The 72,089-nt window shown below is 33.3% G+C and overlaps 1 long non-coding RNA gene across 1 annotated transcript; it reads left to right on the top strand.

Annotated features, from left to right (window-relative positions):
• Positions 1-36,508: 36,508 nt before the first annotated feature.
• LOC135124031 (uncharacterized) lies at positions 36,509-49,726 on the top strand. Its single transcript, XR_010279745.1, has 3 exons — positions 36,509-36,576; positions 36,652-37,482; positions 49,496-49,726. It is a non-coding gene; the product is annotated as an uncharacterized LOC135124031 (long non-coding RNA).
• Positions 49,727-72,089: the final 22,363 nt, after the last annotated feature.

The following is a 72,089-nucleotide window of genomic DNA, read 5'->3' as shown; positions in this document are numbered from 1 at the left end:
TAATTTATTAGTAACGTGGCCTTAAGTTACTTTCATCTGACGCAAAATTAAAAATGCAACCGCATTACTTTTCCTGCAAATGAGAGACACCGGGAAATAAATCTCGACGGAAAATAAAGTGAGTGGGATGGAAAAATAATGTTTACTCTCAGATTTGGACACTCGGCGTGAAAACCATTTTTATTGCACTTCTGTGAAAATTTTGTGTTAATTATATTAAATACGATTCAACCCTTGATACACTTTTCCCTCGAATACACATGTAATCAACGTTTGTCCAATCTCTGAATGACTTCCTGGCTTTGTTCAAAGCGTCGTTCTTGTCGTCCGTCGCAACACCCTGAGCAATTAGTGGCATCCGCTTCGTCATTTAGTCAAGTGCTCCTCCGAATGATGAATTAACACACCGAAGAAAAACAAGAGACAAAAATATCAATTTCAATAAACCCCAAATTGACAGAACGTAATGGATCCGGTAATGAATCATCCGTGCACTTCTTCGGATTGATGTCTCTTTCGTCGATTCATCATGCACTTCCTGCCTCCGCAGCAGTAAAATTTAATCGAACATTATTTCTCGCTTATTGTTTGAGTCTCGATTTCGCAGATAAATATTCATGTGTTTACCCGTCCCGTCGCATTTCAATTCCGTCAGCCCTTATGCAAAATTTCGAACGTGATCGACATTAATAATGCGATGATTTATTGTTCCAATTAGCCGAAATTGTGCAGCCGAAGGAAAAATCATAATTGCGTCGAGATGGAGGAAGCAAAGAGTTTCGTGGCGCCTTCCAACTGTAAACAAAGTGATCAATAACACCTACCTGCGATCCATAATTCAGCGAAAACACATAAAACATAGTCCGCGATCAACGTTTCCTTAGCATTAACATATTAGTTCGAGGTCGACAGCAGTTCGATAAATTGAGACAGTTTTCTTTGGCAGTTCGTAATAAATTTCCGCCTGTTTGCGAGTAAATAAGTTCGGAATTATGTTATCCTACGTACGGGCTGAGGAGCGGATAAACAATCGAGGGGTGATAAATTGGGAGGGTGGAAAGGGGGCCGAATAAAGACATACATGATTTAAATGTGGCACCGCAAAGCCCCGCTTTGCGCCGACTTGTGCGTCGAATCACACCGACTGCGCCATTTATGAAACCGCAACAGTTACAATTTGCCTTCGAAAAAATTCCCTCACACTTACCTGTCGACATAACTATTATTATTATTTATTACCGTGATTGAACAAAATAACAAATTATTATTCATTTTTGTTTCACAAAATACAAGTTTTTCAAGAATAATAATAATACAGAATGTTCAAATTTGTTTATTTGATGCAATTGAGACGTCAGATCGAGTCAACCAAGTTTTTTCTTGAAGAAATTCCCTCTCCTTTGCAGATTTACATAAATTGTGAAACTATTTTATGCCTGCTAAATTTTAGTTACCTCCCTTAAGTTAAAATAAAAATTTGTCTACGGCTAAAATTTATACTACCAAATTTCGAATTTTGTGGCAGAGCGTAAAATTGGTGGAGGAGCCGGGCGATTATTAAAAATTAAAAAAATCAGAAGTTTTAGGAAAAACTTCTTTAACCTAGATTCTTGTTTAGGAAGTCTGAATTAGTAAAGATATCAATTTTCAGAACGCTGGGAGCCTAATTAACCGACATACTCGTAGATGCTTTATGTTGGAGATTACGTGAAATCCATCTTTTATTTTTTTTAGGACAATAACCGTGGTCATTAATCGGTGTGCATTATTATTAAGAAAACAACCTGTTATGTTTTATTAATAACCAAATAAAAAAAACATTTAATAAGGCATTTATAAACTATTAAGAAAAACAAAACCAATGAAAGAAAAATTCATTAAGGCATAACCAACTAAACACTAGAGAAGATGTTCAAAATTCCTGCTTTGTGCATATAAATAAGCTCGTAATGTTTCCAAATTTTGATCATTTTTTGTAAAAGTAAGCTAGATTTATCTTTTCTCTAGTTTTATAAGCAAACAGTAGCCCCGCCCACCCACCCCTTCATCATTCCAGTGACTACTCTTAATATTGTTCAGTTCTATCTAAGTAACTTTTCGTCCCCACACGGCCTTTTTATTTCTTCAGAGGATAGAACATTTACGAAAGTCAGTCTTAACTTATTAAGAACCAACACCGCCCACCCGCCCTCTATTTTCTTAGAAGATATATATATCATTTGCCACAGTCAGTCTTATCTTACCGAATACTAACTAGCGCCACCCACACACCCTTTATTTTTTAAAAAGTATGCGTTTACCAAAATCAGTCTTACGTTAATAAGTGTTAGCCCCGCCCCCCCCCCCCCCGTCCTCTATTTTCTTAATGGGTATGTGATTTTCCACAGTCAGTCTTATCTTAGCAAGTACTAGCTAAGATAAAACTGATCTTGGCAAATGACATACCCTGTAAGAAAAAAGAGGGCGGGTGGGCGGGGCTAGTACCTGGTAAGAAAACACTGACTTTGGCAGATGACATATCCTCTAAGAAAAGAGAGGGTGGGTGGGCGGGGCTAGTATCTGCTAAGATAAGACTAATTTTGGCAAATGAGATATTACTTAAATGACGTATCCTAAGAAATTTAATTAAATTATTATAAGAAAATACATTAGAAGGTCCAAAGCATTTTCAAATTATTTCCAAACAGGAACACCTAGAACGTCGAGATTCTTTTAAAATTTTCAAAAAAAATCTGGGTCCCAAAATTGACAGCTCAGAATTTTCCAAAGATACAACGCCAAAGTCCCCCAAAATTCTTTTAAACAATTTACAAAAAAAAAAAATTCCATGGGATACCAGAAGAATACACCATGGGTACCCAAACACTGCAGCACTCAAGACTTTTTCAAATTCGTAAAAAATAAAACACTGAAAGTCAAAAGATTTTTTCAGGTTCATCCAGCACAAGCACCAGAATCCTTTAAATTTATCCGAAAATAAAACACCAGGGAACCTAAATTAACTGTGAACATTTTAAACGTAGGGTTTTGAAAAGTTGGTTGTTGAATACTTACAAGTTTAATCGAAATTATTGTGTTCCAACCAACTTGTTAAAATTTGCTTTTTTAATTTTTGAGTTCATCAGTTGAACACAGTTCAGGATCTCGATTTGCGGTTTCTACCGGTCTATTCTTTGGAGTTTTGTAGTGTCAACAAATCATTTTTGTGACAGATAAGTTAGTCGTTGGTACCAGAAAAAAATGGTCAATTCTAAACTCCGATTCTTGTCCAGGAGTTCTAAATTAAACAAGAAACCAAATTTCGAATTTTTGCGATATGACGCAGAGTGTAAAAATGGTGGAGGAGCCGGGCGACGACTAAAAATTAATAAAAAATCGGAAGTTTTGGGAGAAACTTCTTTAGTCTAGATTCTTGTTTAGGGAGTTTGAATTAGTAAAGATATCAATTTTCAGAACGCTGGGAGCCTAATTAACGGACATAGATGCTTTATGTGTAGATTACGAAAAAAACGTAATTTTATTAAAGTAAAATTGACAACACTGCACGCACCTAATGCGTGAATACCTCCGGCTTAATTTCTGATTTCTTAGTAACGATGATGACTGAAACTCATCTTTTATGTTTTTAGGACAATAACCGTAATAATTAATCATCGTGCATTATTATTAATAAAGCAAACCATTTCTGTTTTATTAATAAATAAACCAAAAAAAACACTAAATAAGACATTTATAAATTATAAACAAAAACAAAACCAATAGAAGAAAAATCCATTAAAGCATAACCAATGAACACAAGATTGATTTTTTGTAAAAAGAAGCTAAATTTAGCATTTATGAGCAAACAGTAGCCTCGCCCACCCTCCCCTTCATCCAGTGATTACTCTTAATATTGTTCAGTTCTATCTTAGTAACTTTTAGTCCCCACACGGCCTTTTTATTTCTTTAGAGGATAGGAGTTTTACGAAAATCAGTCTTAACTTATCAAGTACCAGCCCCGCCCACCCGCCCTCTACTTTCTTAGAAGATATATCATTTGCCACAGTCAGTCTTATCTTACCGAATACTAACTAGCGCCACCCACACACCCTTTATTTGTGATTTTCCACAATCAGTCATATCTTAGCAAGTACTAGCTAAGATAAAACTAATTTTGGCAAATGACATACTCTGTTAGAAAAGAGAGGGCGGGTGGGCGGGGCTAGTACCTGCTAAGAAAACACCGACTTTGGCAAATGACATACCCTGTAAGAAAAGAGAGGGCGGGTGGGCGGGGCTAGTACCTGCTAAGGTAACACTGACTCTGGCAAATGACATACTCTCTAAGAAAAGAGAGGGTGGGTGGGCGGGGCTAGTACCTGCTAAGATAAGACTAATTTTGGCAAATGAGACATGACTTAAATGACGTATCCTAAGAAATTTAATTAAATTAATATAAGAAAATACATTAGAAGGTCCCAAGAACTTTCAAATTATTTCCAAACAGGAACACCTAGAACCTCGAGACTTTTTTTAAATTTTCAAAAATAAACCTGGATCCCAAAACTGACTCAAAAACAGGTCAGCTCAGAATTTTCCAAAAATAGAACACCAAAGTTTTCTTAAACAATTTACAAAAAAAAATCTCCATGGGATACCAGAATAATACACCATGAGTACGCAAACACTGCAGCACTCAAGACTTTTTCAAATTCGTAAAAAATGAAACACTGAAAGTCAAAAGATTTTTTCAGGTTCATCCAGCAACAAGCACCAGAATCCTTTAACCCTTAAGTAGTCGCTAGTTTAAAATCTAACAATTAGTCGCTTGGTGTATTTTGTACACCATATGCATAAAAATTTAATTATTCACACAATTTTTTGTTTTTAATTGTCGGGGTTTAAAAACAAATAACTTTGAATAATAGATTTTATATTTATTCAAAAAAAATGTCAAAGGCAACCAAAATAATATAAATTTTTATAATAGATTATACTTATAAACTAAATCATTGATTTAGTATATAGCATCAGCTAGCGAACTATTTTCTTCTTTTCTTTGACATTCGTGGCATTCGTGACTGGTTCTTGCATGTTTTTTGCATGTAAATTTTCCGCAGGTGTTGCACTTTATAGTAGTTACTCGGTTTTTCTTGCGTCCACATAAAAAGCATCTTCCACAGTCAATTCCTCCCTTGGTCGAATTATAAAATAAAATTATTTCTGGTTTTTGAGTTTCTACGTCAACTGTGTCATCGTAGTGCATTGTTGAAAAGAGAGAACAGCTTTATTTTTTTTAGGACAATATGAAACTAATGTTATGTCTTTTTGAAAAGCAAATATAGAGGAATTGACGGGCCTGACCTTATAAGGTAATAGTTCGTTTAGAGGGTTGGGGTTTCTCACGGGAACAGAAAACCTTGAAAGAAAAACAATTTACGTATATATCATTGTACGAGAACGCTCTAATATAAAAAGAATTTCTAATCTCAAATCAAAAAAGTAGAAAAAATTACTTACATAATTGGTCGCTGTGGTGTACTATATGCACCACAAGTACTCTCCACACGGAACAGGTCTAGAAATAAAAAAAACCTGACACACTATCGATACGTAAATAAATGGACGACTAAACAATGAAGAGCTAAAGGCATATCTCGAAGATCATGAATGACAAGTAAACTGTCACAAAACGGCGCGTAAATCAAACCACTTGGTGTACTTTTTACACCTAAGCGACTACTTAAGGGTTAAATTTATCCGAAAATAAAACACCAGGGAACCTAAAATTAACTGTGAACATTGTAAACGTAGGGTTTTGAAAAGTTGGTTGGTGAATAATCACAAGTTTAATTGAAATTATTGTGTTGAGAAGAGTTCATCATCTCGATTTGGGGTTTCTACCAGTCTATTCCTTGGAGATTTGTAGTGTCAACAAATCATTTCTGTGACAGATAAATTAGTCGTTAGGTACCAGAAAAAAAAAAATCCAGAAGCCCAGTTGGTCAATTATAAACTCCAATTCTTGTTCAGGAGTTCTAAATTAAGCAATAAACCAAATTTCCGGGGGCTAGTAGCCCAAATTTCAAATTTTCGCAATATGACCCAAGGTGTAAAGGCGACGACAAAAAATTAAAAAAAAAATCTGGAGTTTTGGGAGAAACTTCTTTAGTCCAGATTCTTGTTTAGAAAGTTTGCATTAGTAAATATGCTAACTTTCAGAAAGCTGAGTGCCTAGTTAACTGATATAGATTGATATGCTTTAATGCAAATTTGCGCGATTTGACGAAAATAAGGTGAAAAAGGAAACTCCTTGATCATCATGAAATTGAGTTTCTAGAGAGATTTTGCAGTGCAGAACTCATTTCTGAGATTAATTATTAAATCCTACCTCGATTTCAATCGTAATTGCATTTCAATCAGCTTCTCAAAAAAATGTTTCGGGTTCACAGGTTCACAATTTCAAAACGGTTCAAAATTCCGACTTGTGGTTTTCACCATTCGATTCCTTCGACTTTTTCGGTATTAATGATAAATTTCTGAGTTTAAGTTATCGATGAAAAGGACGATGTACATTTTTATATAAATGGAACCATATAAAAAATCAAAAAAATTCAGGAATCTCTGCTAGGCAATTCTGAATTCATATTTGTGTTCAGGATTTCTAAATTGGGAAAAAAAATCAAATTTCAGGCAGACAGTAGAACAAATTTCGAATTTTCGTTGTATCAACTGGGCCGTAAAAATGCTGAAGTGACAACTAAAAGTTAAAAAAAATTAGAAGCTTTCAAAGAAACTTTTCGAGTCCAGATTATTTTTCGGGAACTTCGAATTAGTGGAGATGCCAATTTTAAGAAAACTTACGGCCTAATCAATACAAATACTTAGAAATGGTCGAAATCCCAAATTTTCGTGAAACTACGAAATCTTCCTGAAATTGAGTTTCTGGACTAATTTTATAATCCAGAAATTGTGGCTGCTATCAGTTTTTGAACACTAAGTACTTCAGTTTCAATTGAAATTGTGTTTCAATCAACTCCTCAAAAATTTTTTTCAAGTTTATGAGTTCATCGCTTGAAAATGTTTCAGGATCTCGATTTGCGGTTTCTATCATTCTATTCCTTGACGTTTTCTAGTCATAACAAATGATTTTCGTGTTACATAAGTTCGTCGTTCGGGCTTGAACGTTTGAGAAAGGAGACGAGGTCAATTTCGGCAACACATGAAATATTTAACAAAATTTGAAACTCAGTTAGTCGATTCTTAACTCAGATTCGTTTTCAGGAGCTCTAAATTAGTCAGGAGACCAAATTTTAGACTACTAATAGCCCAAATTTCGAATTTTCGCGATATGAAGCAAGTCATAAAACTGGTGGAGGAGCCGGGCGATGACTAAAAATTAAAAAAAAATCAGGAGTTTTGGAAGAAACTTCTTAAGTCCAGATTCTTGTTCAGGAAGTTTGATTTAGTAAAGATACTAATTTTCAGAACACTGGGAGCCTAAATAACTGAAATAGATCGTTATGGTCTAAATCGAAATTTTCGCGATTTGACGAAATACGGTGAAAAAATTAAACTCCCTATCATCATAAGATTAAGTTTCTAGAGTAATTTTACAGTGCAGAACTCATTTCTGACATTAGTTATTAAATTCTATCTCCATTTCAATGGCAACTGCGTTTCATTCAGCTTCTCAAAAAAAAATTTTCGAGTTTACAGGTGCAACATTTCAAAATGGTTCAAGATTCCGACTTGGTTTTTACAATTCGATTTCTTGGACTTTTTCAGTCTCAATGACAAATTTTTGGGTCGGATATATTAGTCTTTCAGGCCTGAGAGATCGATGAAAAGGACGATGTACATTTTTATATAAATGCCATCATATGTATAAAAAAATAAAAAAAATTAAGAACCTCTGCTAGGTAATTCTGAACCCAGATTCGTATTCAAGAGTTCTAAATTAAGGAAAAATATCATGTTTCATACAGTTAGTGAGTAAATTTCGAGATTTCGTTATATCAGTTATAAAAATGATGGAGGAGCTGAGTGACTACTAAAAATTAAGAAAAAAAATCAGAAGCTTTCAGAGAAACTTTTTGAGACCGTATTCTTATTCAGGAAGTTCGAATTAATGAAAATACCAATTTTAAGAAAGCTGAGGGCCTAATTGACCGAGATAGTTTGAAATGATCGAAATCCGAAATTTTCGTGATATGGAAAATAAAGTAAAAAAGGAAACTCCTTCCAGCTTTCTAGACCAATTTGGCAGTGCAGAACTTATTTCTATTATCAGTTGTTGAAGACTCATCAGTTTTAATTGACATTGTGTTTCAATCAACTTCTTAAAAATTTTTTGTTCGAATTTATGAATTCATCAATTGAAAACAGTTTAGGATCTCGATTTGCGGTTTCCACCATTTTATTCCTTGGAGCTTTGTAGTGATAACAAATGATTTTTATACCAGATAAGGTAATGGTTCAAGATTGAGTGGTCATTAAAGAGGACGATGTCATTTTTTTATAGGCACCGATACATGAAAATAAAAAAAAAATTCGGAAGCTCAGTTGGTCAGTTCTGAACGCAGGTTCGTGTTCAGAAGTTCTAAATTGGGAAAAAAAAATCAAATTTTAGACTAGTCGTAGCTCAAATTTCGAATTTCCACGACATGAGGCAGGGCTTAAAAATGGTGGAGGAGCCGGGCAATTATTAATAATTAAAAAAGAATCAGAAATTTTGGGAGAAACTTCTTTAGCTCACAATCTTGTTTAGGAAGTTTGATTTAGTGAAGATGCCAATTTCAAGAAAGCTGAGGGTTTAATTAAGCGAAATAGTTTGAAATGATCCAAATCCGAAATTTTCTAAAATATGACGAAAATAAAGTAAAAAAATGAAACTTTTTTAATCTTCCTGAAATTGAGTTTCTGGACAAATTTTGCAGAGAAAAACGTATTTCTACCATCAGTTTTTGAATATTCATCAGATTTAATTGAAATTGCGTTCAATCAACTTCTTAAAAAAATTTTTTCGAATTTATCAGGTCGTCAACTGAAAACAGTTCAGGATCTCGATTTGCGGTTTCTACGATTCTATTCCTTGGAGTTAAATTATTTTTTTATAGGTGAAAACACATAAAAATGAAAAATTTCGGAACCTCAGTTGGTCAATTCTGAATTCAAATTCGTGTTCAGAAGTTCTAAATTCGGTCAAATAAAAAAGTCAAATTTCAAATTTCCACGATATGAGGCAGGGCGTAAAAATGGTGGAAGAGCCGGGCAATTATTAAAAATTGTTTAAAAAGACAGGTGTTTTAAAAAAAACCTTTTTGAGCTCCAAATTTTTGTTAAGGTAGCTTGAATTAATAAAGATACCAATTTTCGGAAATCTGATAGCCTAATTAACAGAGATAGATTGATATATTCTAAATCCAAATTTGTGCGATTGTCGAAAATAAGACGATAAAATGAAACTTCATGATCGTCATGAAATTCATTTCTGACATTAGTTATTAAATTCTACCTCGATTTCAAACATAATTGAGTATCAGCTTCTCAAAAAGATTTTTTCAAGTTTATAGGTTCACCATTTCAAAACGGTCCAAGATTCCGACTTGTAGTTTTTACCATTCGATTCCTAGGACTTTTTCAGTATCAATGATAAATTTTTGTACATCGTCCAATTCATTTTTATACAAGTGCCGTCATACTATAAAAATTGAGAACAATTCAGGAGCCTCTGCTCTGCAAATTTTAGACAGTTAGTGGAATAAATTTCGCATTTTCATTATATCAACCGGGGCGTAAAAATAGTGGAGGGGTTGAGTGACTAAAAATTAAAAAGAAAATCAGAAGCTTTTACAAAACCTTTTCGAGTTCATATTCTGATTCAGGAAGTTCTAATTAATGAAGATACTAATTTTAAGAAAGCTGATATGATGAAAATAAGTTAAAAATTTCAATTGAAATTGCGTTTTAATCAACTTCTCAAAAAAAGCTCGACTGGTCAAAGCCAAATGCCCAAAAATGGTGGAGGAGCCGGGCGATTAGTAAAATTTAAAAAATCAGGAACTCAAGGAGAATTTTTTTTGAGAGCAGATTTTTTTTCAGGAAGTTCGAATTTGTAAAGAGACCAATTTTCAAAAAGCTGGAGATCTTATTACCTCGGTATATATTTTATCGGGTCAAAGTATAAAAAAAACACTAGAGAATTTAGATACCTTTAATGAGTTTTATTATAGTTGTGTTTATTATGGTGGAAATAAATCTGAAGAAAAAACAAACGAATTTTGAAAATACATGTAGAATATGTTATACCTATAACAGAAAAAAAAAAGAAGCAAAACAAATGGGGTAAAATTATCCATAAATTCGAACGAAAATAAAACAGAAATTGTTAACAGGACTTTATACGACGGTTATATCTGCTGTAATTGATCGAGGAATGAGGGCGAAATATCAGTTAAGTTCCTCCAAATCCACCGATTAAATAAGCCTGTTCAAAGAACAAATTAAAAATGTTACAATACGTAAAGTATAATTCCAAATAGGAGCCAACCCGCTTACCAAATCCACCATATTCCAGATGTTCATTTCATTTAATATAAATTAAAGGTTCTGTAGAAATACAGTTGTAGGTAGGTACAGTTAATTAGATTATTTATTTTTGCCCTACAGTTGTAATTACGTTATGAAAAAACTAGAAATCCGCAGTTTAGCTATTCACAACTACACGAACTTTTTAGTTATAATTAATCATCCCTAATGCACCGACGTGTTTATTTGTTTAGCCAGTCCTAAAGCAAGCGCCTCGATCCGCGTGCTCCCACCTTTTCCCCCAATCCTTTTAAAACTTTTCTTACATTTATTTCTAGCAGTCTTACATGATTAAACTCGCTTCCTTCCAGATTAATAGCCCGACTTTCGCAAACTTTGTTTATGCCACTTCCCGCACATATCCATATTGTTCGAGGGCACAAATCCGACTCCCGATTTTTCCTCCCTTAAAAAAACAGAAAAACTCGCAACTCCCTCCGGCCACCGTTTATCCGGACGTCCCCCGTTTAATAAATAAACCTCAAATCAGTACTTCGTATTGTTAATGATGTTTTATTTTTGGAGAAAACAAAGACTTTGGACCACGAACAAGTCAGTCGTGAAACAGCGGGTAATTTGAAGTTTATATGTTCGAAACTCTCCTCTCCATTTTCTTAGGGGCTCTTTCACTCGCAACCAACTTTGATCATATCAAATTCAAAGTAAAATTTCAATTTAAAATTGGGAACGAACAGTAAAGACGAAGAACAGCGGTTTCATTTCATGGCAAACTTCATAACAATCTTCTTAATGGAAAAGGGAAATGTTGCGCAACATATATCTGTGTTCCTCCGGCAATTAACCTTTTCTATTAAAGTGAGCGTTGTTTGTGGGCGGTTTTTGGGGGTCGGGCAATTAGATATCTGCAGGGGCGGCACAGTTTGCATGTTAGGCAAACGCGTAAACGTTATTTACTTTATTGTAATCACCTAGTTTGAATAGAAACGGTTTACCGCCACATTTCAAATTTGACAGATCACCAGTGCGGCACCCGATGAAGACTGATGAACTCTTCCAGTGATTTGAATCGTTATCGTGTGTTTAAACCCAAACACCCTTTTATTCGAATCAGATCTACAAAACGGTGATCTTCCAACGACTCAAAGTGACAATAAAACTGAAACACAGCTTTAAAGGTGTTTATTTATCAAGAAATTAGTGGTGTGAAAATGTGAGGTTATGTTGACGTCGAAATGTGCTAAACCAAGAATTTTTAAAGTGCAGTTTGAACGTGAAACAATTAAATTTGTATTCAGGGCAAAAGTATGCTGCGAAAAACCAAAATTAGTACACTTTCAAGGTATAAATTCGTAATTATTTCATTAATGATAAATATCCATAAATGTGGGTTATGCATTCAAGTAAATATTTTAAAATTGTACACCAATGTGCTTCTGAAGGACGTCAAATCTAGTCTTAACATTTTACTTCCCGAGCGTAAAAGAGTCCATCCGGCGAACGGCTACTTTCATGTTTCTCAACGTCTTTTGTCTCTAATATTGGCATAGAAAGAAACCTCTGTTCTGTGATCAGCTTCGATCCTTACGTTTGTCTTTGAGACGAAGATCCTGCACTTGGCTGCAGCGAGTGCCGCCGCCCCTGGATATTTGGGAGGCCTCTAACGCTGAGGGTTAAGTAAACAGGCTAACTGCTAACTGGGGAAGTTTGAAAGTTATTGAATGGATGTCGGAATGGCCATCCTTGTTAACAGTAACCGTCCGAGAGCACACACTCAGGATTCCGGAATATTCGTAAATCAAAGCATTCTCTGATTACAATGGTAGATTTAATTGTTATAACCGGAATTCCAGTTCGTACTTGTTTTGATATAATAACACGGAATTTGCTCAGTATGTGGCCGCCGCCGCCCCGGTTCGGATACTACCGAGCGATTTGTTTAAATTTAATTACGCTGCAAGGATTCGTTCGAGAAATGTGGAGCAAGGAACGACTTTAGGTTAAAAGCGATTATTAACGACTGTTCCGGACAGGCCGGGATTATGTGTATTTAAATAATAAATCCACTTTAATTGAGATATTGCTTTGAGATCTAGTTTCGGTACAATTCAGAGCCTCCTGCTGGAATAATTATATTGCGAGTTGGAGAGTTTTATCGTGTAGGTACAAACAGAAACAAGGGATGTGGGCGACTGGGGATAGATCAAAGTGCGAATTTAGTCATCCTGGGACAATTAGAACGACGTTTCAAGAAGCTACGGTCCGTGAACGAAGGACACTTGAAAGTCGAAAAACAGGTACAGAGATCGGCGCAGTCGGTAGGATTCAACCTAACCATGAGCTACACAAAGAAAAAAAACATGAGAACTTGGTAAACGTACGTATTAAACAAATTTTCGAATAAAACAAGACGCTCAGTAATTTATTATACATACGTAAATCTAACGAATACAAGAATTTATTTGTCGACCGTTTTTTCATATTTTCATGTTTTCCACAGAATGATGCTGCTTGTAAATACCAATTCGTACACATACCAGACGCTAATAAAGGTTATGCTTTGAAAAACATTATTAACTTCTGTTTTGTATAATACAAATGTCTTGGTGAACTTTAAAAAAACAGACCTTATTTGAGACTCGACATCGCCATGTTTTTATATTTCTTAGTAAGAATCAAATTTCTAACGGATTTCTAGTAAATTGAGTATAATGAGTCCCAGGAGAGTGACAATAGTTATGTCTACTCAGATTTATAACTGAATCGTTAAGTCGTTAACACTAGAGCAGTTTGACGAATCACTGGGACTGAAAGACTTGGGACAAGCAATATAATGAAATAGCCAGCTAAAATAGAAGATTTTGAATTTTAGAGCACGAGTGAAAATAAAGATAATGTGAATTTCAAAATATTCTAGAAAGTTGAGCACGTTTCTTCGAGGTCTCTACTTTTTAATGACTTGGGATAGGGTAGAATATGTAACCACGAAGAAAGAAGTCAAATACAAAATTTCTACTGAAATTCTAGAAGTTTAAAGAACTTAAACAATATTTTAGAAGAATTCTATTTGATAATGAATAGAGATTGAAATGTTTGGACCCCATTGCGAAATTGAAGTAATACTTACAATATTAAATTTGTCTGTTGTGTTAAGATAATGCTTTATAAACGAGCTCTAGAACAATTCTGTTCGAAAATGACGATTTATGTTTAGAACATTTTCTCGGGAAAAAACGTCAAAGGGTGTCAAAACTGGGTAGTTTCTATGAAATTCCAGAAGATCTGGAAAACAGAAGGTGGTGAATTCAGAAAACAATAGTAACATTTGGAATTCACAACGAGAGTACATACACTAAAGAACAGCCACTGAAGCAAAAATTAGAAGAGATGTAAGAAGAATTTCCGAGTGTGTTCCTTGACATGGTAAAGAAGTTCTAGAAGACATAAACTGATGTTTCAGATAAATTCTTTATGAGAATAGACACAGACGAAGATAATAATTGGAGTTGACAAAATTTATTATCAAAGCAGGAAATGATAATAATATGTGGATTTCAAAACAAGAATACGTACACCAAATAACAGCCAGTGAATCATAAATTAGAGAGAGATTCAAGAAGAATATTTAAATGTCATCATAATACGGTATAGAAAATCTGGAAAACAGAACGCGGTATTCTAGATGAACTCTATTTGAGAATGAACACAGGCAAAGATAACTGGAGCTCGGCAGCTTTTATTATCAAACCAGAAAATGATAATAACATTCAGAATTCACAAGGAGAATATATGCAGCAAAAAACAGCCAGTGAAACAGAAATTCGAAGAAGATGCAAAAAGAATCTCCGAGTGTATTCCCTAACATGGTGTACAAGTTCTAGAAGACAGAAAATGATGTTCTAGATTAATTCTTTTCAAGAATGGACATAGACAAAGATAATAATTGGAGTTGGCAGAATTTATTATCAAAGCGGGAAATGATAATACGATTTGGATTTCAAAACGAGGATCTGTACACCAAAGAAGAGCCAATGAAACAAAAATTAGAAGAAGATGCAAAAAGAATCTCCGAGCGCATTCCTTAACATGGTGTAGCGGTTCTAGAAGGCAGAAAGTGATCTCCTAGATGAATTTTTTCAAGAATGGACATAGACAAAGATAATAATTGCAGTTGGTAGAATTTATTATCAAAGCAGGAAATGATAATAAGATTTGGATTTCAAAACGAGAATACGTACACGAAAAAAGAGCCAATGAATCAGAAATTAGAGATATGCAAGTAGAATCTCCAATTGTCTTCATAATATGATGTAGAATATCTGGACACCAGAACGTGGTATTCTAGATGAATTCGATTTGAGAATTTACACAGGCGAAGATAAATGGTGTTGGAGAGGTTCTATTATCAAAACAGAAAATGATAATAACATTTGGAATTCACAATGAGAATATGTGCACCAAAGAACAGGCAGTGAAACAGAAATTAAAAGGAGATGCAGAAAGAATCTCCGAGTGTATTCCCTAACATGGTGTACAAGTTCTAGAAGACAGAAAATGATGTTCTAGATTAATTCTTTTCAAGAATGGACATTGACAAAGATAATAATTGCAGTTGGTAGCATTTATTATCAAAGCAGTAAATGAGAATAAAATTTGGATTTCAAAACGAGAATACGTACACCAAAGAAGAGCCAATAAATCAGAAATTAGAGATGCAAGAACAATCTCCAAGTGTCTTCATAACATGGTGTAGAAAATCTAGAAAACAGAACGTGGGTATTCTAGGCGAATTCGATTTGAGAATGATCATGAACAAAGATAACTGGGGTTCTAGAACGTTTGCTATCAAAACAAAAAATGATAATAACATTTGGAATTCACAACGAGAATACATACATCAAAGACCAGACAGTGAAACAGAAATTAGAAGAAGATGCAAAAAGAATCTCCGAGCGTATTCCTTAAGATGGTGTAGCAGTTCTAGGATGCAGAAAGTAATCTCCTGGATGAATTCTTTTCAAGAATGGACATAGACAAAGATCATAATTGCAGTTGGTAGAATTTATTATCAAAGCAGGAAATGATAATAAGATTTGGATTTCAAAACGAGAATACGTACACGAAAAAAGAGCCAATGAATTAGAAATTAGAGATATGCAAGAAGAATCTCTAATTGTCTTCATAACATGGTGTAGAAACCAGAACCTGGTTTTCTAGATGAATTCGATTTGAGAATGAACAGAGGCGAAGATAACTGGAGTTGGAGAGGTTTTATTATCAAAACAGAAAATGATAATAACATTTGGAATTCACAATGAGAATATGTGCACCAAAGAACAGGCAGTGAAACAGAAATTAAAAGGAGATGCAGACAGAATCTCCGAGTGTATTCCCTAATACGGTGTAGAAGTTCTAGAAGACAGAAAATGATATTCTAGATGAATTCTTCTCAAAAATGGTCATAGACAAAGATAATAATTGCAGTTGGTAGAATTTATTATCAAATCAGTAAATGATAATAAGACATAGATTTCCAAACGTGAATACGTAGATCAAAGAACAACCAGTGAATCAAAAATTAGAAGATGTAAGAAGAATCTCTAAGTGTGTTCCCTAACAACGTGTAGAAGTTCTAGAAAACAGAAAGTGGCGTTCTAGATTCTATTTGAGAATGAACACAGACAAAAATAATTGTAGTTGTAAAGAATTTATTATCAAAAGAGGAGACGTTAATAAGATTTGGATTTCAAAACGAGAATACGTAGATCAAAGAACAGCCAGTGAATCAGAAATTAGAAGAAGATGCAAGAAGAATCTCTAAGTGTGTTCCCTAACAACGTGTAGATGTTCTAGAAAACTGAAGGTTGTGTTCTAGATTCTATTTGAGAATGAACACAGATAAAGATAATTGTAGTTGGAAAGAATTTATTATCAAAGCAGGGAATGATAATAAGATTTGGATTTCAAAACGAGAATACATACACCAAAATAGAGCCAATGAATCAGAAATTAGACAGATGCAAGAAGAATCTCCAAGTGTCTTCATAACATGGTGTAGAAGTTCTGGAAAACAGAACGTCGTGTTCTAGATAAATTCAATTTTAGAATGGACACAGACAAAGACAATTAAATGGAATGAAAGAGAATTTATTATCAAAGCAAGAAACGATAATAAGATTTGGATTCCAAGAAGATCCAATGAATTAGAAATTAGAAAGAGAGATGCAAGAAAAATCTTCAGGTGTATTCTCTAACATGGTGTAGAAAAAAATAGGAAGGAACATTGGAAGATTTTTTTAGTTATATCTGTTTTGAAGAGCCCAAACTACCATAATAAAAAAATTAAATCGTCTGTAACGATATTCCAGGAAATAGATTAGGAAATGACAGACTAGAGATAATTATACTGAAAAAAAAAAATAATCAAGACAGTAAAAGTTTCGATAAACGAATTTAACAAAAATAAAGAGCAAAAATGAAGGAAAAATAGACAAAAAGTAAAGAACAATGTAAAGAAAAACTGAAATTTTAGAGGATATTCCAGTTTCAACAGTGACTGAAAATCGAACTAACCAGATACTGACAACGATACTCATTTTCCTATATAAATAGACGGTGAAGGAAAAGAAACAGATAAAACGGATAAAGAAACAATATTGCAACCGAAATGAAAAAAAAAACTTCTAAATCACATGAAGGTCCATTAACTGAAATAGCAATAATACATCAATGATAAATTTGGTATAAAATTTACAAAAAGAAGAGGTCTTGGAGTGAACATATCGCAACTATGAAGACAAAAAAATCACCAAAATGATCAACTGGAAATCGAAATGAACAATTTTAACTAGCAGTAAAGACACAGGACAGAGTAGAACGAACCCGAGAGAATAAGAAATTGAATTCTTTTAAAATGTTAAGAAGGGGAAGAAAAAACCAGAGAACCTAAAATCTTTTGAAAACTGTTTTAAAACTGACAGGATCATTAAATATTTCATATGAATGTGGTTTATAAATATAATATAAGGAGCATTACAGGGTACCTGCTCGCTAGCATGAATTTCGTTTAAAGCCAACTCGTTGCGAATTTTATTAGACAGTACGATAACAATATCGCGGCTTTAAATTATGCGTATCTGCATTTATTCATAAGAAAGGCATAAACCCACATAAAGAAGCGTCATCTTTAGCGAAACATTATGCAAAAAGCATTTAATTAACCAAACACTCGAACATTGAATTAACTAAACACTCTGAATAACGCTAACAGTGGGGTTTGTAGTTTTAACCTGCACATTGAAGACATTTCAGGACGACTGTTGCCCCTCCTCCACCCATTCCCGTCGGACAGTTTCCGTTCGAATTCCATAACATTCCTGGCTAATTTAAAACGAGTTTAGTTCCCTACGTGAACTTGCGAGAGACACCACAGCAAAGTCTGGGGTGTCCGCTAATCCAAAGAACGCCGTATCAACTTACTGGCGCCCATTAAAAGTCGTCAAACCACTAGAAACTAGTAACACGTCCGACAACCCCTCGCCAAAATCGCAACACATTCATCTCCATTCCATTTCAAGGCAACCCTAAGCCTAACTACATTTGCTTTTTTTACAAATTCACTGAATCCACCCAAATACACAACCACTGTCGCACCGCCAAAGCCCTCGCCATCTGCCGCCAATCCCAGCCCACGTTTCCAATATTTCAAATCGTCCCGAAATCAATGACGCATTGCTTTATGAGTCCGTTTTTTACCAACCACCTTGAATGAGAATGGCATAATTTCGTCGATCGGCCGTTCCGCATTGCGTTCAGTTATGGCGGAAATATGGTAATCTCGCCGGTATTAGAGTGTGTCGTGGGGCCCCGTTCCGAGATAAATCTCCGCCAGCGCCACTGTTTCGAGTGTAAATGGCACGGGACCCGTGTCTCGAAGACACGCTTAAGACGACTAATGCCGTTATTAACGCGCTCGGATACGTTTATTATGAAGGAGACGTTGTTTGGGAATTGGCGCTCTTTCGACGCGTACTTTTCACATGTCATTTGCGACGAAGACGCGGACGCAACGTGATGCTGATAACGCTAATCTTATGCTCGGGGTGGGAGGGGGGAGGACGGTGGCGCCATCTGCGCGCCGGAGGCGGAACGACCGGTAATTTCTTGCTTCACGACGCCCGACGAAAAACTACTGGCTTTCTGCTTAGTTGTTTTAGAGACTGTTTCGGCCACCGTCGTCCTCAGGTCACCAGCCAGTTGATTAAAAGTATACCCCGTTCACTGAACAGATGGAGCTGTAAAATTAACCCAGGCTAAGCGTGCACTGTCTCCTGAATTGGATCTAGGAGCAGAAATTCGTCAAAATATCTCATAAAAATGAAATGAAGGGTGTTCCTGGGTGTTTTTCGAGAGGGCTGGCAAGGTGGCGCCATTGTCAACTCTCGGCGCCCTTCATCCGTCGCATCCGCTACAAAAGCCACCGCAGTGCCCACAAATCCGCAATTATGAAGCTACAAAGGGGCCCAAGTCATAAATATTCAACTCTACGTCATAAATCCACCAATACCTGCGAGATAAAATAATAATAAAACCATCCGGCGATTGATCTATTGTTCCAGTGTTTGAATCAGACCGGACGTTTGCGAACGGGTTGCCAACATAAATAACCCGAGCGCACATTCCCCAGGTACGGACGTATAAAGCACGCAGGTATTACCGCGCTTTATGAAATTAAAATGTAACAACCCTCTTTTGTAAACAGCGATCCTGAATTTAATTTGAATTTTATTGTACCTTATAGTGTTACTAATTAAATTCAATTATTGTCGGTGGATGCGGGGTGAATTTTACAACTTGTTGGTTCGAGGGTTGATGTTTCTTTGACGGGAGAGTGGAAGCCGGTCGGGGGTGTGTTATTTTTGGTGATGGATGGGGGTGTGAGATTTGTTTGCTTGATAAACGTGTGTCCCGCATGTATTCGGCACTGGAATAATTGTTTTGGGGGGGCCTGCTCAAAGGAGGGTCAATTAAGGGGGTGTTGTCGATAATTGAGTGATGCGATTCGGGTTCATTAATTGATTTTTTGTTTTGTTAGGTCCTGTTTCCGGGGAAAAAGGGACACTATTGACAAGGCCTTGACGATAGCCTAGAGGACTATTTTAGGTTTTTCGTAATTGTCCCTCGAAAGTGATTTACGTTCGAAAGTCGCTAAAAAATTAACGCAAGCTCCGGTAACAAAAGCTCCGACTATTAGTTGCACGTAAACAGGATGTGAGAGCGCGTTATAAGAAAGAAGCAAAGTGTTGAATGGCGATATGCTCCATTGTCGAGGGCCGTTGTGTCATTTAGCTAAGTGCCGTGTTCTGCTGCTGGATAAACAAACAAGTCCACCATTGTAGCGTTGGAGGGAAAATTACGGGAGGAGGTAGATAAAAGGACGGCGGGATCTGACGGGTGCAGTTTTTAGCTTTTTTACTGGATTCCGGTTTGCTTCCGCCGTTCTACTTACATTGTTCTTGCCGGAGTAGTTAAGACAAGATGCGAAAATTGCGATGGTTAATGCCAACTTCTTGTTACTTCGGCACGGATCGTGACGCGAAGCGAGGGAGCCTTGTTAGTTTTAATGCTTTTTAAACAACACTAACTGGAGGCGGTAATTCTGATGGCAACTGCAGTTTGATACAAAATGGCGAAGATGGCGGAGAGGAATGCGTTGTTAAATTTAATGGACAAGGACGCATTATTAGTGGGTCGAATTTACTAATCGCTGGGTTGTTCTGAGAAAGTCACGTAGCGAACGGAAACTCATATCACGACGAGATAACTATTTATTAAAACAGAAACTCAAAGTCTGTGATGGGCTAATTATGTTTAATCATGCGAGATAAAAGGGCGTTACGAATATAATTTATGGTTTACTATCTTCACTAAATTAAAACTTAATTGTCTGTAGAGTATGGAAGCACATACTGGTTTTAAAGAGTTCGATCTGAACCTAACTCGCAACGAATCACGTCAAATTCATACTAGCGTAAACTCGAATATTGCTGCATTGGCACAGATTTCTTCATATTTTCAGTTCTTCAATTTTTCGGTGCAATTTTTAGATATTTTAATTTTTCTATTTTAAATTTTTCAATTTTAGGTTTTTCAGCTTTTGAATTTTTCAATTAATTCGCTTTTTCATTTTTTAATTTGCAACTTTTTGGTTTTACAATTTTTCGATTTCACAACTTTTAGTTTTTTCAATTTTTAGTTGCACGATTTTTCGTTTTTCGGTTTTTTAATTTTTGGTTCCTTCAGTTTTCCCATTTTACAATTTTTCAACGTTTGAACATTCCAGTTTTAAGTTTTTTCAATTTTTCCACTTTTGAGTTTTCAATTTTTCTCTGCCGGTCTAAATTTTTCATTCACAATTTTTGGGGCTTTCAACATTATTCTTTAGTTTTAGATTTGTCAACTTTTGAATTTTTCACTTATTTTCTCTTAGTTTAGTTTGTCGATTTTCAATTTTTGGAGACCTGAATTTTTTGTTTCTACAAAGTTTCCATTTTTTAATTTTTGGAACTGACAATTTTTCGATTTTCATGCGTCTCGATTTTTCAATTTTTCAGTTAATCAATTTTTAGTTTTTCGATTTTCCAAATTTCGTTTCTTCGATTTTTCGATTTTCAGTTTCCCAATTTTTAATTTGTGGTTGATTAGCTGTTGGTTCTTTCAATTTTTCAAATTTTGGACATTTTAATATTTCGTTTTTTCAATTTTTTTATTTTTTGATTTTTAATTTTCGTTTTTTCACTTTTTCCACTTCTGAATTTGTCGATTTTAATAATATTTCGACTTTTTAATTTTAGTTTCATCAGTTTTTCGTTTTGCGATAACTATATTTTAGACAAATTTTCAAATTTTCAGTGTCTCGAGTTTAAATTTTTCGATTCGCAATGTTCCGGAGTTTCAGTATTATTTTTTAATTTTAGAATTGTCAACTTTTCAATTTTTCAATTAGTCAATTTTCCATTACTTTGGTTTTCCGATTTTCAATTTTTTGATTTTTCACTTCTTCAATTTTTCGATTTTTGAATTTTTCGTTTTTTCAATTTTTATATTTTACAGTTTTAGTTTGTCGATTTTTTTTTTAATTTCAATTTTAAATTTTTGATTTTCAGATATTTTTATTTTCCGTTTTTTCAAATTTAACAGTTTTCTGTTTGTCGATATTTAATTTTTCGATTTTATTATTATTGGATTTAAAACATTTTCATTTTTTCGATGTATAATTTTTCAATTTTTCGATTTTTCATTGTTACAATTTTTCGACTGTACAATCTTGAGGATTCTATAATTTTTCGATTCGATTCAGTTCTTCAATTTGCAATTTTCCATTTTTTTAATTTTTCCGTTATACAATATTTTGTTTGTTCAAATGTTCCGTTTTGTTTTTATTTTTCGATTTCTTAAGTTTCTCAATTTTTAATTTTTCAATTTTTCACTTGAGGGTTTCATCAACTTTAAGATTTTCAGATGTTTTTATTTTCCGTTTTTTCAAATTACACATTTGTCAGTTTGTCTGTATTTAATTTTCCAATTTTCCAATTTTTCGTGTCTTCAATTCCATATTTTTAGAATTTTTGAAATTTTGGACGTTTTAATTTTTCGTTTTTTCAATTTTTTCATTTTACAATTTGTCGATTTTTTTTGATCTTTTCAATTTTTAATTTTGCAAATTTTGAATTTTTTACTTATTCAGTTTCTGGATTTGCGATTTTTAGACCCTACAATTTTTCATTTCTTTGATTTTTTAAATTTCAAATTTCCGGGTTTATTTGTTTTTTTTATTCGAAAGAATCGGTATGAAACGGGAATTTTTGAAAATTTCTAAAAATTTCGATATTTCGACAGTCGATTCCAGAAAAACGGTGGCAGTTATCAAAGATACGAGGCCGGAAGTGGGTTCTAGAGCTCAAACTCTACAAAAAAATGTATTTAGTTAAGTATCGAAAATGTCAAAATTTGGCCAAAATTTGAAGAAGGGGGGACCATTGGAAAAATTTCACTTTTAAAAAAGTTGTCTAAAAATTGCGAAAAAATTCAGGGATGTAAATCTCGACATGCTGATTCCAAAAATATAGTGTGTTGATGGTCACCGAGCAATATTTTCGAAAGAATCGGCACGAAATGCGAATTTTTGAAGATTTCTAAAAATTTCGATAATTCGACGGTCGATTCCGGAGCAACGGTTGCAGTTATCAAAGAAACGAGGCCAGAAGTTAGTTCTAGAGCTTGAAATCTACAAGAAAATGTATTTAGTTAAGTATCGAAAATGTCAAAATTTGGCCAAAATTTGAAGAAGGGGGGACCATTGGAAAAATTTCACTTTTATAAAAGTTGTCTAAAAATTGCGAAAAAATTCAGGGACATAGATCTCGACATGCTGAATCCAAAAATATAGCATGTTGATGGTCACCGAGCTATATTTTCGAAAGGATCGGTACAAAACGCGAATTTTGGAAAATTTCTAGAAATTTCGATTTTTGAATTTTTCATTTTCACAATGTATATATTTTTCAATTCCTCGATCTTAATTTTTCGATTTTTGAATTTTTCATTTCTTCAATTTTTTGGTTTTACAACTTTTCGATTTCACAACTTTTAGTTGGACGATTTTTCATTTTTCACTTTTTCCACTTCTGAATTTGTCGATTTTCATAATATTTCGACTTTTTAATATCAGTTTCATCAATTTTTCGTTTTGCGATAATTATATTTTAGACAAATTTTCAAATTTTCGGTGTCGCGAGTCTAAATTTTTCATTCACAATTTTTGGGGCTTTCAACATTATTTTTTGGTTTTAGATTTGCCAACTTTTGAATTTTTCACTTATTCAATTTTCTCTTAGTTTAGTTTGTTGATTTTCAATTTTTGGAGACCTGAATTTTTTGTTTCTACAAAGTTTCCAATTTTTAATTTTTGGAATTGACAATTTTTCGATTTTCACACGTCCCGATTTTTCAATTTTTCAGTTTCTCAATTTTTAGTTTTTCGATTTTCCAAATTTCGTTTCTTTAATATTTCGATTTTCAGTTTCTCAATTTTTAATTTTTGGTTTATTAGCTGTTGGTTTATTCAATTTTTCAAATTTTGGACATTTTGATATTTCGTTTTTTCAATTTTTTCATTTTTTCGATTTTTAATTTTCCGTTTTTTCACTTTTTCGACCTCTGAATTTGTCGATTTTAATAATATTTCGACTTTTTAATTTTAGTTTGATCAGTTTTTCGTTTTGCGATAATTATATTTTAGACAAATTTTCAAATTTTCAGTGTCTCGAGTTTAAATTTTTCGATCCGCAATTTTCCGGAGTTTCAGTATTATTTTTTAATTTTAGAATTGTCAACTTTTCAATTTATCAACTAGTCAATTTTCCATTACTTTAGTATTCCGATTTTCAATTTTTCGATTTTTCACTTCTTCAATCTTTCGGTTTTTGAATTTTTCGTTTTGCAATTTTTATATTTTACAGTTTTTCAGTTTTAGTTTGTCGATTTTTTTCTTTTGGAGTTCTGAATTTTTTGGTTCTTCAGTTTTCCGGTTTAAAATTTCTCGATTTTACGACTTTTCAATTTTAAATTTTTCGATTTTCAGATATTTTTATTTCCGTTTTTTCAAATTTAACATTTTTCTGTTTGTCGATATTTAATTTTTTGGTTTTATTATTATTGGATTTAAAATATTTTCATTTTTTCGATTTTTTAATTTTCCGATTTTTCATTGTTACAATTTTTCGACTGTACAATCTTGACGATTCTATAATTTTTCGATTCGATTCAGTCCTTCAATTTACAATTTTCCAATTTTTTAATTTTTCCTTTATACAATTTTTGTTTGTTCAAATGTTCCGTTTTGTTTTTATTTTTGGATTTCTTAAGTTTCTCAATTTTTAATTTTTCAGTTTTTCATTTGAGGGCTTCATCAACTTTAAGATTTTCAGATATTTTTATTTTCCGTTTTTTCAAATTTAACATTTGTCAGTTTGTCTGTATTTAATTTTCCAATTTTCCAATTTTTGGTGTCTTCAATTCCTTGTTTTTAGAATTTTTCAAATTTTGGACATTTTAATTTTTCGTTTTTCCAATTTTTTCATTTTACAATTTGTTGATTTTTAATTAATTTCAACTTTACAATTTTTCAAATTTTCAATTTTGATCTTTTCAATTTTTGATTTTGCAAATTTTGAATTTTTTACTTATTCAGTTTCTGGATTTGCGATTTCTAGACTCACGTTTTCATTTCTTTAATTTTTTAAATTTCAAATTTCCCGGTTTATTTATTTTTTTTTTATTCGAAAGAATCGGTACGAAATGCGAATTTTTGAAAATTTCTAAAAATTTCGAGATTTCGACGGTCGATTCCGGAAAATCGGTTGCAGTTATTAAAGAAACGAAGCCGGCAGTGTGTTCTAGAGTTCGAAATCCACAAGAAAATTTATTTAGTTAAGTTTCGAAAATTTCAAAAATTGGCCAAAATTTGAAGAAGGGGGGACCATTGGAAAAATTTCACTTTTAAAAAAGTTGTCTAAAAATTGCGAAAAAATTCAGGGACGTTGATCTCGACATGCTGATTCCAAAAATATAGTGTGTTGATGGTCACCGAGCAATATTTTCGAAAGAATCGGCACGAAATGCGAATTTTTGAAGATTTCTAAAAATTTCGATAATTCGACGGTCGATTCCGGAGCAACGGTTGCAGTTATCAAAGAAACGAGGGCAGAAGTTAGTTCTAGAGCTTGAAATCTACAAGAAAATGTATTTAGTTAAGTTTCGAAAATGTCAAAATTTGGCCGAAATTTGAAGAAGGGGGACCATTGGAAAAATTTCACTTTTAAAAAAGTTGTCTAAAAATTGCGAAAAAATTCATGGACGTAGATTTCGACATGCTCATTCCAAAAATATAGCGTGTTGATGGTCACCGAGCATTATCTTCGAAAAAATCGGTATGAAATGCTAATTTTTGAGAATTTCTAAAAATTTCGATATTTCGACCGTCGATTCCAGAGAAACTGTTGCAATTATCAAAGAAACGAGGCCGGGAGTGAGTTCTGGAGCTCGAAATCTACATGAAAATGTATTTAGTTAAGTTTCGAAAATGCCAAAAATTGGCCGAAATTTGATGAAGGAAAATTTCACTTTTAAAAAAGTTGTCTAAAAATTGCGAAAAAATTCAGGGACCTAGATTTCGACATGCTGATTCCAAAAATATAGTGTGTTGAGGGTCACCGAGCAACATTTTCCAAGAATTGTACGAAATCCCAATTTTTGAAATTTTCTAAAAATTTCGATATTTCGACGGTCGATTCCGGAAAAACGGTTGTAGTTATCAAAGAACCGAAGCCGCAAGTGAGGTCTAGAGCTCCAAAACTACAAGAAAATGTATTTAGTTCAGTATCGAAAATGTAACAATTTTTCCGAAATTTGAAGAATGGAAAAATTTCGCTTTTAATAAAGTTGTCTAAAAATTGCGAAAAAATTCAGGGACGTAGATCTCGACATGCTGATTCCAAAAATATAGCGTGTTGATGGCCGCCGAGCAATGTTTTCAAAGAATCGGTACGAAATGCGATTTTTTGTAAATTTTAAAAAAATTTCGATATTTCGACGGTCCATTACGAAAAAACGGTTGCAGTTATCGAAGAAACGAGTCCGGAAGTGAGTTCTAGAGCTCGAAATCTACAAGAAAAGGTGTTTAGTTATGTTTCGAAAATGTCAAAATTTGGCCGAAATTTGAAGAAGGGGGGACCATTGGAAAAAATTCACTTTTAAAAAAGTTGTCTAAAAATTGCGAAAAAATTCAGGGACCTAGATCTCGACATACTGATTCCAAAAATATAGCGTGTTGGTGGTCACCGAGTAATATTTTCGAATGAATCAGTACGAAATGCGAATTTTTGAAAATTTTTAAAAATTTCGACATTTTGACGGTCGATTCCGGAAAAACGGTTGCAGTTATCAGAGAAATGAGGCCGGAAGTGAATTCTAGAGCTCGAAATCCACAAGAAAATGTAGTTAGTGAAGTTTCGAAAATGTCAAAATTTGGCCGAAATTTGAAGGGAAAAATTTCACTTTTAAAAAAGTTGTCTATCTTGACAGTTTCATCTTTGAGAAAAAAATGAAAAATTCAAATAAAAAAAATTGAAAATGTAGTATTGAGAACTCAAAAAATTGAAAAATCGAAAAAATTAAAAATATAAAAATTGAAACAACAGAAGAGGTCACAACATTGAAAAACTGATAAATTTGAAACCGGCATCATAATGATTTTGACATCTTTAGACAAAATTTAATTAGTTTTCCTCGCTCTTTCTCTATCTTGCTCTAAACTTGTTTTCATTATTCAATTCATTTAATATTCCTTCCTTGTGAATTGTTTAATAGTCTCTGTATGGGTTAAGCAGTAATTTCTTGCTGCTGACTTACGTTATCAATGTAGACTAACATAAATAAAAATAGTATTAATAATAATTTTAAATTCGATAAATAATCAGACAACTTTAAACTCATTTTCCCATCACATCCCTTTAATTTACGCACCGTTTCGCCAAATAAAGTAATTATATTATTTATGCAAACATCGTCGCTGCGAACAGGCCCTAAATCATAACAAATTAATTGTAGGGTGGGGGTTTAACAAGGTCAGCGAGTGGTTATATTAGCAGGTCTTCGGCCGGAAGCGGAACTTCCTTAATGCCATATTGGGCCACTATCGCACGGACCATAAATCAAACGAAACGTTATGCAACCGTAACCATTTGGCATCTCTGACTTACTTTACATAATGTCTATTTGTAGAGTTATGGCGAATAAAGTTCCCTTTATAGACCATCGCCGGAAATCGGAGTTTTTTCGAGCGTGATTTTTGATGTTTGTTTATTGAAATTGCATCGGTAGTTGTAGAACGACGAAAACGATGCGATGCACAAGATAAACAATTCCGAAGTAAAAGTTTGGAATTTTCTGAATAAGTCGAGCGGAAACGAAAAGCGTAAGTTATGAAACATGTTCGCGTGCAGCACTTGATGAATGCACTCGGCGTTCCTCGCGTTTTAAAACTACGAACGTTAAAGTAAAGACATCATCGCATAAAACATTTATTTGTAATGAAGAATAATTGGGAGTTGAGTTTCAACAAGTAGAACGCCATTAAACCTAAAATGCGTTTATTGTTTCGTTGTGCTTCATAAACCAGGTAAGTTCACTGTAACAACGTTGTTCCAAAAATTTCTCGACCACTTTAAGTTTCTCCTTTCAGTCAAACGCGCGTTCGTGTGTCTCCAGAATGTCGAAAACCCTCCTTTCCTCGCGCTCTCGCCCTCGCTCTTGGCTTATGTGGTGCCGACACCACAGCCTCGGCATCAACAAGCCTATCATGTCCCCGAAGGTGTTCTTTGGCCGCGATTGCGTCAAAAGCTCCCTTTGAAAAGTGAGTTAACCGCAGCGACTCCTCCGAGGGCATTATTTCGTGTCGGCTTTCAAAATAAGCGTAATTTCCCCCAGTGCCGGCGCAAGGGTGCACACAACTTAATGAAATGAAACGCAGTAAACAGTAAAGTCGAAGGAAAGACGAGAGCCATTGAAAAGCAGGGCATGTAAAGGAACAGCCATCAACCGCCTCACTAAATTCACTTTGCACGATCGCTGCTTTCCAAGTCCTGCTTTCTATGTAAATACGAATTTTCTTTTGTATTGTTTTAATCTGAGTTCGTTTTCGAGCAAATTCTTGGCGGTGTTTGGAAAATCGCTGATTTGACCTCGATGTGTCAGCTCGAGACGAGGTGCTACCGACGGGGTTTTCGGAGAATAGTGCGGAATTTGACACAGAAACTAGAAACTCAGTATCCGATGATACTATAGTTCGCAATTACCGGGTTATTGTTTTTGTTTTTGAGCCTACTGGCATTCAAAATCAATTAAAAGTGGAATAATAGTATATTATGTACCAAGAGAATAAAGTACACTTTAGTCTTGTGGTGTACATACTATTTTTGCCCTCTCGGAACTATAGATACTAAATTTTAAATTGGAAGAAAATATTCGAAATTACCCATCATCAATCGCGATAATAATCCTTGTCGGGTAACCAAGGCTATAGGTGGAAACACTTTTTATCCCTAGGGTCAAAAAGAGCCACTTTAGTCCCGGTAGGGCAAAAACATATATATACACATGTGGTGCACAAAATAATCAGAATTTTTTGCTTATTTTTTGGCCCTTTTGTCAGTTAAATGAATCGAGAACGAACAGGACTTGTACCAGAAATCAAAAAGACATGTGGGCAGGGTTAGTACTTGTTAAGATAAGACTGATTTTGGCAAATGATATACCCTCTAAGAAAATAAGGGCGGGTGGGCGGGGTTAGTACTTGCTAAGATAAAATTGATTTGGGAAATGGCATACTCTCTAAGAGAATAAAAGAGTGTGGACGAAGCTAGTACTTGCTAAGATAAGACTGCTTTTGGTACAATACTCAAAAACATGTGTTTTTTATTCCTTGTAGAGAAATAAGGATTTTGCAATTAAGTTCCGCCCCTCGGTCTGACAACGACTGACATCGAAACGGATGGGCGGGGCTTCTGGTTTTCTTTTTTAATTAATACATTAATTTTCTTTATATAACACGATTACTTAAGAACATATTTCACATGGTGATAAGCTGAATTTTTGTATATACCTTAATTTTGGCGTTTTAAAAGTTGTGTCAAAAGTCTCATAAAATCTCGTGTCTGCGTCGTAAGTTATTCAAGGTCAAAGATGAAAAACAGTTTTTTGCGATTATCTCGGTTTCTATTGCTCCAGTGATGTTAACATATATTATCATAATTGTAGAGCACAAAATTTGGGACAAATTTTATTTGAAACATTTTTTCATGCGCTCAATCGTTTTTGAGATAGAGGGCAGTGAGCGCGCAGCGCTCATCCATACGTACTGTAATGCAATCAATCAACCGTGAATATCTATGAATACTACCTTGAATTTTGAAAAAATTGTATTATTTATCAATTAATACATTCTATTTAAACATTTTACATATTTTCAACATATTCATTGAATAATACTTACCTACTTTGTGTAATTAAAAACGCATTTAATGAAATATTTATTGTATATCTCAATTTATTTATATCTTTAAAATGTGTAGGGTTTTAAATACTTATTTTTCTATCATGATTATAACTGAAAGGTCTGGAAACAACGATTCAGGGCACCGAAGATGATGACGATGAAACAGAAATTCCCGAACGTCCAGAAGATGACGGTGAAGAAGAAGAAAATTAATACTTTTGTTCTTTAAATTATTAAAGATTTCTAGATTTTCACTGCAATTCAATTTCAATCGTAAGAAATGTACAGTTACTGAACAAAGATAAAATTAAAATACATTAACTCGTTTTACTTCCTTAAATTTTTACTTTGAAAAAATTAATATAACTTTTAGATATATAATAATATAACAAGTATAATATATTATCTAATATATTAAAACTTACACATTTAAAAGATAAAGTACTTAATTATTTTTCTACTTAAAATCTACTTTCAATAAATTAAGATATACATGCAATAAGTATTTCATTTAAAGAGTTTTTAATTCCACAAAGTAGGTAAGTATCATTATCATTAAATGAATGTATTGAAAATATGTAAAATGTTATTAAATGCAATGTATTAACTGATAAATAATACAAATTATTCAAAATTAAAGGTAGTATTCACAGATATTCACGGTTGATTGCATTACAGTACGTATGGATGAGCGCTGCGCGCTCACTGCCCTCTATCTCAAAAACGATTGAGCGCATGAAAAAATGTTTCAAATAAAATTTGTCCCAAATTTTGTGCTCTACAATTACGATGATAGATGTTAACATCATTGGAGCGATAGAAACCGAGATAATCGCAAAAAACTGTTTTTCTTCACCTTTGACTTTGAATAACTTACGACGCAGACACGAGATTTTATGAGACTTTTGAGACAACTTTTAGAACGCTAAAATGAAGGTATATACGAAAATTCAGCTTATTATCTCTCATTCCGAGGTTGATCGCTAATTTGACTGGACTAATATGCATAGCCATTTTTCACAACAAGAAACTTAAAACATGGTTAAAATGGTACATTTTTGCAAGGAAATATGGATTTTGCAATTATGGGGCAGAAATTTTCCATTTTAAACATGTTTTAAGTTTCATGTTGTGAAAAGAAGTCTACATATATTAAAACAAAAAGGCAAAATGTAAGCCCGCCCACCCGCCCTATCTCAATTGTTATGATTTTTTTATTCGCCATGAGCCAAGGGGGTGGAACTTAACTGCAAAGTATCTATTTTTTTATAATTAATTAAAAACATGTTTTTGTGTTTGTTGTTCAAAGAATACTATGTATATGAAGAAGAAAAGCGAAAATATAAACCCCACCCACCCACCCCATCTCAATTGTAATGATTTTTTTTATTCTTAACAATTTGAAACACGTTTAAAATGACAATTTTTTAAGGAAATATGAATTTTTCAATTAGGCTCCGCCTCTAGATCTGCCAACGAATGGAAACTTCATTACTATTTAGATATTTAGATCAGGGCAGGTATAGGTGGGGCTTAATGTTTGGTTTTAATCTTTTCTTACTATACATAGTATTCTTTGAATAACACGGTACTAAAAATATGTCTTACATGGTAATTTCTTGTAGAAAAATAATAGGAGACTAATGATTTTGCAATTAAATTCTGCTCCTTTGGCTCTCGACAATTAAAAAAAAATCGTTAGGATTGAGATAGGGCGGGTGGGCGGGTCTTATATTTTTTCCTTTTTTCTTCATATACGTAGTCGTCTTTTCAGAACAAGAAATTTAAAACATGTTTAAAATGGAAAATTTATTTGGAAAATGCCTGAAAATTTTAAAGTCGTTTTTCTCGATTATTTGTATGTATATCTGGATAAATAATATATGTATTTATAAATGTAGAAATAATGACTAGAATTCAGAAATAAGCGATCCCGTTTTCCGAATTAATAAGCCATGGCTCAAGGTTCCGTTCTGGGGCGACGACTTTTCTCAATTTATATAAACGATATTGGCACCTACTGGTTTCAGGATCTCGAGAGTACGAAAGCATAGGTTTTCCGTTTCCGTCTGTCTGTCTGTCGTCTGTATCGCTTTTTATTAGACACAATGGGCGCGCAGCGAGCATGTTCAGGATGTTACAGTCGCAAACATCTTCGAAGTCACAATTTAATAACAAATACATTTTTCTTAATAAATAATTTAGCTTCTCAGGGACGCAATGAACGATTTTTTAAATTACACCTGAACGTGCTCGCTGCGCTCGCGTTTTTAACTTCTAAATTAAACAAGACGAAAAACAATAACGCAAAAATGAAAAAACATGTCCTGATTTTGAAGTAATTTGAGAGAATCTCGGAATCTCTTTTGCTATGTCTTTGAAATAGTTTTAGAGAATTTTGGAGATCCCTTATCCCGTTTTTGAAGAGGTAAATTACATGAAAAAAGATTTTAGAAACCCACGTTCCAGGATATTTGTTAGCTAAAATGATTAACGAAAGTCAAATAAATATAGGAAACTTAAGATATGTTGATCAACGACTCGAAATTCTGGCTCATAGAACTGCTAAATTTCAGTCTCGTAGACAAATAAGGATTTCACAATTAAGCTCCGCCCCTCGGCTTACGACAAATAAAAAAATCATATTTTGCCTTTTTTTTCTTAATATGCATAGCCATTTTTCACAACAAGAAACTTAAAACATGGTTAAAATGGTACATTTTTGCAAGGAAATATGGATTTTGCAATTATGGGGCTGAGCCTAATTGCAAAGTCGATATTTCCTTACACAAATTTTCCATTTTAAACATATTTCAAGTTTCATGTTGTGAAAAGAAGTCTACAAATATTAAAACAAAAAGGCAAAACGTAAGCCCGCCCACCCGCCCTGTCTTAGGTGTGATGATTTTTTTTATTCGTCGTGAACCAAGAGGGCGGAGCGTAACTGAAAAATACTTATTTCTTTACAAGAAATTAACAGCATGTTTTTAAGTATTGGGTTGTTCAAAAAATACCATGTATATTAAGAAAAAAAACAAAATATAAACCCCGCCCACCCACCCCATCTCAACTATGATGATTTTTTTTTAATCTTAGAAACTCAAAACACGTTTAAAATGGTAAATTTTTTTAAGGAATTTTGGATTTTGCAATTAGGCTCCGCCCCTAGATCTGCCAATGAATGAAAACTTCATTACTATTTAGATCAGGGCTTAATTTTTCGCTTTAGTTTTTTCTTAATATAAGTACGCAGTATTCTTTGAATAACAGTATAGTCAAAAACATGTCTTACATGGTAATTTCTTGTAAAAAAAATGATAACGATTTTGCAATTACATTCCGTTCCTTTGGTCTCGACGTTTAAAAAAAATCGTCACAATTGAGACGGAACGGGTGGGCGGGGTTTATATTTTACCTTTTTTTCTTGACATACGTAGCCGTCTTTTCAGAACAAAAAACATGTTTAAAATGGTAAATTCTTCTAGACAAATATAGATCTTGCAATTAAGCCCCGCCCCTCGATCTGACAGCGAATGAAAAATTCATCCCAATTGAGAATTGAGATCAGGGCGGGTATGGGTTGGGCCTAATCTTTGGCTTTAGTTTTTAATATACATAGAATTCTTTGAACAACACGATACTCAAAAGAATGTTTTTAATTTCTCGTAGAGAAATAAGAATTTGCAGTTAAGCTCCGCCTCCTTGGCGCACGACGAATAAAAATAATCATCATCACAACTGAGATGGGGCGGGTGGGGGGGGCTAATACTTACTAAGATAAGACTGATTTTGGCAAATGATATACACGCTAAAAAACAGAAGGCGGGTGGGTGGACTAGTACTTGCTAAGAAAATTCCAAACTTCCATTTTTAAGCATAGCGGAGCTGTAAATTTTAAAATAATTTAACTAACTTTTCATGAAAATGCAAATAGTATGAAATTTGTTGACTGTAAAGCTCCTCATTTTCCTTCACCTGGAAAAATATACATAGCCTTATCCTTAAAGAATACTACATAATGCAAGAATAGGAAAAAAAGGAGGAAGAAGAGGCAAAATCGAAGATGATGGAAAAAGAACATCCAAGATAAATGTAAAAATAAGGAAGGAAAGCAACTGTTGGAATTGGCAGAAGAGATGGGATGGAAGATCTTGAATGGAAATAAAACTGGCCATAATAAAGACGAATTAATATATGTAGAACCGAGAGGACAATCGATAATAGATTATTCAATAGTGAATGAAATGAAATTTCTCAGTTCAAAATGGGAGAAAGAATCCAAACCTATCTTTTGTTCACCTTTCTCAATCATTCTTATCCTTTCAAATACCTTCCAAAAACCCTTTAGACACAACTGTTTTCGCCGCTTTCTACCGACCTTTCTTTTCATTTCAAATTCACAAACTCCAAGACTTCCCTCATCTGCCGAACCGACAACATCAAAATAAATACACCAAAACGCCAGTACTGTTTCAATCACCTGGTCACCCCACAATGTAAGTAAAATGAGATGCATTGGAACAACTGATAAAAGATGCAGAAATGAAGGTAGAAATTAATGTAAAAAGAAGTGGAGGGAGAATATACCTCTATTTTTAATTTTAAATGTAGAGACTATTCTAAAAAATAAATTTTGTGCTATCAAACAGTTATCTCATGTATTATACAATAGTTTTTTCAAAATTTTGATAATACAGTAACTCTTATTCAAAGATTACAATACAGTAACTAATATTTATTATTTTGTTCGTCGCTAGGACTCTATTAATATACTTCCAGTTAGAAAAAAATACGTATTTAGATGCTCTTTTATTTCACATATGAAACTCTAGTTCAAGATCCTCGTTATTATTTTTTTCCGAGTGGTGACTGGTGCTTCTCCGCACAATATTCTAGAGCCTTCAGATACAGACGCAACTTCTGACCGAGATTCGTACTCTCAAACATAGTTGGCGTTCCAACACTTCCCCTCGAGTCAAAGGTCTACCAGCTTCTTCGTCCTGGGTTGACCCCTAACTGTATTGTAGCTCCGCCTCGTCGTGGCCGTGTCATTCGCAAGATTTAACGTTCCCCTCTTCGAACGGTTGAGCTTCGTAAATTGACCCAACTTATTGCGTAAGTAACCAATCCAAGTTTCGGTTTATTTCCGCACGCTTTATCACCTTTAAGCACACGTTTCTTGCATACTTCTAGTTCTCTCTCTAATTTCCTCGTTGTCCTCCCATCCGCCATTTTTGTTGGCTACCTTCGCGCCGAATGTGAGCTTGTCCACGGCGTCGAAAAATCGCTTCGATTACAAAGCCAGCATAGATGGCGTTCCAACACTTCCCCTCGAGTCAGAGGTTCGTTAAAAATAAGATTGTGTTACGTTGTTCTTAGCTTTTTCGAACAGTTTGATCATTATTGATGAGGATGGTACATTTTGATAGTTGCGAGGGCGAGTTAAAGTGAAACAACACCGCCCCCGTACAATCCCCGTTTCAGCGTCGCCGCCTCCCCAGAATCCGTAGCAGTCCCTGCTAACGAGGAACCGCCACCAGAAGAACCACATGATGACCTTGGCCGAATTTTCCACTTGTTTTTGATTGCGAAAGTCTCTTTTTAACCCGATAGTTTTCTTATTTCGGAGTATAGCGTATCAAGAAATAAAAACCGAATAGTTTTAAGTTAACAAAATTAACTTCTTATCTTTTCTTTATAAAGACCATGAAGTGCCTAAAAAGTGTTATAAAATGTGATTGTAAACACAATTTGAATTTTTTTCGCTAAAATCTGGATGCCTGTGGAACGGACATAAAAATTTTGAGGTGAGGTCATGAACTTTTTGGTGGGAATAATCATCCTAATCATTAGTGGTCGCTTTAGCGATTTTCTGCCTAATACACATCAACACAGACATCAGACAGACAGACAGACGGAAATAAAAAACGTCAAAAGAGATTCTGTATTTTCACAAGAGTAATTTTCGTTAATAAAGCAACAAATGAAATATACACACTATAAAGATCTTTGGTTATCCTTAACTGCCAATAATTCCACCAAAATCTCCTTTTTCAAAACCTGTCTATTTTTGGTCAAATCATCCTTTTCAGAATCTACAAACAAGTGAAAATTATCTCTTAGCGTCACACAGCCTTCATACAACTTTTTCACTAGTTTCTGGCCACAATTTTACTCACGCGTACAATTAATTCAGCAGATATATTTTCTAGAATGTGTAGATTCTCACCTCTAGCTTCGATACGTGAAAAAATGTACAACAACACTTGAAGAACAATAAACAGGGATAGCCACCTACAAAAATCAATACACTTATGGAGCAAAAATAAAATCGCTTACCATTTCATCTGGGTGTATAAATACGCTACTTGTAAATGTAATTTGATCTTATTCCATGTTCTTTTAAAACTAGAGACAGAATTATGCCTTAAGTGCATTACTTTTCTTGATGAGAACACACGTTTGAGTTTTCTGTTAGTCAACATTTTTTGTAGTGATGATTCATATCCACTATTCTCCATATAACCGCCTTAAGTTTTCCAAACAATAGTAACATTAAAGAAACAATCAGAACTTAATCAAGACTGTGTTTGTTTAAATTAACTATCAAGTTTTATAATTCAAAAAATTATTTTTTTCTTAATGAATAACAAAGAATGAGGTCAGGTTATACCCACTGTGACACTCGTTCCGCTTTGTTCCCCGTGTGGTCGCCTTCAGTTGACGTCATGCATTCGATCGTAAATCGGACAATACTTATTTTATTTCATACCGCCGACATTGTACGCTTTTACTGTACTTCCCCACTCTCTCCGCCGTCCTTTCATCAAAATCCGACCTTTCTCGTTTCAATAAACTATTAAGAGGCGGGCAGTCAGTCGACTTGGGCCTTTCGAATCCTCTCGATTCAGCCATCCATCTTTAATAGGCAAGAAGTAAGTAAACTTGCGCTCTATCCGCCTATTCATAAGTTACGGAATGATTTCCATACAAAATCCCGATGCTTTCAGCAACATACATAATGGATTAACCACTTCCGGAGATTCACCTGGAACTCCGGAGTATGTTTTGTGGTGCGGCGGTCAAACAAAACGCATCCAATCCTCGACTTTAACAAGGAGGAAACAGGAACCATAAAGAAGGCAGCGGCGTCCCGACGGGGAAAGCGCGGAAAAACCAACTGAGACGAATTACTCCGGGAAGGCGCAACCAGAGCCGGCGACGTGATGATTCCGCGGAATTAAATCACGTAACACAATATGGTGGCTGTGGTGACGACTTCGAGGCTACAAAGAGAGGGCATTTTGTGGCGACATTATGTACATTCGCCCATTTTTCTTCCATAAAAATAAAAGGAATAATTCGAATTTGAAAAGAAACACGAAAATAGGTATCCTAACAGGATAAACACACAAAAAAAGGACGAGCCGCCCCTGTACTTTCGGATGGTCTCTCTTCACGGCGTATTAGCCACGTTTGCATGTGTACGAATGGACGGATCTGATTCGATCGGTACAATGAGAAAACATCAATCTTGCTAATGACTACGCTATATTCGCATATTCCGGGAGCAGAATGAACCCGGTGTGTCTGCTTTGAACCGATAAATCATACAGTTTTTTGTGAAGAGAAGTCGAGATAGAGTTGAAGGAAAATTTTATTTATTTGTCTGCTTATTGTCTGCAATGTGAATAAAAATTTGATTTATTTCAGACGATTTGCCCGTCATCATCGAATCATGTTTTTAGATGTACTTATGTTATCGGGGAGATTGGGATCGAGTGGAGATGGATGAATGCGAGTTCGGGTCGGCATTTTTACAAGGAAAGAAATAACTTTTTGTAAGTAATTTTATTATAATGGACGGGAATTTTATACTAGTGCACAAGTGGGGTAATAGCAGGAAAGGTATTGATTGGATTATTGTAGGAAATGTATTAATCATGTTGAAGGAAGTTTTTCCATTTTTAAGCAAATAGCTGTAAAACTGTGCTTTCTTTGGACTTAATTTTAGAAGCTATTATGACTAGACATGAAATTGATTCATGGTTGTAATTATTACATCATTAATCATAATTCCGACATATACAGTGTATATTAGTATATTATAGGCTGAATTAAGCATCTACAAGAATTACTTAAAGTGCTGCACTTACTCAAATCAAAATAAATACTACTGAAACATATATGATGTAAAATCGGTAGCAATATTCCATAAATACCCAAAAATCTTATTTAAATTTCAATTTTAAATTTTTTTAAATGTTTTCATTTTTATTCCGATACTTGTAGAAGAGTGCAAACAATAATATACTTTTTCCATACTTACTCTATTTTATTTTCAAAAATCATCAACAAAAATTTAGCTATTTTGACAGCCTTAGTTGGCAACCATGCAAATTACTGTCAAAATAGCAGTTTACTATACATCTGGTTGCTTAGTCCATTCTTATTTGTCAAAACCGTTTAATACATAATGAATATAATTTTTGATAAAACTGGAACAGCTTATCTCATTTTGTCAAAATTCTGACTTTTTTTCAAAAATAAAACACAAGAAACCCTAAAAGTTCTTTCATATTCACAAGAAGTCTCATAAATTCTTTAATAATTGAAAAAAGGACACAAGGCAACCCCAAAATTCAAACACCAGAGGTCCCTAACATTTTAAGAATTTTTTCAAAAATAGAATACAAGAGGTCCTGAAGATGCTTTCATATTACAAAAATTTTTCAAGAAACCATTCGAGTCCTCGACGTTTCCAAATTCTTCAAAAACAAAACGCAAGAGGATCCCACAATCATTTCATATTTTTAAAAAAATACAAAGCACCTCTACGATTCCTTCTAACTCTTTCAAAAACCAGCAGAATTATCATTTTTTTTTCAAATTCTTTAAAAAGTAAAAGACAGGGGGTCTCGAAAATGTTTTCCTATTCTTTTAAAAAGGTACAAGGTACCCCAAAATTCATATACCTAGTTTCCCCAAAATTTTAGAAATTCTTTCAAAAATAGAACTCAAGAGGTCCCGAAGACTCGTTCATATCTTAAAGATTTTTCAAAAAAACTTCGGGTTCTTCGAGGGTTTCCAAATTCCTCAAAAATAAAACATAAGAAATCCCGAATATGTTTTCACGTTTTAAAAATTTTTCAAAAAAACGTTGCAATCTTCAGAAATAATACATAAAAGGACTCCAACATTATTTCATATTAACAAAAAACACTAAGGGCCTTAATTTTTTTCACTTTTAAAAGAAAAAAAAATACTAAGGGTTTTGAAGATTTTAACAAATTTTTTAATAAATAAAATACAAAGGGTTTTGAAAATTATTTCATATTAAAAAAAACACACACAAGGCAGACCCAAATTTCAAACACCAGCGGTTCGCAACATTTTTAAAATTCTTTCAAAAATGGAACAAGAGATCCCGAAGATATTTTCACATTTCAAAAATTTTTCAAAAAACCTCCACGGATTTTGAACCTTTTTCAGAATTTTAAAAAAATATAGTGTAACGGGTTTCGAAAACTCTTCCATGTACTTTTAAAAAAGACACAATGCACACCCAAACTTCAAAACACCAGTCGTCCCCCAGATTTTAAATTTCTTTCCTCAATAAAACACAGGGGATTTCGAAGATGGTTTCATTTTTCAAATATTTTTTCAAAAAAATCCGGGGTTTTTGAGGTTTTCCAAATTCTTTAAAAAAAAACACCAGGGGTTTTAACATTTTTTTCAAATTTTTAAAAAATAAAATACAAGGCACCCCCAAAATTAAAAAAATAGTGGTATCCAAGTTTTCTAAACTCTTTAAAAATAGAACCAAGGTGTCCCGAAAACGCTTTCATATTTCAAATTTTTTTTAAAAAAACGTTGGAGTCCTCCAGTTTTCCAAATTCTCCCAAAATGGAACTCAAGAGGACCTCGAGATTGTTTCCTATTCTTAAAAAAAAACACTGAGCACCTTTACTGGTTTCACATTGCAAAAGTTTTTCAAAAATGTCTAGGGGTCCTTAAGGTTTTCTAAATTCTTCAAAAATAAAACACAAGAGAACCCCAAGATTCTTTCATACTCTTTAAAAAAAACACTAAGCGCCTTTACGATTCTTTTGAACTCTTTCAAAAGTACCACCAGGGATTTTGCAGCTTTTTTCAATATTATTTTTAAATGAAATACGAGGGGTGCTGAACATTCTTCATATTCTTTTAAAAAGACACTAAGAACCTCTACGATTCCTTCAAACTTTTTCAAAAAACTACCAGGAATTCTCAAGATTTTTTCAAATTCTTTAAAAAATAAAACACAAGGGGTCCTGAAAATTCTTCCATATTTTTACAACAGAAATGTTTTCAAAAATAGGTCTCAAAAATGCTTTTATATTTTAAAAAAATTTCAAAAAAACCTCGGGATTTTCCAGGTTTTCCAAATTCTTCAAAAATAAAGGACAAAAAACTCAAAGATCTTTTCATAAAGTAGAAAAAAAAAACAGAAAACCAAGCGCCTCTCCGATTTTTCAAATTCTTAAAAAAAAATACCAGTTATTCTTTTTTTCCCCAATTTATTAAAAATCAAAACATAAGAGTTCCGAAAATATTTTCATATTTTTTTAAACATGCAAGGCATCCTAAAATTCAAACACCAAATATCTACACAATTTTAAAATATCTTTCAAAAATAGACCATAAAATGTTCAAAAAGAGGCCGCGATCTTCGAGGTTTTACCAAATTCTTCAAAAGCAATTAATTACCTTTACTATTCTTTCAAGCTCTTAAAAAAAACATGGGTTTTGAAGCTTTTTTCAAATTAAAAAAAAAATAGTATACGAAAGGTTCCGAAAATTCTTTATTTTATTTAAAAAAAATATACCAAGGACCTCTATGATTCCTTCAAACTCTTTCAAAAACTACCAGGAATTCTCAAGATTTTTTCAAATTCTTTAAAAATAAAACCCAAGAGGTCCTGAAAATTCTTTCATTTTTTCTAAAAAAGAGAAAAAAAATTAAACAACAAATATCCCAAAATTTTTGAAATTCTTTTATATCTGTCTCAAAAATGCTTTTATATTTCAAAAATTTTTCAATAAAGCGCGGGATTTTCTAGGTCTTCCAAATTCTTCAAAAATAAAACACAAAATACCCCAAGATCTTTTTATATTCTGTAAAAAAAAAACACAAAACCTCTCCCCTTTTCCGATTTTTCAAATTCTAAAAAAATACCAGAGATTCTGAAGTTTTTCCAAAATTATTAAAATTGAAAATACTAGAGTTCCCAAAAATGTTTTCATATTTTTTTTAACACACACAGCATTCCAAAATTCAAACACTAAGTCTCCCCAAAATTTTAAAAATTCTTTCAAAAATATAACACAAGACGCCCCGAAGAAACTTTCATATTTCAAAAAATTTTCAAAAAAATATCGGGATCTTAGAAGTTTTACCAAATTCTTCAAAAACAAACCATAAGAGATCCCAAATATGAATTCACATTTTAAAAATTTTTCAAAAAAACCGTCGAAATCTTTCAGGTTTTCCAAATTCTTAAAAAATAAAACACAAAAGGACTCGAAGATTCTTTCATATTCTTAAAAAACACACACTAAGCGCTAAAACACCAAGGATTTTGAAGCATTTTTCAATTTTTTTAAAAACAAAATACTAAGGGTTCCGAAAATTATTTCATATTCTTTTAAAAAAGACACAAAGCGCCCACAAAATCCAAACACCAATGGTCTCCAAGATTTTTGAAACTCTTTCAAAAATAGAACAAAAGGCATCCCGAAGATGCTTTCACATTTCAAAAACTTATCACACAAACGTCGGAGTCCTCAAAGATTTCCAAATTCTTCAAAAATAAAACACAAAAGGACTAAAAAACTATTTCATATTCTTAAAAAAAAACCACTAAGCGCCTTTACGATATTACGGGGTTTTAAAAAATTTTCAAATTTTTAAAAAATAAAAAACAAAGGGTTCCGAAATTCTTCAATTCTCCAAAAAACAACATAAGGCACCCCCAAATTTCAAACAAGAGTGGCTCCCAAGATTTTTAAATTCTTTAAAAAATAGAACCGCAAAATGCTTTCATATTACAAAAATTTTATTAAAAAAGCATTGGGGTCCTCGAAGTTTCCAAATTCTTCAAAAATAAAACACAAAAGGAACTCAAGATTTTTTTCATAGTCTTAAAAAATCACACTAAGCACCTTTACGATTCCTCTAACTCTTTCAAAAAACCACCAGGATTCTCAATTTTTTTTCAAATTCTTTAATAAATAAAACACAAGGGGCCCCGAAAATTCTTTAATATTCTTTCTAAAAAAGATGCCTTTAAAAAATATAGAAGGAACCCCAAAATTTAATTTGTTTCCTCAAAATTAAAAAAAAAAGTCAAAAAAGAACACAAGAGGTTCCGAAAACTCTTTCAAATTTCAAATAAAATTAAAAAAAAAACACAAGACACCCCCAAAATTCAAACAGCAATGGCCTATAAAATGTCTAAAAATTTTCAAAAATTGAACAAAGGGCCCCCGAAAATTATTTTTTTCAAAAAAACCACCAGGGATTCTCAAACTTTTTTCAAAATTCAAACCAGTTATTTTACACAATTTTGAAATGATATCATCAAATGATAGAAAAAGTCATGTTTACTATCACTATTTTTTTTTTCAAGCTACGAAGTGTTACTTTGTTCTCTAGCTTTTTTTTAGTTGCCAACCACTATTCAACAGTTATTCAACAATTCTTGTTGCGTGGTTTTTCCTGATCGTATGAGAATCCGTTTCTCGAGTTGGCTTAGCCTAATAAATCTCAAATATGCTTAATCCGATCGTTATACCCAAAACTACCCCGGAATAATAGCGATAATCTCGTCTTAATCTATGGGTACACAATCTACGCCTTAAACGATTTTCGAGGCTTTATTGCTTTGATTTTGCCCGCTTCCACTAATAAATAGCCTCATTTAAAATTTACACCCAACTTTAACAGAAAATCGCGTTGATAAAACAAAAATAAAAGCCGAGAAACCGAAATCGATGGACTTTTAAAATAGCGACGCGATAAGAAAATTGTTGCCTTTAAATCATCTTAAAAAACTTGCACATTTAGGAGGTAATAGCACGAGCACCGCTTTCTAAACAAAATCACTCGGAACGCCATCAGCTTAATTAAACACAATCAGGCTTTAAAAAGCAATAAGAGAATGCAAGAACAACAACTCGGCACATAATTTCCAATTCAAATAGACAAAAGTTGTCGGGAGCAATTTCGCTTTTTCAGCAAAACATCCAACATGCAACCGAGGCGGTAAGCACCGGTTTCTTTTATTATCTGATCTAGAAAGTTTGTTGTTATTCGGTGCGCGCTCTACGGGGGGATATTAAAAGGAGAGATTCGGCAAAATTTTAAGTCGTCAATTTAAAGTTGGGGATTTATTGGGGACAGTCTGCGCGAAAATATATTTTTCGACACACTGCATACACTCAAGATATATTCGAAATGTGAACGTTTTGTCGCGTTCACTACACATTAAATTCGGAATAATTAAACAATTTGGCGAGATATTAAACAGGAAACGATATTGCTTTAAACATATTTGCTTAAAATTTTCATCAAACTCGGAAACTTACTTTGGACAAAGAATTTACAGCGCCATGGCTACAGATGAACGAGCAGCTTAGAACGGGTTTACAACTGTTTTTAATAACCTTTTACGGACAATAAAGATCCTAATTATGTACCTCGTGAAGATCAAGGTGAGAGATTTCATCAGGGCATTAAAACAGTGGCAAAGAATTTCAGGAATATCAGATGAACGGAATTCTCACAGCGACACTATGTAGTGGAACAAGTTTAACAGGGGGAAATTGCTGTACACCAAGAGTATAAATATTCATAACATTTATTCTTTCAGAAAGAGTGCATTCTGCACCTCATCTTACACTATACCAAATTGCAATTTTTACTTTCCGCGTTTAAACTAACTAGAAAAATTTTCCTTTATACTTAAATCTAATCCAAAATGTGCAAAATGTTATACGTATGATTTGTCAATACACCCATTTTTTTTAAATAAAGAAACGAGGTCGGAAGTGAGTTTTGAAGCTCGAAATCTACAAGAAAATGTGTTTTGTTAAGTTTCGAAAATGTTGAAAAATGGGTCGAAATTTGAAGAATTGGGAAAATTTCATTGTTACAAAAGTTCTCTAAAAATTGTCAAAAAATTCAGGGATGTAGATCTCGACGTACTGATTCCAAAAATGTATGACGTTTATGTTAATGGCGCAATATTTTCAAAATGTTCGGTTTTAAAGACAAATTTTCTAAAATTCCAAATTTTCCGATTGTGGTAAAATGGTTGGAGCTATTAAGGAAACGAGGTCGGAAGTGAGTTCTAAAAATCGAAATCTACAACAAAATGTATTTCGTTAAGTTTCGAAAATGTTGAAAAATTGGTCGAAATTTGAAGAATGAGGGACCATTTGAAAAATATTTTCTTTTAAAAAAGAAGAAAAAAATAGAGGGCGGGCGGGCAGGGCTACAACATGCTGAGATAAGACTGAACAATATTAAAGTAGTCACTGCAAGAAAGAGGGGGTAGGTGGGCGGGGCTACTACTTGCTTATAAGAATCTAGAAAAAAGGTAAACTCAGTTCCGCCCACCTCTTTTCTCTATTTTATTTACTGCAAAATGGGAATTGAATTCTATTTTGACAAGCGATATAATCTGAGATTTAAAACAAAGTAAAAACTGGCTCCGCCCTCCACCCTCTCCTGTTCTGTTATCATTATTCATTCTTATTGGCTCCGAAGAACGGAAGTTGGATTTCATATTGATAAATGAATAGAATCTATGATCACAGTTTTTTTAATAAAATTTAATTTTTACTAAATTTTATTTTTTTTTTCGAAAAAAAGTTTCAATTTTTGATTTGAAATTTTTGTAGTTTTCATTTTAAATATGTAATAATAGTGATAATTTTTAACATATTTCACTTTCCGAATTTTTACGAATTTAGAATGTTTCCATTTTTTAAATATTACTGGATTTTAAAAATTTTTCATTTCGGTTTTTTATTTCCATTATTTTTACAAATATCGATTACCGCAAATGACGATCCTCCAAGAAAATACAGTTATTAAAGAAACTAGGTCGGAAGTGAGTTCTAGCGCTCGAAATCTACAAGAAAATATATTTAGTTAACTTTCGAAAATGCTGAAAAATGGGGCGAAATTTGAACAGAATTGTAAAAATTTGATGTTTAAAAAAATTGTCTAAAAATTATGAAAAAATTCAAGAACGCAGATCTCAAGGTCCTAATTCCAAAAAAATGTAGTGTGTTAATGTGTAAAACGCAACATTTTTAATATTTTCGGGTTTGAAAACAATTTTTTTTTTAAATTCTAAAAATTCCGATATTTTAACGGTCTATTCTGGAAAAACTGTTAGAGTAATCAAAGAAAAGAGGTCTTAAGTGAGTTCTAAAGCTCGAAATCCACAAGAAAATGTATTTGGTTAAGTTTCGAAAATGTTAAAAAATGGGTCTAAACTTGAAGAATGGAAAATTTTAATTATTAAAAAGTAGTGTAAAAATTCTTAAAAAAATCACAAATATAAATATCTCGAACTGCTGGTCCCCAAAACATAGGGTGTTTATATTCATCACGCAACATTTTCGAAATGTTCGGATTCAAAGTAATTTTTTTTTTATTCCAAAAATTTCGATATTTCAACAGTCGGCCGAGTGTGGACAAACGTTTGGAGTCATTAAAGAAACGAGGTCAGAAGTGAGTTCTAGAACTCGAAATCTACATGAAAATGTATTTAGTTAAGTTACGAAAATGGTCAAAAATGGGTCGGAATTTGAAGAATTGGAAAAATTTGATTTTTAAAAAAGTTGTCTAAAAATTCTTAAATAATTCAGGGATATATATCTCGAGCTGCTGATCGCCAAACATAGGGTGTTTATGTTCATCGCGCAACATTTTCGAAATGTTCGGGTTTAAAGTAATTTTTTTTTAATTACAAAAATTTCGATATTTCAACAGCCGGCCGATTCCGGAAAAAAGTTTGGAATTATTAAAGAAACGATGTCAGAATTGAGTTCTTCAGCTCGAAATCGATAAGAAAATGTACTTGGTTAAGTTTCGAAAATGTTAAAAAACGAGTCCAAATTTGAAGAATGCAAAAATTTCAACTTTAAAAAAGTAGTGTAAAAATACTCAAAAAATTCAGGGATGTAGGTCTCGACGTTCTGACTCGAAAAATATAGCATGCTTATGTTCATCGCGCAACATTTTCAAAACGTTCGCTTTTAACGACAAATTTTCTAAAAATTGGAAAATTTCGATATTTCAACGGCAAATTCTGGAAAAACAGGTAGAGGTATTAAGGAAACGAGGTCGGAAGTGGATTCTAGAGCTCCAAATCTACAAGAAAATGTAGTTGGTTAAGTTATGAAAATAGTCAAAAATGGGTCGGAATTTGAAGAAATGGAAAAATGTTATTTTTAGAAAAGTTGTCTAAAAATTCTTAAATAATTCAGGGATATATATATCGAGCTTCTGATCCCCAAAACATAGGGTGTTTATGTTCATCGCGCAACATTTTCGAAATGTTCAGGTTTAAATTTTTTTTTTTTTAATTCGAAAAATTTCGGGCGATCCTGGTAAAACGTTTGGAATTATTAAAGAAACGAGGTCAGAAGTGAGTTCTAGAGCTCGAAATCTATAAGAAAATGTACTTGGTTAAGTTTCGAAAATGTTGAAAAATCGGTCGAAATTTGAAGAATTTGAACAATTTTGTTTTGAAAAAAGTTATCTAAAAATTTTCAAAAAATTCAGGAATGTATATGTCGACCTGCTGGTTCCGAAAATGTAGCGTGTTTATATTTATCGCCCAATATTTCCAAAATCTTTAGTTTTAAAGACAAATCTTCTAAAAATTCGAAAATTTCGATATTTTAACGGCCGATGCTAGAAAAATGGTTGGAGTTATTAAAAACACGGAGGTCGGAAGTGGGTTTTAGAGCTTGGTAATGATTCGAAAATGGTCAAAAACGGCTCGAAATTTGAAGAATGTGGGACCATTATAAAAATTTCATTTTTAAAAAAGTTGTCTAAAAATTCTTAAAAATTAATATCTCGACGTACTGATTCCAAAAATATAGCGTGTTTATGTTAATAGCGCAACATCGTCAAAATGTTGGGTTTTAAAACAAACTTTCTAAAAATTCCAAATTTTCGATATTCCAATTGTAAAAAACTGTTGGAGTTATCAAAGAAAAGAGGTCGGTAGTGAGTTTTGTCGCTCGAAATCTACAAGAAAATATATTTATTAGTTAACTTTCGAAAATGCTGAAAAGTAGGTCGAAATTTGAACAAAGGGGACCATTGCAAAAATTTGATTTTTAAATAAGTTGTCTAAAAATTCTGAAAAAATTCAGGGATGTAGATTGGAAAGTGCTGATTCCAAAAAATGTAGTGTGCTATTGTTCAAAGCGCAACATTTTCAATATTTTCGGGTTTAAAAAAAATTTTTTTTTAATTCCGAAAATTCCGATATTTCAACTGTATATTCTGGAAAAACTGTTGGAGTAATCAAAGAAAAGAGGTCTTAAGTGACATCTAAAGCTCGAAATCCACAAGAAAATGTATTTACTTAGTTAAGTTTCGAAAATGTTAAAAAACTGTCTAAAAATTCTTAAAAAATTCAAGAATGTAGATCTCGACCTGCTGGCTCCGAAAATATAGCGTGTTTATATTCATCGCGCAATATTTTCAAAATCTTCGGTTTTAAAGCCAAATTTTCTAAAAATTCGAAAATTTCGATATTTCAACGTCCGATTCTCGAAAAACGGTCGGAATTATTAAGGAAACGAGGTGGGAAGTGGGTTCTAGAGTTCGAAATATACAAGAAAATATATTTAGTTAAGTTACGAAAATGGTCAAAAATGGGTCGAAATTTGAAGAATTGGAAAAATTTGATTTTTAGAAAAGTTGTCTAAAAATTCTTAAAAAATTCAGGAATGTAGATCTCGAGCTGCTGGTTCCAAACATATAACGTATTTATATTCATCGCGCAATATTTTCAAAATCTTCGGTTTTAAAGACAAATTTTCTAAAAATTCGAAAATTTCGATATTTCAACGGCCGATTCTGGAAAAACGGTTGGAGTTATTACGGAAACGAGGTCGGAAGTGGATTCTAGAGCTCGAAATCTACAAGAAAATGTATTTGGTTAAGTTACGAAAATGGGCAAAAATGGGTCGGAATTTGAAGAATTTCAACAATTTTATTTTTAAAAAAGTTGTCTAAAAATTTTTAAAAAATTCAGGAATGTAGATCCCGACCTGCTGGTTCCGAAAATATAGCGTGCAATATTTTCAAGATCCACGGTTTTAAAGACAAATTTTCTAAAAATTCGAAAATTTCGATTTCAACGGCCGGTTCTGGAAAAACAGTTGGAGCTATTACGGAAACGAGGTCGGAAGTGGGTTCTAGAGCTCGAAATCTACAAGAAAATTGTGAGAAATGGGTAGAAATTTGAAGAATGAGGGACCACTGGAAAAATTTCATTTTTGAAAGAGTTGTCTAAAAATTCTCAAAAAATTCACCATTCGATCGCCTTTAGTTTTCGAACTTTTGATATTTCAGTTTTTAGATTTTGCAATTTTTGATTTGCAATTTCACGAGTTGTCAATTTTTATTTTTTCTCTTTTCCCATTTTTTAGATTTTCGTTTCGTTTTCGTTTTCAGTTTTTTTTGTTAGTACTTGCTAAAATCCTCCCCCTCTTTATTCCAGTGACTACTCTTAATATTGTTCAGTGATATCTTAGCAAGTAGCAGCCCCGCCCACCCGCCTTCTATTTTCTTAGAGTGTATATCATTTGCCAAAATTACTCTTATCTTATCAGCTACAAGCCCGGCCTACCCGCCCTCTCTTTCTTAGAGGGTATATCATTTGCCAAAATTACTCCTAACTAATTGGCAAGTACTAGGCCCTCCCACCCGCCCTCTATTCTATTTCTAATCAGTCTTATTTTAGCTAGTACTTACAAAAAAAAAGAAAGAAAATAGGGCGAGCGGGCGCCACTACCTGCTAAGATAAGACTGAAGAATATTAAGAGTAGTCATTCCAATAAAGAGGGGGTGGGTGGACGGGGCTTATAAGATTCTTTAGAAAAAAGGTCAACAAAGTAAAAAGCGGCCCCGCCCCCCACACCTACCCCTATTCCGTTTGATCATTCATTCTTATTGGCTCTGAAGAACTGGAAGTTGGATTTCATAGTGATAAATAATAGAATCTCGAATTACATTTTTTTTTTAATAAAATTTAATTTTTACTAAATTTTATATTTTTTCGGAAAAATGTTTCAATTTTTAGATTTTTCGATTTTTGCTTTCTATCATTCATATAAAATCCTTTGACTAAAGATTCTTAAGAAACCAAAAAACAAATATTTTTTAAAAATTGTATTTTCCCGGCGCCTCCCCCATTTTTATGCAAACTTTTAAATTAGTCGAGTTGTTTCGAAAATGTGTCATTATTGTTCGAATTTTTTCCAGGATCACGAATCTGCAGCTATTTTTACCACATCTTGTCACAAAATCGAAAAAATACAAAAACAGCTATCGTTCGTTAAATCTCCCCGAAAACGAATTGTTTACCTTAGTTTAAATTTATGCTTGTTTAATTATTTTATTCGGAATTCAAGATCTTTAAAGAAATATATAATTGTTTCTATAATGTAAAATCCCTTATATTTTTAATTTTAGTTATAGCTCCTCGTGTTTAATAAACACCGAAAATCCTGAATAATACTTTTAAGATCATTTTAAATAATTTGTTCCAGTCTCTGTTATAAACTTGCAAAATCCCACGAAACTACTTACATCCTTTCAAGACATCGCAATAACACTCACTACAATAAGAAGGATGCGCCTGAATTCAGCGGTAACATAAGAATTTTGCAACGCAAAGACGACAATCCAATAAAATAGGAGTAATATTGTATACAGAATGTGCATCCATGCACTAGCATAATATAAATTTTATTCTGTATGTATTTGGACGGTATTATTTAATAAATCAGTACTGAGTTTCATTGACTTCTCCGTTACCAGTTGCCAAGGATATCTTTTATATCCTGAGAGAGTGTATTTACGTTTATACACCCCCAAGTTATCCAAAAACCTGATTCTCATTGCTTCAGTTAACTACTCCACCTTGAATCAGAAAAACACACAACTGACCCACACCCCTTAATACCACCTTCACTCAACTGGACATTCCTCCAATATCAAATTATTTCCAAGTTTAAAACACTTCCCCGTATCAACTCAGCCACAAACTTTTAATGATTACTCTCCACCGCCCACTTTCCCAGATGTCCCTTGCAAACATTTACCCACCCCGACCTCTCTCCAACACCAACTCCCGCAAACCGCCGCCGATAATTCATATCCAAATTTATTTAACGCACTTATCGTGTGCCAAATATCTCCAAGAAATCCCCGGCCGGCCATCGCATTATTCACGATGTTTAGTTTCAATTTTTAATCCCGCTCGGTTTCCCTCCCTTAATTCGTGATATCGCCAAATCGGTTTTATTCCGAACCGTCTGAAAAATGACGCAGATACCTGACGTCGTTTCAATAAAATTGAGCTCGGATGAAGTGCCGCGAGTTGCGATCGAAATAATAAAGTTAATCGCAGAGGACAAGAATGGAGAGGCTGTTTGCAGATCATTATCGCAAGTTTGGTAAAAATCGAAGGGTGCAGAGGAATCGAACATTTGCGAGATAAAGTTCTTATTATGGAGGATTTTTAAATTCATCTGTTGATTGGGTTTTGATGGCTTATAGTCGAACTATGTATAAACTCGGTCAGGTCACTAGTCATCCTACCTGCGGCTCCCTCTACTTTTGGGTGTGGTCAGCAAAAACGCTACACTAATTACAGAAATCTTCTTTTCCGTACATCTAGTTCCATTGTTAACAAGAACCCCCGAAACCCTCGACTAGGTGTATTGTGTTAAACAAGACATTTGCGGCCATCCGGAGCATCCCTCCTCCGTCGAAACTCGTTCTGACCAGTTCATATAACTGTCAGCAGAGAGCGACATCGCTTCATCATGGTCAGCCGTGATGAATGATACGGTCAGCCAGGAGGCGCCACCGTCGCGTCGGTCACAGCTGACTAGCACATTTTCATTTCACATAATAAACGCACGAGACCCGATCGCAGCACCTCCGCCTCTCCCCTAGGACGGTTCCCGGCAAATAAAAAAGGAAAAATTCTTATTACAGTCCCGACGATTTAAAAACTCCCCGAAACAAGAAAGAACGTCACGTGTCCCACGTAAATTACGGCTTATTTATCTAGGTACGTGAGCGCATTGGAAGCCCATAAAATCCCAAGTACAAGTTTTAATGGTCCTGGTTGACACTACGCCGGGAATCCCCGGCGAAGCAGATCGGTTATAACCGAGATGTACGAGTCGCACGCAATATAAAGTCATCGTTTTATCGGTTTATTAACACGGACGTTCCCCCGGCGTTTGGCAGCGATCGAGGTCGTTTTTTATCGCACTTAATATCCCTGTCGAACCTTTTCAATTCGAAAATTAAACTCTTTGGCCAAAACACAAGTTACATGACCGCAAGCGAGCACAGGAACATTCGTTTCGGGTCTAAAGGGGTGATACAAATTATTTTGGTTTGATGCGCCGTGGGCGAGCTTTTCGCGTCTGTTTGCTTTGATAAAAAATGAATGCGGGGCTGCGAGGCCGGGATGGGTGGGTTTTTTTCATTCTGGGAGGCCGATTTGATGTTTTTGTGTGTTTTACGAGGATTAAACAAAAACTCGCTAAATCAACAGCGTGTGCAAGCCGAAGACTTTCTAGCGGGACGAGCTGCGGTTAAATTACTTTGGAATGTAGCAGTCGGGGTGGTAACTTTATGTCTTGCTAAGTTGTCAACAAAATGTCCGCGCGAGCAAACCCCTGTCTGATATCCTCAACAGCTGCGAATACGGTTCAACACGAGAATCAAACATAAAACCGGGAATAAACTGAGTCACTTGCTATATGTTCATACAAATCGGACAACGTAGTGTTCCGGAACTTTTAGCCAAGGCGTCGTCGACAGCTTCTTCGCGTCAGATTTTTTTGATCCAACCTAAGCGAGCAACTCGTCCTGAGTAGATTTGCGACAAGATTATCGCAGACATTGAAGGTTTTTTAAGCAGAAAATGTTGCAATGACGTAATTATATATTTTTAATTGAAGAGGGAAAGCCGGATAATAATTTAATCCTTATTTGGTCAATAAATACATCCACATGCATGCGTTTTTACTTTTAGCAATTATGCTAATTTGCAAGTGAATTTAGCACAATGTAAATATATTACAGGCATATGCAGAACATGCAAACATATTTGTGTAAACATATATATTAATGTTATATTATTAAATACGAGAACTGTCCAAGGACGTCACGACCGCAGGAGTTGGATAATCTGTTGATATTTCAGAAACCTTTAAAGCTACATTGTTTCCCAAAATAATATGTATAATAACGTAAATGACACTTTCATTCTGTAAAGATGTCATTTTTAGTTTCCCACAACGAGTATCAACTAAGTTAAAAATAACAATAGTAAGTTTTAGATTCTTATTATGATTATCATGAAATGCCTGAAGTCATTGTCGTGAAACATGGCTAAGAACAATCCCGATTAAACCAGCTTTCAAACAGAAAAAACGCGTTACGAAAAAGTTTTCTGCAAATCCTACAATATGGTAAGTTCCAAAATCAATTAATAATATATTTTTTTTTTTTTGTAAATCTAGGCATTTTTTTAACTATCAATCGTAATGCAAATAATACTTTTTTCATTTAAAATCGTCATGAAACAATTTTTTTTTTTTGACAAATTTATAAATTGTTAAATTGACAGCTGATTTCTAGCGCCCCTTTTTGCCCAAATTTTGGCCTTTATTATCAAAATCCAAAAAAAATGATTTGTGCACCACGTTTTGAAAGGTGGATGACTTTCGAAACTTGTTGCACAATAACTATTTTAATTTAATACTGAAGTATTTTCTTTCCTTTTTTTTTTTTTTCTCTTATTCAGTTCCCGACGGTGGCCTTTATTTAAATCTATACGTTTTCTCTCGATGGATCGAGAACGCCGCTTCCAGGGTTTTCTCGACACTGGAATGAAGAGGGGGTGGGTAGGCGGGGCTATTGCTTCCTTGTAAAAGACTCTGTGGAAAAACCTTAAACTTAGCCCCGCCCACCGACCCTGCCTCTATTTCAGTGATTCATGTTTTATAAATAGTCCGAATGAAAGGTGGATCTCAACTGAACAGAGATCAAATCGTTATCTTAGCAAGTACTTTTGTACTTCTGCCTTATGAATCCGCCCTTATTTTTTACCATGAACGTCCATATTTTGTAAATTTTATATTAGCACTGTGTAGAAGCGCGGTTCTTTAAAATTAATATATGCATATTTCAGCATTTTTGGGTGGATATATATCCACATACTTCAGAAAAACTTTGTACATATAAATCCGGACTCTACTTATGAGCAGACAATAGCCCCGCCGACCCACCTCCTCTTCATTCTAGTGACTATTCTTAATATTGTTCAGTGTTATATCAACAAGTACTAGCCCCGCCCACCCGCCCTCTGTATTCTTAGAGGATGTTATTTGCCAAAATCAGTCTTAACTTGGCAGGTACTAGCCCCCCCCCCCCCCACGCGCCCACTATTTTCTTAGAGAGTTAAGTCATCTGCCAAATTCAGTCTTATCTTAGCAAATATGTTTAAACTTGTACTTTATGAACCCGCCTTTATTTTTTACCCTGAACATCCATATCTTATAACTTTTATATTAGCAGTGTGTAGAAGCCCTGTCCTCTACAAATTTAATATAGGCATTTTTTTAACTATCAATCGTAATGCAAATAATACTTTTTTCACTTAAAATCGTCATGAGACAATTTTTTTGACAAATTTGTAAATTGTTAAATTAGCAGCTGATTTCTAGCGCCCCTTTTTGCCCAAATTTTGGCATTTATTATCAAAATACAAAAAAAAATTGCTTGTGCACCACTTTGAAAGGTACAAGCCTTTCAAAACTTATTGCACAAATAACTATTTAAATTTAATACTGAAGTATTTTCTTTTCTTTTCTTTTTCTCTTATTCAGTTCACGACGGCCTCAATTTAAATCTATACGTTTTCTCTCGATGGATCGAGAACGCCGCTTCCAGGGTTTTCTCGACACTGGAATGAAGAGGGGGTGGGTAGGCGGGGCTATTGCTTGCTTATAAAAGACTCTCTGTAGAAAAACCTTAAACTTAGCCCCGCCCACCCACCCTGCCTCTATTTCAGTGATTCATTTTATCTAAATAGTCCGAATGAAAGGTGGATTTCAACTGAACAGAGATAAAATCGCTAGAATGAGAGCAGCGTGTGTGGGCGGAGCTAGTACCTGCTAAGATAAGGCTGAGTTTGGTAAATGGCATATCTTCGAAGAAAAGAGAGGGTGGGTGGGCGGGGCTAATATTTTCTAAGGTAAGACTGATTTTGGCAAATGACGTACCTTCTAATAAAATAGAGGGCGGGTGGGCGGGGCTAGTACTTGCGAAGATAACACTGACTTTGGAAAATGAGATTCTATAAGAAAATAAAGGGTCAAGGGGCGGGGTTAAAACGTGCTATAATAGAACTGAGCAATATTTAGAGTAATTACTGGAATGAAGAGGGGGTGGGTAGGTGGAGCTATTGCTTGCTTATAAAAGATTCTGTAGAAAAAAGTAAAACTTATCCCCGCCCACCCACCCGTTCCCTCATTTTTTTTTTTCTGAAATAAGAAAGAAATCTTATGGTAAATAGTGTATCAAAAAATTACGATTAGCGCTTATCTTTGACAGCCTACGTTCTAATAGTTCCCATTCGTACTCAACCAAAGAATATACAATTAACCCCGCCCACCCACCCCGCCTCTATTTCAGTTGATCTCAACTGAACAGAGATAAAATCGTTAGAATGAGAGCAGCGTGTGGGCGGGGCTAGTACCTAGTAAGATAAGACTGAGTTTGGTAAATGACATATCTCTGAAGCAAGGAGAGGGTGGGTGGGCGGGGCTAATATTTTCTAAGGTAAGACTGATTTAGGCAGACGACATACCTTCTAATAAAATGTAGGGCAAGTGGGCGGGGCTAGTACCTGCTAGGATAAGGCTGATTTTGGTAAATAACATATCCTCTAAGAAAATAAAAGGTCACTGGGCGGGGCCAAACTTGGTAAGATAGAACTCAACAATATTTAGAGTAATCACTGGAATGAAGAGGGGGTTGGTAGGCGGGCCTATTGCTTGCTTATAAAAGACTGTAGAAAAACGTTAAACTTAGCCCCGCCCACCCACCCGTTCTCATTTTTTTTTCTGAAATAAGAAATAAATCTCATAGCAAATAGCATATCAAAAAATTAAAGGGTTTTCTCGGCTCGTCGCGACATCCGCTTCCAGGCTTTCTTTTACTGAACGCCGCGTCGCCCGGCCGATGAGTCATACTGCATACTAGAAAAAACACATAGTCGTCTTACCGAGGCGGCGTGTGGGTTTATCTCGTAACAATACCCATAATTAAAAATTGTTTTGGAGAAATACACACAAAAAGAATACTTTGAATAATATTAAGCAAAATATTGGTGAACACTATATACGTTTTGTTGTGGACGAGACCACGGATCCTTGTGGACGTTGCATTGTAAATTTTTTAATAGGACGCTTGAGTGAAAATGAGTCTGCATTAGGCAATCAACTTATTTTCATTAAGGCTCATTTTGAATTCTTTTTAAGGACAATTAAATGTTCGGAAGAACAGAAAACATCCTGGATAGAGTCCGTTCAGCTCCTAAAAGACTTCCAAAAAAATATTTTAAAACTTCCTTGTAAAATAGGCCAAACTGTAAATAAGAAAACTTAATGCTATTTTAGACAAGAACTACTATGTGAAAACGTTGCAGAATATATGCGCAATTTTAAGTGACAACTTTTATGCTGATGTAGACATAAATTTGAAATTTATAGTTTTTTTTTTAAATATCACGTCAACAGATGTTGAGAGAAGTTTTTCAAAATATAAATATATTTTGTCTGATAGGCGCCAAAACGTCACATGTGACAATTTAGAAAAGCATTTGTTTTTAAATTATAATAAACAATACATATTGCATATTGTTCGTATTAGATTTATTGTATATGATGTAGTTAGGTGTGTCTAATTTTATTTTATTTTTTTTTGTATAACTATTTATTTAATGGAAATAAAATTTAAAAGCCCTATAAATATCTTATTCATCCTCTATATTCTTAGAGAATGTTATTTGCCAAAATCAGTCTTAACTTGGCAGGTACTAGCCCCCCACCCGCCCACTATTTTTTAGAGAGTAATTCATCTGCCAAATTCAGTTTTATCTTAGCAAGTACTTTTGCACTTGTACTTTATGAGTCCGCCTTTATTTTTTATCGTGAACATCCATATTTTGTAAATTTTATATTAGCATTGTCTAGAAGCGCGGTTCTTTAAAATTAATATATGCATATTTCAGCATTTTTGGGTGGATATATATGCGCATACTTCAGAAAAACTTTGTACATATAAATCCGGAATCTACTTATGAGCAGGCTATAGCCCCACCCACCCACCCACCTCCTTTTCATTCTAGTGACTATTCTTAATATTGTTCAGTGTTATATCAACAAGTACTAGCCCCGCCCACCCACCCTCTGTATTCTTAGAGGATGTTATTTGCCAAAATCAGTCTTAACTTGGCAGGTACAAGCCCCTCCACCCGCCCACTATTTTCTTAGAGAGTTAAGTCATCTGCCAAATTCAGTCTTATCTTAGCAAATATGTTTATACTTGTACTTTATTAATCCGCCTTTATTTTTTACCCTGAACATCCATATCTTATAAATTTTATATTAGCAGTGTGTAGAAGCCCTGTCCTCTACAAATTTAATGTAGGCATTTTTTTAACTATCAATCGTAATGCAAATAATACTTTTTTTAACTTAAAATCGTCATGAGACAATTTTCTTTTGACAAATTTGTAAATTGTTAAATTAACAGCTGATTTCTAGCGCCCCTTTTTGCCCAAATTTTGGCATTTATTATCAAAATACAAAAAAATTGCTTGTGCACCACTTTGAAAGGTACAAGACTTTCAAAACTTATTGCACAAATAACTGATTTAATTTAATACTGAAGTATTTTCTTTTCTTTTTTCTTTTCTTATTGAGTTCCAGACGGTGGCCTCTATTTAAATCTATACGTTTTCTCTCGATGGATCGAGAACGCCGCTTCCAGGGTTTTCTCGACACTGGAATGAAGAGGGGGTGGGTAGGCGGGGCTATTGCTTGCTTATAAAAGATTCTGTAGAAAAACCTTAAACTTAGCCCTGTCCACCCGCCCTGCCTCTATTTCACTGATTCATTTTATCTAAATAGTCCGAATGAAAGGTGGATCTCAACTGAACAGAGATAAAATCCTTAGAACGAGAGCAGCGTGTGTGGGCGGGGCTAGTACCTGCTAAGATAAGGCTGAGTTTCGTAAATGGCATATCTTCGAAGAAAATAGAGGGTGGGTGGGCGGGACTAATATTTTCTAAGGTAAGACTGATTTTGGCAAATGACGTACATTCTACTAAAATAGAGGGCGGGTGGGCGGGGCTAGTACTTGCTAAGATAAGACTGATTTTGGAAAATGAGATTCTATAAGAAAATAAAGGGTCAGTGGCCGGGGCTAAAACGTGCTAAGATAGAACTGAACAATATTTAGAGTAATTACTGGAATGAAGAGGGGGTGGGTAGGTGGGGCTATTGCTTGCTTATGAAAGACTCTGTAGAAAAAAGTAAAACTTATCCCCGCCCACCCACCCGTTCCCTCATTTTTTTCTTCTGAAATAAGAAAGAAATCTTATGGTAAATAGTGTATCAAAAAATTACGATTAGCGCTTATCTTTGACAGCCTACGTTCTATTAGTTCCCATTCGTACTCTACCAAAGAATATACAATTAACCCCGCCCACCCACCCCGCGTCTATTTGAGTTATTCATTTTATTTATCTCGTCCGAATGAAAGGTTGATCTCAATTGAACAGAGATAAAATCGTTAGAATGAGAGCAGCGTGTGTGGGCGGGGCTAGTACCTACTAAGATAAGACTGAGTTTGGTAAATGACATATCTCTGAAGCAAAGAGTGGGTGGGTGGGCGGGGCTAATATTTTCTAAGGTAAGACTAATTTAGGCAGATGACATACCTTCTAATAAAATGTAGGGCGGGTGGGCTCATTTTTTTTCTTCTGAAATAAGAAATAAATCTCATAGCAAATAGCATATCAAAAAATTAGTCGTCGCGACATCCGCTTCCAGGCTTTCTTTTACTGAACGCCGCTTCGCCCGGCCGATGAGTCATACTGCATACTAGAAAAAACACATAGTCGTCTTACCGAGGCGGGGTGTGGGTTTATCTCGTAACAATACCCATACAGCCCAGGACGCATCATTAAACAATTTTTTGGAGAAATACACACAAAAAGAATACTTTCAATAATATTAAGCAAAATATTGGTGAACACTGTATACATTTTGTTGTGGACGAGACCACGGATCCTTGTGGACGTTGCATTGTAAATTTTTTAATAGGACGCTTGAGTGAAAATGAGTCTGCATTAGGCAATCAACTTATTTTCATTAAGGCCCATTTTAAATTCTTTTTAAAGACAATTAAATGTTCGGAAGAACAGAAAACACCCTGGATAGAGTCCGTTCAGCTCCTAAAAGACATCCAAAAAAATATTTTAAAAGTTCCTTGTAAAATAGGCCAAACTGTAGATAAGAAAACTTAATGCTATTTTAGACAAGAACTACTATGTGAAAACGTTGCAGAATATATGCACAATTTTAAGTGACAACTTTTATGCTGATGTAGACATAAATTTGGAATTTATAGTTTTTTTTTTAAATATCACGTCAACAGATGTTGAGAGAAGTTTTTCAAAATATAAATATAAATATATTTTGTCTAATAGGCGCCAAAACGTAACATGTGACAATTTTGAAAAGCATTTGTTTCTAAATTATAATAAACAATACATATTGCATATTGTTCGTATTAGATTTATTGTATATGATGTAGTTAGGTGTGTCTAATTTTATTTTTTTTTATATCACTATTTATTTAATGGAAATAAAATTTAAAAGTCCTATAAATATCTTATTTATCTTGTTAGGATCAATCTAAATACGTTTTGTATCACATTAAAAATTTCAGAAAGCACTTTGAAAACCCCACCTACCCACCTCCTCGTCATTCTAATGATTATTCTTAGTATTGTTCAGTGTTATATCAACAAGTACTAGCCCCGCCTACCCACCCTCTATATTCTTAGAATATGTTATTTGCCAAAATCAGTCTTAATTTGGCAGGTACTAGCCCCCCACCAGCCCACTATTTTCTTAGAGAGTTAAGTCATCTACCAAATTCAGTCTTATCTTCAGCAAGTACTTTTGTACTTGTGCTTTATGAATCCGCCCTTATTTTTTACCCTGAACATCCATATTTTGAAAATTTTATATTACTAATGTGTCGAAGCGCTGTCCTCTGCAAAAAACAGACGCCGTTCTTTAAAACTCAACAATTTATTTCTTAGTAACTCAAATTTACACGATTAATTACACACAGCGATTATGTACAAAATAATTCCGGCGCAACTTGATTCGATTCAAAACATTCACTGGACTCGATTCGTTGATTGAACAATAATTCCCGAAGGTGGCCTCTATTTAAACCCATATTTTCCTTCTAGATGTTCCGTGATCGAGGTCTTTCTGGAATAGTCATCGAGACATCCGCTTCCCGGTTTTTTTAGCGAACGCCGCCCGGCCGCCGTCATCGCCGATGAATCACCTTTCATCGCCGTACATACTAGAACCCATACGCGTCATCCTGGGGCGGCGTATGGGTATTTACGGAATTCTTCTTTTACTTTGAAAGTTCGAAAACACAGAAACTATAAACATGAATTAAACATATAATCTCCGAAACTACTGGACCAACTGTCGTCAAATTTTGTATGTACGAGTATTTTAGGAGTTTTCTAAAATACATATATTTACATATATAAAAACCTCCTAAAATTAGACAAAATTAATGTTTGCGCAAACATAAATTTGTCATCACGAACAATTTGATGACCTCTCTGCAAAATGTTTGTTACTAAAGGCGACTAAAATTTTATAAAATCACATGTCCTTGTACTTGTCATTTATGAATCTACCTTGCTTTTCTTTATCATTTTTATATTTTTTTATTGTTTTATCCATCTTTTTTTAAGCACATAATACGAACCTCTATAAGCAAGGCCTCCGGGTACGAGAGGTCCGTGGATCGATGCCAGCGGACCACAAGTTTTTTTAATTTTTATAAATTTGATATACGTATCTGCTAAAAATGGATGACGTCATAACACAATTTTGGTATAGAAAATTCACTTAAAATAGAAACATACCCGTTTTTACTTGCAGTCCAACAGTCCACACAGAGCTTTATTTTAATTTAAAATTTTTGGATTTGCATATACAGGGTGAATCAAAAACTTTAATGAATCCGCATATTTATTTTATTAATTTAATCAGGAACTATAAAACCGAATGCTTTGAAATCTTGGAAATGTTTTAAATTTATCATAAGCATGGTAAATTTTTGATCAAAATATATTTGCTCATCCCCCTTAAAAAATGGATGACGCCACCCCAAAATTTTGCTGAATAAATCCAATCGAAAATGTAAAAAATATGATGAGTCTCTTCTTGTAATTTATCATTCGATTCATATTTTTTGGATTTGGATATACAGGGTGACTCAAAAAATTTAATGAATCCGCAAATTTATTTTATTGATTTAATGAAGAACTACAAAACCGAATGCTTTGAAATCTAATGCGAAAAAAAACATAACAGGCTTGCAGTCGTCACGTTCCCGACAGCGAGGGAAGTACTATCTAAACTCTTTGGACCAATTTTTTTTTCATTAGATAAAATAAATGTAATAAATTTAATCAATCTCTAATTTTTTATCCATCACATTACTATTTTCTTGAAAATGTGAGAATACGTCTTTATTTAATAATGATAAATAAAAATTATAATTGACATTCTTTTGCACCCTTTGGCTGTATAAATACTCGAAGTTAAGCATGTTATTATTACTGAGAGGACATTAACAACAAAGGTTGCTGAATATTATTTACGTCGCTGGTTTTTACTTTTTTTTACAAAACATAAATCGCAAAATTACATTTTATAATTTTCGAAGAAGCGGGATTTGTTGGATTTTATTTCAGGCGCGAGGGATAAACTTCAACCAATGTTTACTTCTCGACGTTTCATAAGCCCTACAGTACGAAAAATGTTTCCGTCTGTCTGTCTGTCTGTCTCGTGTCTGTATCCATGTTTATTAGACACATAATCTCCGAAACTGCTGGACCGATTGTTGTCAAATTTTATAAGTATATTAGAAATATCATGTAGATGGTTAAATGCTAACCAAAATTTTGATAATCATCCCCACCAACAATTTGATAACGTCATTTTAATGAACCATATTTTAAAATGATTTGAATGTTATACAAAAATATACTCCTATACTTGAAAAAAATGATTCGTGCTTTCAGTTTTTTCGCTAAACGTTCAAATTCTTGCAAAAACATCTGCAAGGTATAATGACGTTACATTACCAAGACGGCGTAAGAATCTCCGTGGCGCAGTGGCTATATCGGGCGAATCTATAGGACCTGTGAAGAATACGCACGTTTTTATACACATTTTGTTCGATTGTGGTTTAATTAATAATTTTCGTCCTGTTTTGAAAAGACAAACTCATTGAAATCAAAATAAGTTCTACGTGACATTATTTCAATGCATAAACATGAATAAATACTTGAGCTTCAGATTGCTATTACCTAGTGCTGAAGGACAAAAGGTGTTATTTATGCCTCTGGTTTTTACTTTACAGCGGTAATTACGAAACGAAAATCGTAAAATCAAATTTTATAATTTTTTAAAAAGTTGGATTGACGGATTATATTTATAACCTTCGACTAATTCTTTACGGGTCATTTCTTTTTCTAGAAAATGTGAGAATACCCACGTCTTTATTTAATTATGATCAAATAAGAATAATCGAAGTTAAGCATGTACACTGATAATAATATACTCTTTTGCTGTCTAAGTAACCTTGGACCAATTGTTTTGCATTAAATTTAAATATACTTATTACTTATTTATATGTTTTTCTTAATATGTGAGCAAAATATAATTTACAATATTTTGCGTTTGGACGCCGGTGGTCACCAAGCGCTCTATTAATGCTTACGACAGTGGGTTGCATGCAAATCCATTATGTGGTACACAAATTAGCTTTTGAAGTTTTTTTTGACACAGAAATGGTAAACACGCACACTATCCAAAAAAAAAAACGACACAGACAAAGACAAACTGACTGAAACGAGACCTAAGGTATTAATCTCAATTATAAAATTACGTATTTTTATAAGTTCAGATTTACATTTAAGATTTAATTATTAAGTTATGCAACTCATGTTAATAATAATAATCAGGTATGACCACCGGCCGTCAAGCGAAGCATTATAACCGTGAATCTCAAAAAATGGCATAGTTCTTATGAAAATTGTTTTACCAACGTCAAAAATATGTATAAAACAACCATATCTCTAAATTTATGCGCAAACGAATTAATATGCGAAATGGTGGAAGCGCCGGGATAACAAATTCTCGTTATGCCTGATTTGTATGCAAGGCATTAGTTTATTGCCTTATTAACACTAACATTCTACGGACAAATACTCCTTTTTCCGTCATCCATATCGTACAATTTTTGCTACTATAAATGGAAAGTAATTATTCTGCTGTCATTCCACGCAACTCACTTTTATCACCCCTAAAACTCTCGTAATCATAATAAAATAATTTTCAGTGCTATCGTTATTCGATGAAGAATTTATTCATACACAACCCGGAAATTCTGTCCCGGAGCCTGAGGAATACCTTTAGTTCCGGATATTTTCATATGTCTCCCTCCTGAAAATAAACAAACAATATTTGTTCCGTTATAATACCTGTTTGCCTCTGGAGGCATCACCTTTAAAAAAACTTATGTCTCCATATATCTTTGTGCGATTTCACCCCTAACAAATAAAAGCAGACACCGTCAGCGATCTGCTCTTCTTCAAAAATGTTTAAAGAAATATTTTCCATTCCGTAATAATTTTAAACGAACCACGAACAAAACCAGCGAATTTAACCAGATGAACGTGACGAGCAGATTTTTTTCGTTAGTGGAGAGACACGATTAGTTAGCTGAGCTAGCTGCATAAATAGCTGCTGAAGAAACGTGATTTCGCATGTTCCACATGTATGTGTAATTTAGACCTATTGTCGCAACAAACGTGTCAACACCCTTAACACAAACAGGCAACGGTGTGGTTTATTGATGCAAAATCGAAATTCGTTCATCAACAATTCGTTTTTCGAATTTATTGATTAGTTCTGCAACAACCGGAAAATCAAGCGGTGTAAACAACTGTGCAGCGGATACCCGCTGCACCTCCCGGACTTCCCCAATAAAAAAAACGCAGCACGGAGGAGTTGTGTATTTAATTAGGTCGGAGAGTGTCCCATATATTCGTGTAATTGGGCGCACAGGTCCAACAAACGACCGCCTAATTTTACACAAAGCCTCTTAAACGACGCCATTCCACCTAATACACTGACATCACAGATTTACTCAAGAACCAACAACATTTGCCCGAGTTTTTGCCAAACAAATCAACAACCCTTCGCCTTGTAAATGAGCGATTTGGGGTCGAAGGGAGCGCTTTGTTTGGACTTCTGCTAGGCTGCATCCGAATGCATACATGTACGTATGCGTGTTTGTCTTAAATTTTGTAAACAAACATCGGCGGTATTATGGCGAGAAATCGCGCGGAAAACGACTATACTCGATGTTTGTTTAAATTTACTGAGCGAAATCACGTTTTTGCCAAGTTGTAATTAAACGGAACATTAATCGCTAAGGAGTTTCTCAAGTTGGCTGTTTATTTAAAAATTCACGACTCTCTTCACAACTCTACAGAAACTTTAATTCTTTCTACTCAATATTTAAAGAAACATTGTTCGATCTTGGAAGTTTCGAGTCGAGTTCGATGAATCATCGCGGCACGAACACGTGTCTGAGATTGGTGAGCGTGCAGGGGTGTAATCGGGGGAGATTTTTTTATTTTTATGTTTCCTAATTATTATGAATGGAGTCCATTTACAGAATTATACATAATGTGCTTATGTTATTAACTGAGCTTTTTCATGAATGATTCATATCTGCTTGAATTTATGCATCCCGTGTAAGCATATTAGTCCCCGAGAGCAAGCGAGGGACGTAATTGAATAGGGTCCATTTTAATTTCGTGTTCTTGACGCTTCGTAACCGCTGCAATATGAAAAAGTACATCTCCCGTTTCCATCTCTCTGTCGTTTGTCGTGTTTCTAAAATTGAAGATCGAAAAAAATTACAAAATTGTAAAATCGAAAAATTGCAAAACTGACAAATGAAACATTAAAAACTGAGATAATCAAAATCTAAAAAACTGAAAGAACGAATAATCGAAAAATTAAAAATCGATAACTTGTGAAATCTAAACATTGGAAAGTTGTAAAATTGCAAAATCGAATGTTGAAAAATCGAAAAATTGAAAAACCAAAAAATTGAAAATTCAAAAATTGTAAATTAAAAGATTGAAGAAATGAAAAATTTAAAAATTCGGTGCTTAGTTGAAAAATCGAGAAACCAAAAATCGGAAGGCTGAATAATCGACTTTCCAGAACTGTAAAATCGGAAGATTGCTACACCAAAAAATTGAAAATCAAAAACTGAAGACTCGAGAAATTGAAAATCGAAACACTACAAAATTAAAAATTCAAAAAATTCAAAAAATGGTCAAATTAAAAAATGGAAAAATTTTAATGTTTTAAGTCAAAAACGGAAAAAACGTTAAATGGTTCAATGTCACAAATAGAATCGAAAAAAAAAACGTCAAAAGTTGAATTGAAAAATTGAAAAACCAAATACTGCGAAATTTCAAAATTGACAAACTGAAAATTTGAAAAAAAGTTACATTGAAAAATCGAACAATTAAGTTCAAATTCAAAAAACGAACAAAATTGAGAAATAGAAAAATTGAAAATCAGGAAAATCTAAAATCGAAACCTTGCAAAATCAAAACATTGAAAAATCGAAAAACTAAAAAAACCTGAAAATTGGAAAATCGAAAATTTGAAAAATCGGAAAATTGAAAATGTGAAAATTGGAAAATTGAAGAATCGCAAATCGAAAAATTGCAGATTGAAAACCAAAAATTCAGTTGTTGGAAAATCGAGAAACCGTAAAATCGAAGTATTTGAAATCTAAAAAATCCAAAATTGTAAAATTAAAAATTGCAACAACGAAAAATTGAAAAATTAAATATGAAAAAATCGGAAAATGAAACATAAAAAACTAAGAAAACGAAACATTGAAAAACTAAAAAATGAAAGACCTAAAAACCGAAAAGTCGAAAATTGGCAAAATCGAAAAATTGAAAAAATTGTTAAATTAAAAAACCAAAAAAACTATATAAGCATTGCGAAGTTGTTAAATCGTAAAATCAAAGCATCGCAAAATTGAAAAACGTAAAAATTGAAAATTCCAAAAATTCGAAAAATTGTAAAAATTGAAAAATAACAAATTCAAAAATTGTAAATTAAAAAACTGAAGACATGAAAAATTGGGAAATTTAGTCCAAAAAAAAAATAGAGAAGCTGAAAAATCGGAAGACTGAATAATGGAAAAAATTCCAGAATTGTAAAATCGAAATATTGCAAAAACGAGAAATTTGAAAAATTTAAAATCAAAAATTGAAAAAACGTAAAACTGAAATATCTGAAAATTGCAAAATCGAAAAAATGAAACATAAAAAACTGAAAAAACGAAAAATTGAAAAATCGAAAATTTATAAAACTGAAAAAAATCAGCCTTTATTTTCTTAAGGATTGTGTCATTTGTCAAAATCAGTCGCAATTGAAAAATCGAAACATGAGAAATCACATTAAAAAGTCAAAAGTTGAATCGACAAATTGAAGAACCAAAAAACTGCGAAATTGAAAAATCTACAAACTGAGAAATAAAATTGAAAAATCGGAAAATTAAAATGTTCAAAACCAAATAAATTGAGAAATCGAAAAACTGAAAAATTACGAAAAGAAAAACCTAAGAACTGAAAAATCCAAAAACTAAAACGTTTAATGTCACAAAACAAATAAATCGCGAAATTGCAAAAATTAAAAATTCCAAAAATGTAAAATCGAAAAACTGAAGAATTAAAATTGTAAAACCTAAAAATTGGAAAACCGAAACTTTGAAAAACTGGAAAATTAAAAATTTGAAAAATTGTAAAACTGAAAATTCGCAAATCGAAAAATTACAGATTAAAAAACTGAAGCGATTCAGTATATACTTGAAAAATCGAGAAGCCGAAAAATCGGAAAATTGAAGATCGAAAAAATTCAAAAATTGTAAAATCGAAAAATTGCAAGACCGAAAATTTGAAAAATTAAAAAATCAAGAAATTGAACAATTAAAAACTAAAAAGTCAAATATTTTCAAAATCTAAAAATAGAAAAAAAATGGAATATCGAAAATTTAGAATTTTCAAAATCATCGAATAAAGCGAGAAATTGAAAAATTAAAATTCTGGAACATAAAATATAAACATTTCGAAGTTGTAATCTATGAAAAATCAAAATGTTGAAAAAGCGAAAAATCGAAAAATTGCAACACAAAAAAACTGAAAATCAAAAACTGAAGAAACGAGAAACTGAAAATCGAAACACTACAAAATTAAAAATTCAAAAAATCAAAAAATAGTAAAATTAAAAAATTGAAAAATTAAATGTTTTAAGTCAAAAAAGGAAAAAAAAGAAATTAATGTCAAAAAACGAATAAATCGTGTCGAAAAATTCAATAATGCACCAAAAAAGGTCAAAAGTTGAATCGAAAAACTGAAAAACCAAAAACCTGCGAAATTTCAAAATTGACAAACTGAAAAATTGAAAAAATAGGTTCATTGAGAAATAGAAAAAAATTGAGGAATTCAAATATTTAAAATCAGGAAAATCTAAAATTCAAATATTGCAAAATTATAAAATTGCGAAATGAAAACATTGGAAAGTCGAAAAATTGAAAAACCTAAAATTTGGAAAATAGAACATTTTAAAAAACCGGAAAATTGTAAAATTGAAAAATCGCAAATCGAAAAATTGCAGATTAAAAAACTGAAAAATTCAGTAGTTGGAAAATCGAGAAATCGTAAAATCGGGAGACTGAAAATCTAAAAAAAATCCAAAATTGTGAAATCAAAAAATTGCAACAAAGAAAAATTGAAAAATTATAAAATCGAAAAATTGCAAAATCGGAAAATGAATGATTAAAAACTAAGGAAACGAAAAATTGAAAAATTAAAAAATGAAATATTTAAAAGTCGAAAATGGCCAAATCGAAAAATTGAAAAAATTGTTAAAATAAAATACCAAAAAATTGTAAAACCTATAAGCATTGCGAAGTTGTTAAATTGCAAAATCAAAACATCGCAAAATTGAAAAATTAAAAACTGAAAAACCTAAAAATTGAAAATTCGAAAAATTGTGAAAATTGAAAAATAGCAAATTCAAAAATTGTAAAAAGACTGAAGAAATGAAAACTTGAAAAATTCAGTAGTTGAAAAAACGAAAAGCCGAAAATTCGGAAGACTGAATAATCTAAAAATTCCAAAATTCTAAAATCAAAATATTCTAAAAACGAAAAATTGAAAAATTTAAATTCAAAAAATCGAAACATTCCAAAATCGAAAAAATGAAACATTAAAAACTGAAGAAACGAAAAATTAAAAAATCTAAAATTTATAAAACTGAAAAAATCAGCTTCATCTTGGCAAATACTAGGCCCGCCCACCCGCCCTTTATTTTCTTAGTGGGTATGTCATTTGCCAAAATCAGTCTCATTTTAGCAAAATTGAAAAATCGAAAAACGGGAAATTGCATTAAAATGTCAAAGATTGAATCGAAAAATTGAAGAATTAAAGCACTGCGCAATTGTAAAATCGATAAACTGAAAAATTACGAAATGAAAAACCTAAGAACTGAAAAATCCAAAAATTACAACGTTTAATGTCAAAAAACAAGTAAATCGTGAAATCGAAAAATTATAAATTCAAAAAATATAAAATCAAAAAACTGAAAAATTAAAACTGTAGAACCTAAAAATTAGAAAACCGAAATTTTGAAAAACTGGAAAATTGAAAATTTGAAAAATCGTAAGACTGAAAATTCGCAAATCGAACAATTGCAGATTAAAAAACTGAAGCTATTCAGTACCTATATAGTTGAAAACTCGAGAAACCGAAAAATCGGAAAATTGAAGATCGAAAAGATTCTAAAATTGTAAATTCGAAAATTTGAAAAATTAAAAAAACGAGAAATTGAAAATTAAAACACTGTAAAATTGTAAAATTGGAAAATCTAAAAATTGCAAAATCCAAAAATGGAACATTAAAAACTGAGATAACCAAAATTTGAAAAACTGAAAGATCGAAAAATTGAAAAATTAAAAATTGAAAAACCTAAAAACTGAAAAGTCGAAAATTTGCAAAATCAAAAAATAGAAAAAAATAATAAGTTGGAATATCGATAAAATTAGAATCTTCAAAATCATGGAATAACTCGAGAAAGTGAAAAATTAAAAATCGAAAAATTGCAAAATCGGAAAATGAAACATTGAAAATTTAAAAAAATGAAAAACCTAACAACTGAAAAGTCGAAAATCGTATTTTTTGAAGCAAAAATTAATAATAATTTTTTTTTTGATAATCTCAGAAACTACTGGACCGTTTGTTATCAAATTTTATCTTTATGTTAGGAGTATGATGTAAATGGCAAAGCACTCACTAAAATTTGTCTAATCATACCCACAACACTTTTAAAACGTCTCCTCAGAGTTTTCGTAATAAATACCATTTAAATTTTTGGTACACTGTGATTGGTATTATCTATATTTTTTAACTTATGGCAAGAGGTTGTCATAAAAAATAAAATTTACTGTACCTCAGGAGTGAAAGAGTTTTGTCTAAATAACTTCAGACCAATTTTTAATGATACGTATACGAGTTATCGTAAAAAAATTGGAAATATTGTTAGAAAATTTTGTGTGATAAAAATTTTTAGAATACATTTTTAGAAAAACAGAAGTTAATATCTTTTTCAGAAATATGTGTCATTGACAATAAGCTTGATTATACACTTGTGATTCCAAGTTGAATTTCATTGGACCTGGAATACGAGTGTTACTTTTTTGTTTCGTATAATTTTTTTAGAATCACCGAATCGACGTTAGACAGATACTCTTTATAATCGTTAAACCAGAAAAATATTTACCGCAAACACCGTTTTAAAACTACCTGCGAAGCAAAATTTACGCTGACCTTTCGTCGCGCTCTTCCCCATACGATTCAGCGTTACTACGATCGTTATAGGTATTTCTCTTTTTTTAATCACCTACCAGCACATTAGCGAAAGTCCATAAAAACCAATTCCATCTAAATAAAAAAAAATATATGAACACGACACCGACTCTATTTACTTTCCGGCCAATCGAAAATCCTCTTTTTATTATCCCAAATTCGCAAACATGCATTTTACGAGCGGTAATTTGCCACGTTTAATCCCCTGCTAAAAAATTCCTTTCAGCTCTTAGCGCGAAAGATTATAAAGTTTGCCTTTTCCATCCACATTCAATTTTTAATTCAAGATTGATTATGTCGGTGTTCTTTTCATCCCGGTTATTAATAGTGGTAGATAGGTGATGATCGCGATGAAGCCCCTAATTAAAATTAATGGGGGCTCTGTTGTTATTATCTGGTATACGGTTCTGGCTGAACAAATGTTTTCGCGGAGGCTTCGACTAATTGATCTGTGTTCTGATCATCCCTGTGTAACTACCCTCATAATGCATACACTGTTGCGGTACTAAGGCAAGCTAAGACAAAGGCATGTTTGCAACGGGGATTGCATCTGAATTGTACGGGCTATATATCACTGTAAGCTGCATTAGGAAGGGTTAGTCCACCGCAATCGATCGAAGATGAATCTTGTAATTATTGATAAAGACGCTCTAAAGACATCAACATGTCTAGTGATTCCACAAACCTGAGAAGATATATACTATTATCCGTTCACGATCTTTATGTAGTAGGGTTGGCCATGAAAATCTAGTGACTTTGTTGGTATTCGATGCAGAAGAATAAAAATTCCCTGAAATTTTTTCGTTAGGTTATGTTTTATTAAATTAAAGGTAAAAAAATAAAACTTTACGCTATTTATTTAAAACCGTTATTCGGTTTTTTGTAAGTGTTTATTTCATATGTAACGAACAAACACTAAAATTTCACTTAAACATTGTTTTTATATGAAAGGGGGTTCTACATACGACGATTGTCGCATGCCACATTCAGCATCTCATCTTTAATTTTCAATCATCAGTTCGTTCTGCTCGCCCACTCTTCTTAGAAATGGAAATTTCGACCTTTGTGAACAGCCTATTTCCATATCTTCCAACTTCTTTTTTCACTTTTATAAGATTACTAAAAGGGTTGGTAAAAGACAACAACCTTGCTCTAGTGCTTTGATGGGTTTAGCTCTTCTGAAACATTTTTCTGGTCTTAAATTGAATGATTTATCTATATAGCTATTACTAATGCATACCTAAGTGCTCTTTATTTGCTTTTACTAAGTACTTCTAAACGCTTATTAATAAGAACGTTACTATACGCCTTCTCCAGGTCCATGAAGAGTTACAAAAAAAAATGAAAATGCTTAAAATTTGGTGCAAAGTAACAACGTGGAAGAGCAGGATAGAAAACGGTTGTTTTACATTTTTCAGTGGGATCTTTGAAAACGGGATCTTCACATAATTCGCCATGAAACAGTTTTACTTTTTTTATAAGTTTATTTGAAAAAGAATTGTTAATTTTCCAGGTATCAGCACATTTCCTTGATTCCTCCATTATTTGTTCAAAATTGTCACGTATACTTTGAAATTTGTCTTTTAGATGTTCCATCCATTTACAAGCCTCATCTAAAGTAATATTTGAACTCTGTAAAGTTTTTGAGACCAAATTAACATTTTCTAAAATTTTGCATAGAGCAACAAATTCAAATGAATCCATTTTTTCACGAAGAGCTACAGCTTCATCTATTTCACTTTCCTTTTTTGATGTTAAAATAATTTCAGCTCATAACTGTTGAGAGATTATATCTAATGGCAATTAGAGAATCAAATCTCGATGACCATCTGGTGGGGCATAACTTTTTTAAAGTTTTTTTTATAACACACTTATCATTTTCTTTCATCTCAATGTTGTTGTTGTTGCCATCTCGGTAAACTCTCACTGAATAGCATTTATTAAATCATAAAATGCGGAAATTCCTGGTACATTCTTAACAGAATCATTAAGGACTAAATTGAGGTTATGTGTAGCGTAATGAACATATTCGGCGTAATGATGTTGTTTCAAGTTCTTCATTTTTTTTTATACTATTTTCCCGATTTTTTAATTTTCATTTTCTGGATTTGATATCACAATTTTTCGTTTATTCAATTTTTCACATTTTCAATTCCTCGATTTTCCAATTTTCAATATTTAGATTTTACAATAATTTTCGTGTTTTCGACCGCAATTTTTCGATCTTTAAGTTTCTCAATTTTTAATCTTTCGATTTTTGAATTTTCCGTTTCTTCAATTTCTCAAGTTTTTAGATTTCTCGAAGCCTTCATTTTATACTTTTGCGTTTTTTCATTTTGGGTTTTCAATTTTACTATTTTTCTATTTTATAACTTTTCCATTTTGTTTATTCGAAAAATTGAAAAATCGGAAAATTAAAAAATTGGAAAAAATTGAAGAAACAAAAAATTGCAAAATCGATAAAACGGAAAATCGAATGGAATTTGTTTTTACGATTTTTTAGCTTCGATTTTTTAAACTTTTTAATCTGTATTTCAATTTTTCGATTTTTGGAATTTTCTATTTTTCATATCTAGGTTTACCGATTTTTTTGAGTTTTTCGATTTTTCTAGTATGTATTTTAAATTTTCGATTTTTTTAATTTTTCATTTTTCTCTTTTATAATCTTTATGTATCGATTTCCCGATTTTAATTTTTTAATGTGTTTCAATTCTTCCATTTTTGGAATTTTCGATTTCTCA

Source organism: Zophobas morio, unplaced genomic scaffold (genome assembly GCF_036711695.1).
Source record: "Zophobas morio isolate AGI-343-1 ecotype UQ-CSIRO unplaced genomic scaffold, CSIRO_AGI_Zmor_V1 ptg000007l, whole genome shotgun sequence".
In the NCBI taxonomy this organism is placed as follows: domain Eukaryota; kingdom Metazoa; phylum Arthropoda; class Insecta; order Coleoptera; family Tenebrionidae; genus Zophobas; species Zophobas morio.
Note: the sequence above shows the minus strand (reverse complement) of the source record. Positions and strands in the feature narration are given on the sequence as shown.